This window comes from Corvus hawaiiensis, chromosome 9 (genome assembly GCF_020740725.1).
Source record: "Corvus hawaiiensis isolate bCorHaw1 chromosome 9, bCorHaw1.pri.cur, whole genome shotgun sequence".
Taxonomy (NCBI): Eukaryota; Metazoa; Chordata; class Aves; order Passeriformes; family Corvidae; genus Corvus; species Corvus hawaiiensis.
In genome coordinates this window covers 12612598-12684686 of record NC_063221.1, presented here as the reverse complement: position 1 = coordinate 12684686, position 72089 = coordinate 12612598, and positions in this window count along the sequence as shown.

Here is a 72089-nt window from a genome sequence, read left to right as displayed (position 1 = left end):
TGTGAAAGTTGCAATAGGTGTTCAAATGGCTCCTTCTCCTTTTTTATTTTTCCACATAATACAAATATATCATTTGTATACTTTTATACAAAAGCTTTTTGCCTTGAGTATTATGGAGCACCTGAGTGTAAGAAGTGGAGAGCTTATAAAACTTAGTATATGTTGTACGTCTTATATATTAAATATTACAGGTAGCTAATAATTTATTCTCTTTTTTTTCCCCACAGTTATGAGGCTGGGTATAAAAAGACAGGATTGGATCCATTTTGTCCCCATGGGCAGACTACTCCACTAATTTTTTTTTCTCAGAGATAAACAATCTTATTTTATAGAATCATAAGCCAAGGAAGACATATTTTCACAGAGAGAGACCAGACAATTTAAAATATCAATATTAATGTTGACCTTGATATACATGAAAACTCTGCTATACATTTCATTATATGTTTATTTATATTCATTTATATCTTAGAAAAAAGTCACACAAAGTATTAGTTTCCAAAATTCTTGTTTTCCTCTTTTTTTTTTTTAACTAAACAAAGCATATTCACCCTCTATACAAGCACAGACATACACACTATTATAACCTAGAAATTGCTGTAAAATCATTTAATGAATATGGTGAATTAATGCAGTCCCTTTTCACAAGAACTGCTGAATGAATGAGAACTGTGGTCTCATTGAAAATGTGCCAACAATTCAGCTGTGATTGCTATTGGAGAAATGCATTAGAGTAATATCATTAGTCATAACATATGCTTAGGGCTTTTTTATTTATTTAAACACATTTAATTAAAGGATATTAAAGAAAGGACAGATGAGTAAGGGTCTACTTCCAGGGAAAATAATGAGGAAGGTATTAACATAATTTTGTTTTTATTTCTGCACTTGTATACATCAACTGACATTCCTTTAATAGTTTCATGCTCTCTTTCATGTTTGCTTTGCCATCTTTCATTTGCAAGCCTTTTGGCACCTAAAACACCTCGGGCAATAAACAACTTTCTAACATTTGCCATCGAAAAAACACATTGCATTCAAAGGCTGAAGGACCAGAGGCCAGGAGCACATGAAAGTCACACTTCATTTACCATCCATTACCCCAGCCTAGCCCCTGCCCTCCCTCCCCTCCTCCCTCCCCTCCTCCCTACCTCTGGTAGGCAGAGGTTCCACTGAGTGTTTATGCACCCCTTCAGGGAAGAGCTCTTGGACTCTTTTGCTATATCATTCTGCAAATTGATGTTTGAATCAACTCATTCTTTAAAAATTCATGAATTTAATTAATGTCACATCCTGTTCCCTGTTTCACTGGACTTAGAACATTCACTTGGTGTTACTGGTCACAGCTCTTTCCTGCTGATAGAAGCAATCAAAAACAAACTGGGGGGGGTGTCTTATTTTATTTTTTTCTCTTATTTCACATCAAAGAAATAAGTGAAAAAAATCAAATTTAATATACCACCAGATGTATATTTTAGAATTATTTGTAACTGAATATGGTCTTTCAAGAGAAGGAGCCAATTGGTTGTCTTAAGGCATAATGCAGCTCTCATCATTAAGTATTTTCTACATAAATTTGATCAAGTTCCAGAGAAATGAAATTTCACAAAATTCTCTTTTCTTTTTTTCACTGATTACCCAAATATCTTTCTGAGACATAACTCATCAGGAAATTTAAAAAAAAATCATCTTATTTTCTCCTCTTCTCTTTGATTACCTTTTTTTCTTGTCTTATTCTCATGGGATTTTTACCTTTATTTTAGGAGGTGCCTACCAACCTCTGCACACAGCTGAGCAAGGAGCAAGATGTTATTGGGTGATCCAGAAGTAGAGAGATTCCAGAGCAGTTCTCTTGTCTGGAAACACTTCCACAGCTGCACACCCAAAGATTACGTGCAGCTCATGAGCCGGACAGCTGAGCCTCTCCAGTGCTGATGGGCACGGAGCTGTTGAGCTCCTGTTTCCAGCCTGCAGGGATACAGGAAGGTCATTGGGACTCAGTGGCACAGCATTCACAATTTCTTCATAATAAAGTAAAACATATCTAAAGTCAAATTTTAAAGCAGTCTATGCTGGCAAAAGTAGGGTCAATGTTATCAAAAGAAGTTTTCACTCGACAGTGAAAACTCAATAGAAATATTGTAGGTTAAGGAAGAATGGAAATACAGTCCTTACATAAAACACATGTTATTTAAGTAAATAGAAAATACGAGGCAGGAACCCAATGGGAGATATATTGGAATTTAATAATAGATTACAAAAAAGCTTTAGAATTTCCCAGAAAAGGTTTTAGAGAGAAGATATAAACAAACCTCATCAAATTAATCTCCTCATTGTTCCTAATCTCATGTGCTGCCATAAGATTACCAATGCTTGTTCTCATATCAGATATTAAATTTCACCCCTACACAATGGCTTGTTGGAGAAAGCGGTGGTTTAGTGGAAGACTAAACTAAAACAGAACAAATTAAATGAAATTTTTTGGTACTCTCTAGTTGAGATTTTCTCTCCTAGCCCATTATTAAGTAGCCACAGGAGCGTCTCTGAAGAAGGAATCAATGCACAGGATATCACAGCTGGAAGACATAAGCGACACTAAATAATAATTTATCTTAGGAACGTGAAGGGTAGTTCTACATTTAATGTGGAACACGTCCAGGAAACAGGTGATAGTTTCATACATTTACTGTGAAGGTTTTTGATTACAAACATGATGAAAGATGGGCAGCAGCAGCATCTTTATGGTCTTTGTTGTTCACCTTTCCGTTTATTTGAACAAACAGGGGTAGGGAAGACCAGATCTGAAGTCCCGTGATGATCTGGGAGATTTTACAAATAGCATAAAATGATAAGTGATACACGCTCGCATGCAAAGTGATATTCTCATAGTCCCTGGAAAAGCCTGCTTTAAACGAGGTTTTTAGTTCTCCATTTCTGGAAACTTAATGGTTGTATCACTCTCTCTACTGTAACTACTTCATATCTTCTTTTGTTTTAATTCTACACATTTTTTATGTTTTGAAGGACACAGTATTTCACTCTCCATTTTTGCAGAGCTGCAAAGTACCTGTCTTTGTGCCTGCTGGTCCGGTGGGTTCCGGGAGAATGAATCCCACTGCTCGGCAGCAGAGAGAGGTGCAAACTGTACGGAAGAATGATTACCAGAAACCAAAGGAAAATGTAAAGAACAAAACCAGGTAAGGATAAGGACTGTAGAGTTATATTTTTTAAAATCCATTCAACCATCTGGTTTGGATTAAGCATAAATCTTCAGCCTAATTGGATAGGTTGAAGGCAGCACATTAAATATCTCTGCCATGTGACTGGGCTATTCAGCAGGTCAGAAGAGAAATTCAATGCAACTAAATAAGCAGGTTTCAGATGAAGTCTTGCTCTGTCAGCCAGGAGTCAACAGCAGACACAGTGCTAACAGACAGGCAGGACTGTCTACAACAAAACCCAAGTCTAATACATGCACCATTTGTGCTTGCATTCTGTACTTTGCAGCATTTGGTTCATTGTAACAACTGTTGTTAAATAATATGAAACACCCCATTATACATTTACGAAAGTACTTTGTGGTTTTCAGAGTCACTTAAATACCTTAAATAGGTACTTCTGGAAAGTCTCACTTTTCAAAGATTCTCAGATTAAACATACAAAATTTCAGGTGGTAATATCTAAATAGAATCATTCTGCTCACTTCAGCTCCTTGATTCTTAAATGAATTTCAGTTCAAGAATCCTTAATGTATCATTAAGTCAGATTCCTGTTTACCAACACATCATGTTTTTTACAGATTCCAGGACATGTTGGTTGTTCAATCACCAGCTTTTTACTCTGCTAAAGCTTGTTGAGTTCTACTTTACACTTTTTAAACACGAGCTTCTAGTTTGTAATTTGCAGAGCTTCAGTTTCAAAGACTGTCAATTAACCACAAATCTTTGGAAAGTAAAGACTTGAGAAATCTCCTAGCAGGACCAAAGAGTCCTCAACTTTCTTCCAATGTAATGGTCTGACATTTACCAAAAATAGGAAGCAGTGTATGATTCTCATACTCTATAATGTCCAAAAATTAGAAGATGAAAGTGCATTCAACAATGAACTATTAAGATTGCTTGATCATAAACTGAACAGTGGGGTATCAGCACTGTGAATTTTTTTTTCCCCAGTTACAGACACAAACAATCTGACCCTACATGTAGTATTTCCTTACACCATTTGACTGAAAACATATAACTTCATAAAACAACCTTTTGAAGTATCACAGTATTTGATAAAGGAATTGGATCAGAAATAGAGGAAATTTAGAATTCTCATCATAGGCACTACTAATGATTTGTTCTAATGAAATCCCTTAGGTAAAATGAAAAGAATTAACAACTGCAAAATACTGGGGTACAGACAAACAGAAGAGAAAGCTGGTGAGTCACTTTGAAAATTCCTCCTCAGTCTGCCTGGCCTCAGGGCTATTGCAACCATATGATTGTAGCCACCAAACCTATTGTGCTTCTATTTCAAACCTGAGCCTGAAAGTCCTGGGCAAAGAAAATACTCCTCTGGAGTAATAAATAGTACTTTTATTGTTAGGGGAATTTTTAACTGTCAATGTGAAAATCATTGAGAAATAGAGGAAATTAAGAATGACTATATTTAGGCATTGAATGGAAGATTTTAAAAATAACTGCCTAAGCAGGGTGAAATACCCAGGCACATGTTTCAAGTACATCATGTACAAGAAAGGATCAGAGAATGAGGGAGAAAGAGGGAGGCAAGGATACTTGAAAGCATCTTGCTACAGATCCTGAAATTAACCTGACTTTAAGTTTGTGCCCGAAAGCTATCAACCGAAGAGCAAACAGCAATTCAGCCAACTGGAGTGAAGGGGTTTACTGACTGCCCCTCTCTGTGCTGCAGAAAACGGAGGGGTTTAATCGCAGGAGTACAACAGACAGCTAGATTGAGGTGGTTATCTGAGCTAACAGTGATTAGATGCCTGCAGAAAACCACAGAGACAAGATTAGAGCAGAGATCCTCAGAGGCATTTTCAGTCCACTGACCAGAATAGACATTCACAGACTCCATCACCTACTCTGAAGAGATGGTTGACTATTTTCATTGCTGCACTGCTTTTTCTGAGTGCAGAAGAGTGGACTGGCACAGACTATGGCTCAGCAAAAGCAGCTGGACTTTTGCCCTTTGGTATGGAATTCCTCTCCTCTTTATAACCAACAGGGTGTGATGGCAGCCTTTCCTTAAGCATAACTTTATTAAAATTAATACAGAGGAAAAGAGCATTTCAGAGGAATCAGAAACTGGACAATACCATGAGAAGGAAGTAAGACAAAACTAAAGATCTGTATGGGAAAATAGAGTAAGCCTCCTGAAAAGGAAAGAGCAACATCAAATAGTATTGGTTGAGGGTCTAGCTCTAGTTGTGGAGTTGGTTTTTTTCCTTCTTTCTTGCAAGGAGCTACTAAGAAACAAAATTACTGAGAATATAGTCCAAGGAAAAATTGTATAAGTGTTGTTTCCCTTTTCCCTCAACTCCACACTGATATAGTTTCCAGAGCTGAAAGTGTACCAGCAGCAAAATGATTCTTTAGTGATTTAACTTCAAACAAAAGCTAATATTTTGTCATGAAGTAAATGCTGCCTAGGAGTCAAAAAACTGTAGAATTGGTTGGGTTGAAGTTTGTAGATGCCAGAAAATCCATCTGCAAAGCAATCATTTCATCTGGGAAGCAATAATGTAATTTACTTTTACACCTTGCTATGTCCCAAAGTGTGCTGTAATCACTTAGACAGGAAAGTTGAATGTTGTTATGGACAACTTATTGAAAAGTTCTACTCAATGTGCAACCAAAATTGAAAAAGTAGGGTACCAGGCAAAAAAAAAGAGCATATTTTTCTAGGTTGCAACTAGGTAGCTAAGAACAGTAAGACCCAATGAAGTAGAAAGATATCAACAGTGGATACAAAAACATGGGATTCCTTCTAGCTGATGACATTTAGTCAATCAAATCTATAACTTCAAGGTTTCTTTAGAAGGGCAGGTGGTGTATACTTTCCTTTGCTCTCAGGCTCTTATTTATTTTTGTCAGTCATCAATATCTCAGGTAAGATTTTGATACATCATGCAGCACCACCAGTGAGTCAGTGGCATTTTTCTTACTGCAGTTTAGATGGTAGGAAAATATCTAAGCAGAAATAATTTAATTTGGACTGTGCATCTCAAAGAAGGGACACTACTTGACCAATGACTTAAGAAGAGTGAATTTACAACATAAGTAACTCTCAAGAAACTCTGCAAACATCAATAAAATAGAATGAGCCTCCAAAAGCAAAAAAGAACAAAGAACTCAAACCCCAAAGAACTTCTACAGCACTTGATTCTTGGTTGAGTAAATCCCTGTCTCACCCATGCCAACAACTATTTCAATCTCTTAAAACGCTGCACTTTTGCTGTTGCTACTGCAAACCAAGATATCACTGACACAAATGGATAATAAGGATAAACCATGCACCCTGAGAAGGTTTAAATTTTCCTAAACAGAGATGTTATAATTTGGAAGAGATTTAATAGTTTTACTGTAAGCTCTTGGTTACCTGTAGATTTTTTGTCTTACTCTTCATCCCTTTTTCAGAATTTTTTCTCCCCTATTTTGTTACCTGGTTAGACCCAGACTTACTAACATGGATTCTTCAGCCACATAATTTGTGCTTCAAAATACTAAATAATGTAAATCCAATTATATTTTCTTTCATATTCAGGGTTATTTTAATTTTATGCATATTTACCGTATCCAAATGAACATCTCAGTAGTTAGTATCTGAATCCTGATAATTTAGACCTATGCCTTAGACCAAATTTTGTTCTGCTAAAATCATCCACAAACATACCAGCTAAAAATGATAACAAAAATAAAATTTCTTCTTTTTTGAATCAGTAGGCTAAAATTCTAATTCTCCTATTTGGATTAGAATGGAATTCCTGGGTATGCTACAAGCTTTCTTCACTTTCTTCACCAGCAAGTTAACTGGGCAATGATCCCTGATATCACAAAACCTTTCGAATGGGATTTTTACCCTGAAATACAAGGCACTGGAGCCATTGAAACATAATAAATATGCTCTACAGTGGTTTATATGTACTAAGAAAAGACTAAAAACCCTTCTTCCTGTGACAGTTGTATGATCATTCATTTCATTTGCTTTTATAGAAAATTTGTATAGGAATATCAAATTTGTTTAGCCTTAAAGCAAAAATATTCTGATGTTCCATTCTGTTCTGCTCAGTTGCATTAAAAATTTACATAAAGCAAACAATTTTTTAAAACATCAATGAAAACTTTTCTAGATTAAGAAAATGTATTTTTAATATGTTCTAGTAAAACATTTCTTTGCAAATATATATTTTGGAAGAATAGTAAGTAGGAATGAATTTAGAGTAAGGTCTGCAGCACAGTGCTAGGCCTGGGCTCCTTGAAGCTGAAGTTGTCCTTTAAACATGGTATTCACTGACTACACTTTCCTTTGTACATGTGAAATATCATGAGGGTGGAGTTCCATGTCCCTTCCTAAAACTGACTGAAAGAGCAAATCACATCTCAGTTTTAGTCCAGGGAGTCAAAATAATTCTTATACCATATTTTTGAAGTCATAGCTATGATTTCACAGTATTTCTCAAGTGAAAAGCACTAACAATTAGGCAGCTTCTAATTTATTTCTGACACTTAAAATCTAATGAAGATAATTGGTTTAAATTACAGAATTTACCTGAGGAATCAACACCAATTTAACAGCTGATGGATCAAGTTTATGATATGGAAATTTTTCCACGTAAGAAATTTTCAATTTAAACAATTAGGCATTTAGAAAGTCATTTTAACAGTAAGAAGGAACATGGAGAAGTTCATACTTAATTTCTGAGGTTCAGAGGTCTCTAAAAAAGTCAGAAGTCTAAATTCCTTTACAAATAGTGGTATTTCAGAAGTCCAGATACAGTGAACTGTCTAAAGTTCATGGCAAGTTTACAAGACCTCTACCCTGACTTAAGCATGGTAAGGGCAAAAATTAGACTCCTTTTAAGTCTTTTGCCTCTTTACATCTGTAACCTAGAAATGAGGGTGAGCTAATTTTTCCCTGCTTGTTTATGACTCTGTTAATTGAATTCATACACTAAACTCATACATTAAGTTAAAGCCATCTTGGTGTTTGTTTTCATGTCCAGATCAATATAGGGAATCTTATTTAACTATAACTGAAGTAGTATCCTGCAAAATAATAACATATTTTCCTCTTTCAATCCATCAGTCATGTGCTCATCAAAGCTAGACACTGGGATGCTTAGAGGTCAGGATGTTATTGTTTAGTTGTTAAGTAAAAATTTTAGATTTGTTACAGAAAACATAGATGTTACTCGCTGGATGTCTGCAACATATTACAGTTTTGAAACAACATCCCACCCCACCCCTTAGAAATACACACAAAATTCTTGGGTTTGACCTTTAAGAAAATGCAGATCATGGGTAAAGTCTGAAAATGAAATCACAAGTCAGGCATCTGATTTTAAGTTTTTCAATCGTTCTTGATTCTAAACAATTGTGAGTTTTATATTGCTCTAATTGTTCAATCTAATTTTGCATTGGTGTTGTTATGAGGAAATGTAGGGGAAAGAAACCATAGAGCTCCTGCCACTGAGACCAAAAAAATCCATTCTGACTCAGATCAAGCAAATCACCCTAGGTGTAAACAAATTATAACAAAGTGCAATTGTAGAACAAGAGGACGGGTGGCAGCTCACCTATTCTTATGAACACTTCTGAAGCAAACCAGAAATTGATGTGGCACTGCCATTATGTCAAAGAAGCAAAGAGCAGAGGACAGACTTTTTTCACTTTGTTTTTCCTCTGCAGACCAGCTCATCTCATAAGATTTGTGAAGAAAAGGTGTCTATAGTGGAAAACATAGTCGTGACAAACAATGTTCCTTTTTATTGGTGAAAAATTGGACAAAGAAACCCCAAAAATCTGCTACAACTAAGAAACCCAGGTCCCAGCAGCAAAAATAAGAGATGTTAAATTATTAAGTAAGAAGCAATGATGAGATCACCCACATATGGTATTAAATTCAGAATACCAGTGAGCCATCATGTAAGAATAGCTTTTGATAACTAATAACCCCTATGTGAAAGGCTCCTTATCCAATTTCAGTTCTGTTTTGCCTTCTCTCCTTTCATGCGTCCTTTCCTAGTTTAGAAAGCAACTTTCATAGGCAACAGGAAATTTTCCACTGGGTTTCACATATCTAATGAATGCTGATAAGTTATTTTTCTGCCCTACTGGATACTGGAACCAAGCATCTATCTGAGAGCAAAATAACAGACAGAAGTTCATTATATTCAGAGATTAGCATCGAAATTCATGTCTGCAGTTACAGAGAATTGTGTTGTAATAGTTATTTAAAATTTATATTATATCTGCTGCAGATATACGCTTTTCCTTTGAGAATTTCTAAAAAAGCCAGAAAAGGAAGAAAAAGTTTCCAAAGCCATAGGTCAATAAACCAAACTCTACTGAAGTTAATTCAAAAAATTCACATTGCTTTACTTGAGCAAGGGAATTTTTTTGAGCAATCAGCACAGTAATACCTTCAGTACTCGTGGTGAGGAACAGATAGCCATTAGCCTTCTGCCTTGCATTACCTTTGGCTAAAATCATTTATTTCTCCCTGCTAGCTGCAAACAGATGTGGAAGTGAATTCTGCTGCCTCTAACTGAGCAATCCACTGCTCTGACAGGTGACCTCCTGCAGGCTGTTAGCATCACCAGAAGGGTAATCAAAATCCCCCTATTCAAGATACCACTGCAATGTTTTTACTCAGGTAAAAAATGGCAGCACTATTAAAATCAGTGGAGTTATAATGGTAAGACAAGATAATCTAGTTCAAAAGCCTTACAAGAACTGTTGACAAAAGTCTAGTAAAGCCTGTATTCTTTTCCTCTCAGGAACTCACAGGTCAATGGTTACCACCATAACGTGGAAAGGTTTCATTGACAAAGTATTAGATATCAGCAAGGTCCCATCAATTTCAATATAATATTGATAAAAATATTGATAAAAATATTGATAAAAGTATTGATGGAAAATTATTGATAAAATACCCCAAACACAATTAAAATAATAGTATAAAACTAAGTCATTAAAGTCAGAAACAACACATTCAGGTACTAACATGCAAATTACAGTTCAATCTAAGCATTTGTTTGTGAAAGCTTGTAAAATACCTATTTTTGCTTGATTACTGAGAGATTAAAGCAGAAATGCATCCTCTGGGATTCTGTTCAAGAGGTTTGTATTGAAAATGAGGTAATAGAATCAGTCAGCATATGCATGTGATTTATACTACTAATGTTTTTTAAAAGCATACTCAATATTTGTTTCTCTTCCATATAAAAACTGAAGTGGGGAGAGGGAGGAAGGGGGAGAACTCTCATCATTTGCTTAAATCGTTTTGCAGGCTTTCCTAGGCAAGAGAGGCACTGCTTCAGCCTGAGTTTAACAGGTGCAAATTGGCACCAAGCCATCATGTGCAATATAGTTCTGAGAGGTGATGTGAACCACAGGCCTTGGCCCCACTGCCTTGGGAGAGAAGCTGTTCAAATGTGAAGCCCAGGTAGCAGGGAGGGCACGGACAAACACCCCGCAGCACTTCCAGGGTCAAGGTGCTCAGAGTGCCCTCCCCAGCTGTGTGCTGCCACCCCTGCCCTGAGCCAGCTGTAGGGCCAGGCTGGCACGCTGGCATTTTGATGCACACCTCTTGGTAAAGATCTGTTGTGTGATTTCTTTTTCTCTTTCCCTCAATCTCCCTTTTCTTAGGGCCATTTGGCCGAACCCACAAGCACACTGACGTGTTCTGCCCTGTGCTTCCAGCACTGCCAGCCTCTGGGTGAAGCATGCTTTAGTGCCACATCTCCTTGCAAAACAGCACATGTCAGTACCAGAGCTGAGAGTAGAAACATGTTTCATCTACAAGGAAGCCATGCACAAGGAAAAAAGCTGATGCAAAGGACGTACTGGAAACTGCATGTTGTACAAAACTCTTACATCAATTTGATTTAATTTTAACATCTCTTAGGGGTTTATGCTGTTATCACCACATCCTGACACTTTGACAAGAACAGCCAAACCCCAGAACGACAGGAAAATTCACAGAGCTGCTGCTATTTTCTCTTCTCTGAGGGAGTAGGCTCTTGGTAGCATGTTTTTATTATGGACATAAGATGAGAAGAGAATGTATCCATAACAAGAACCACTTGAGGCACTACAATTTTAAAAAAGAATCATTATGTTACCTACAACAGAAAATGCTGCATTCCTGATGTTTTGGAACAGCATACAAACACAGAGTTGCTGCTTTCAAAAGCTAGATATGAAAGAAGAACTAACCCAAATATATACTGGAGATCAAAAAGAGTGAACAATGCAGGAATACTTAAGTCCACTGTGCCACTTCTTGCTCAAGCCAAATAATAGTTTCACTTTTTTGTGGAAAGATAAACTAGAGGTGGAGGACAGAGGTGTGCCCACGTTACAGCTCTGCAGGAAAAGCTGCATGGTGACATCCTCAAGTGAGAGGAAGACATTATCCTGTCTGAATTCCTTGACCACTGGTGCTCTAAGTGTCTTCTCTATCCATTGCAAGGAATGCCAAGATCAGCATCAAAATTCTTTCCTCAGAAAATAAACCTAATAGCACATCAATGCAGATTTTGTCCCCATCCCAAACAGGGCCACAACCAAAACAACACCTTTTAATAGCATAAGGCCTAGAACTAGTTTTGAGCCCATTTTCAATTTATAGTTATTAACACTGCAAAAATAACCCACAAAGGCAACCTGAAAATAACAACCACTTTCCTGATGTGAATTTCTTCTCAATCTGCCATATCTTTGTCATTCTCCATGAAGAAACTCCATTCCAAATGGGAAGTTTTCAAGTTAGGCAATAAACCTCCAGACTATGGTTAAGAGTTCAGAGCAGAGGTCAGAAGAAAAACACCACTCTGCATCTTCTGTACATTTAAGCGTACTTAATGGTGCAATATTTCCATAGCTCTAGCGTCTGGGAGCTATATATAAAAATCAGCTTTTATTAACTGAATTTCAGCTTTTTTTCTAGTTGTGTAGGAACAGTTTTCGTCCACAAGCACATATTCACTTAACTTATACTATAGCCACAATTCATTTTGAAAAAATCAGACTCACAGGTTGCACATCCATAAATGCCCGTGGCCAGCAGTGTGTTTCTTAAAATTGTTTGGTTACCACTACTCAATGCAGTTCTTCAGACACCTTATATTAGTAGCCTGCACTCTATCATCATACTGTGGTGCTACCAGTTTGTCATTCTTTTCAGTAGAATAATCATAAGCACAGTAGAGAAAAAGAAGCTGAAATCACTGCTAAAAAGGAAAATAAAGCCTATTTATGCTATTATACACTCAAACCTCAGTGTTAACCACACTTCATTGCAACATCAAAATACACAACAAATAGACCATAACTTTATCTTAGACAAAATACTGCACAGCACCATGGAATGGTATGCTCGTTAAGGTGACAGCACACAGTACATTATTTCTAAATATTAAATTACTGTATGATTCATGACCAAATCACTGACAATCAAAATACACAGAAGTTAACTGCTCACATATTGATAATTTTCTCTCTGCTTTGATCCAACACCATCAAAATACTTGTTAACCTTTCCCTGGATTTGTTAGAAATCGGCATCAACTTATCTGTTGTATTTTCTTGGTAAGCCTGAAATTGCTATGCATTATTGCCTTTGTGTCTGTAGAACCAGTGTTGCTGGGAGTCAGCTTCTGTATGTGTGTGTCTGCATATGTGATCTGTATAATTATTCTTCCTAAGTCACTGTTAATTACATCTGTGTTTCTTCATTAAAGAGAATAAACTTATAAAAGGTGATTGAGACCATAAGAAAACGTAGCTCCACAGATAAACAGGCAGATGATGATTACTGATCATAATTAATAAAAACAAAATAAAACAACCTAATTTATTGTTCTAAAGTGGCTCTAAAGAACCTGGAAACTAGAAACTCAAAATATGCCTCAGTTTTAGACTAAGTCTTGTACACGAAAGTTACTGACTAGGAATTGAGCAGAGTCAGTTTTAAAAGTTCAACAGCAGTTTTAAAAATGTGCATTCAGTCTTAATGAGATTAAAACAAATTTAAGATTAATTTGTAGCATCTTCCAGGTTCTTTTCAAAGTGCTAGTCTTGCATTAGCTTAAAACACAATTCCCCTCCTTTTTTTTTTTTGTAAACATAAATATCCATGGATATATGCACATACACATTTGCATTACATGCATTTATATCCAACCATCCAGAGTCAGAAAGGAAGGCTCTGAAGACTGGGCTCTGAAATGTGTTGAGCCCAGTTTACAACCAGAAGAATAATAAAGCAAAGAAAAAAACAGACCAAAGGTCCTTAGAGCTCCATCTTCAGTAGCAGCAAACAGAATCTGCTGAATGGCTCCATTCACTGAGTTGTCTGTACTTTAAACATGTTGCTGTTACCAGTACAGCAACTTCAAACCAATACAAACCAATATACTCAACTTCAGTGGGATGTAATGGACAAATAACAACAAAACAAAAAAATAATTTATATATGCCGGTTCTAATCTCACTTCTAAAAGCACTTCATCCATCCTTAGCAAGATATCTCTCAAATGACAAAAAAAAACACAGCCAAAATATTGCCAGGCACTAACTAGCTATGTCTTTGCACTGTTTGCAAATCTGTAATAGCATTTCTTCCATCTGTTCTGCAGTTTCCTTCTATACATTCCATTTTCAAAATGAAATAAACCACTTACAGATTTGTTCCAAAGACCTATTCCAAAGAGGTCTTCAAGCATATTGACTATTGTGGATAATACTGTAAAATTTTGACAAAAATAATAGTGCATTGTATAGGGGGGAAAAAATTAAGAAGAATTGATAGGGTTTTCAGGGGAAAATTTTAAAGACATTTATATCACTAACATCTCAGCCATTGACTACTTCTTCAACATAATGTACAATCAGCTAACAAAGCTGTTTTGTTTAAAACCCCCATGTAAAAAGCTAGCCAGTTTTCAAAAGCAGAGTTAAGTGGAATTCCACACAATATAATAATTTATGGTAAAATTATCCATAGCATTTGAAATCAGAGGAAAAATTTCCCTGTTACTCTAGGTATGACTCTGCAAAACAGTTTGGAAGTTGATTTTAAAAGGCTCAGATCCCTCTCTGAAGAAGTTCAGAATTATCCATTACTTCATGTAGGTGATGAGTCTTGTCTTGCTCAACACTCCCTAGATAGGAGCAAACATTGAAATAATGGTCACAATTTAAATTATTTTTGTATATAAAGCCTAAAATACATGCTAATGGTTTACATTACATCATGAAAAATGACTATTACAGAACTACAACTCTTTTTCTGATGTAAAAAAGGAAATGAGATAACAACAAAGTTTCTTTAGGAAAAAATATTCCTCAGGAAGAATAACATTTAATGTATTTTTCACTGGGTGACTAGTTTGGGTTTTTTGTTTAATGAGCCAAGCATTCAGAACGGGATCAGATTAGAATTATTTTTATGGTGAGTATTAAACTCTTTTTAATGTCCGTGTATGTGCTTCTCTCTTTGTTTGGAACTCATGTAACGGATCCAAAAATTAGATGATGTTTCTGTTATAATAAGACACTACCTTTGCTATTTTTGTTATTTTTGCTTAAGCATGGCATTTAAGCCCACAGCTACATCTAAAATGCCAGTAACTCTGTTAGGCATTACTACTGTTACTACTAAGCAAGGGCCTAACACTTCAAAGGGCTCAGTAGCTGAGCAAATCCTCCAAACACTGTTAGAATTAAATAACATGGCACTTATGAATATAATATGAATATAGCTCATGTTTCTTTCTTCATTTACAAGATGCAGTGAGTCAGAAAAGTAGCACTTTCTGACAGCCTGCTCTGCAGTGAATAGTGAGCACTGAGTCACCAGCACCACCCCAGCACAGCATCCTTTCTACTTGATATTTGCCATTCTATAATTAGAACAAATGACATTCTTGGGACACACCAAAATGCTTTTAGTTAACTTTCTGCTTAAACCCATTTACAGAGTCTTTACTGTTCCTGCCTCAAAAGATAAGGTACACAATCATGACCTGTCCTATCTCCTCTTTAGAGACAGACCTATTATTATAAAAGTAAATGCCACCCACTTGCTAACGCTGGAGACTAATTAACTCTGCAATTGCTGCTTAGCAAAGAGGGTAAAAATCACACTTGCCTATACCAGCAGCTATCCTAGAAAATCAAGAGGATGAGATAATACTTTATCTTTACCGATCCCCTCCAATTCTTTTTCCTTCTCTCTTTCTTCTTTAATTTTTTTTAATTTTTATTTTTAATTTCAACTTGTTTTGCTCACAACTATGATTTAAATATTACTTTTTGTAAAAGTATCAAAGTTCTCTCTGTTATGGTTCTCTCTGGTTGTGAACCCATTTCCTAGAAAAATGTTTTGAAATCCTTTTTATTTCTTCACCCTCTGATTCATTTAAAAGTTTTCTCTTTTAAAAACAAGTCAGCTTGATTTCAATAGCTATACTGAAAACTGACAGCTATATAGATTCATTAACCACGTGGTACTGAAAGGAAATCTTTAAATCCCAAGTATTTAGGCCAAATTTATTAAAACAAAGGACAGAAGTTTAACTTGCACTTCACCATCTACATATCTGTTTAAACCAAACTTGCTTAATTTGACAAAAAAATTCCAAAAGGATGTCAAATAAATACGCGACTCATCCAAAGAAATAAGACCCAAAAAAGTAATGGCCAAGGCTCACAACATCAACAGACACATACCTGGAGGGGAAAACATTAGTTACACCAGCATCAATAAAAATTTTGCAGTTCAATTAATTTGCATTAGGAATAATAGCATAAACAACCTGCAAAAAGTGTCTGAACTGGTTTAAGTCAGCAATGTGCTTTGGAACTTCCTACTTTACTTATATTACTTTCTGTCTCCAGCAAATAGCGAGCAAATTAGCTTGTCCTGATTCTCAAGAACAACCAGCAGCAGGGAGGGCACGAATACAAATACTTTAGAACTTCAGTTCTACGAACACTTTTAATGAGAACTCTTTCCTTTTTCTATCTTACCATTTTTTTCATGTCTAATACTGAAACCTTTTGAAAAACAGAAATGGGTTTTATGCAGGACAGAGCTGTTCAGAAATGGACTCCAGTCACTGCTGGCTTCAATGATCAAGTGAAACACATCTCTGCTACCAACTGAGCTGGTGGCTGGCTGTGAAGAAATCTTTTTGCTGTTCTAGTGTTCTGTCCCAGATCTATAATACATAAAGAAGCAAGAGAGCTTAAGGTGTATCATATTGCTGGTTTAGTAGGACTTGCATGATAGAGCAGCATGGCTAAAATGACCCTCTGTTGCTACTTTTACAATCTCTTGCTGTAGGGAACAAGAGGAAACAGGGAAAGATGTAGAGGAAAACTGGAGGGGTCCAATAGCTAATATGTGCCACCAGCACCACCCTGGTACAACCATCTTGTCAGACAGTTATAGGAGATACAAAATAGCTTAAAAGAAATGGTGTCCCAACAGATTCCAACAAGAAGCACAATGTGGCTGCAGTGTAGGAAGGGAAATTTTAAGTATGAGGTTCTGCTTAGCTTATCAGACATGGTGGCTGAAGTCATGCAAGAGTCACCCAGACATGTCAAGTTCTCTAGAAGGCCTTGAGAAACAAACAGGAATAACTTAGCAATTGTTGACCTGGTATTTTTCAAAAAAATAAGATATGGCCTGTGAAGGCTTCTTCTTCCTTTGGATCTAGTCCAGTAGTCAGGCAGATGAGTTCAACCTTGCAATAGGGCATAATTGCTAGAGAAAAAGTGCTAAAGATTCCCCTTTGCTGCTGCTACTACCAGTCTGTCACTGCTACACAGCCCTTGGTCTGTCACACATGACCTGGCTCAGGAGTACAAGCTGTCCCTGTCCCGTCCCTGCAAGTTCTGCCCAAAAACCCCAGTGCCTCCTCAGAGTGTCCAGAGAGTCAAAGCTCCCTGCCCAGAAGTCACACTGATTTGCTTTCCACACACTTGATATTAATAATAAGCCACAGCAAAGGAATGAACATCCCACAGTTCTTTAATACAAAAATCAAAGTGGAATCATATATTTATTTCCCGTTGTGGTAACTTTTGTGGCTAACCAATACATTATTTCATATAGATTATGAGCCCAGGTTTGATGTCCTTTCATGGAGTATACAAATCAACACAGACACACACACAAGTGACAGCAGTAACCATAGCAGCAATAAAACTGCATCTGAAACATTAAAGAATTGTTGTTGTATAAGATATTAAAACATAAATGGATCCCTCACTATAGTAGTTAACTGTCATTTTGTTCATCACCTATTGAAAATAATTTTTTCCTGTTCAGAAATATTCCATCATTACAAGATTTTGATTCCAATCATGTAAGAATCTTTGCAAATTACAGAAATTCCTGATTTAGGGAGAGAATTTTATTTTCTTGTACCCTGGAAAATATACTACAAATTTTCTTTACTCTTGAAATCAGTTGTGAATTAGCCCTGCTCAGCTAGTTTTCAGTTACATGAGAAAAAAATGCCTGTTTTCTGGCAGGATAGAATCAAAAAATTACAAGAAACAAAGTGTCTATTTACTTAACAATTACAATAACTAGATTTGTTCTGTCAACTTTGACTTGATCTAAGTGACAGATGCTGTTTCTTTTATACATAATTATGCAAAGAAACATTAAGGATAATAATTAATAAACAGGGACAAATGTTAGTGGTTAACTCATATAACCAGACCCAGTAAGGAAAATTAGTTTATTTAATGTTTCACTGAATCTTGAAAGAAATCAATATCAAATACTTTACTTATGTAAGAGCTCAATGTTGTAGACAACAGGGTTGGCTTGGGCTATAAACAAAATTAATACTTCAATATCTTTGGGTCAGTATTTCATTACATATTTATACAGCACTAAATATAACAAAGACTCCATCTAGATAAGATCTGTGGGTACTACAAAATACATGAATACATGAAAAATAAAAAATTAGAAACAAGCTACTACTATCTAAGTACTTAATTTGTTTACTTAGTATAAACTGTGGTTTCAGATTTTTTTTTCATGGCATATCTTGAACATTTATTAATATAAATCTTATTTATAATTAAGAATCTTACCTTCTCTCAAGTTTTTTCCCCTACAAACTGTGGTCCCATTTTCACTTCATTGAACACATGTAAGTTCTATTAAAACTAATGCGAGTTTAGCCTGTACATGAAGGAAAGGCAAAACCCTTTTATGTTGAACATTTAATTAAAGTTCTTTAAAGAGTTTAATGTATGCTATAATGTACTAATTATTTTCATACCTAACAACTTAAAAACATGGAGGGAAATAACAGAAGTTTTCATTCTGACCACTAAGAGTGTCCATACATGTTCACAAAAAGTCCAGATTCATGTAACCACAAAATCAGGGCACAGAGGGTGATAGAATTAATTTCTTGAGAGCTTTTTGCATTTTATCAGTGCAACACTCACAACAGGTTCTCCAAACCATCAGTTATGCCTTACTTAACTCTAGTAGACAAGCTGTGTTTGGGGCTCTGTGTTTTCAGCCTACGTCAATGACTTACCAAATATATATTTTGTGATGAACACCTTAATTTCTTCCTTGTAGAATGCTGGCAAGTGTCACATATCAGAGTTCTTAGCAACAGTGTGTGCACGCACACCGAGTGTTGTAGCAACCAATGACAAAAATAAAATTATAGTGGAAATAAGTATGTAGGACTGAATGACGCCCAGAGAGTAATTGAGAAGGGACAGCCTGGTGATTCAGTGGGGGCTGAGCTGTGCTTTGTACGTTGTTCTTGTGAGGCAAGAATGGCTCCCATCAATCACTCTGAAATCAGGCTGAGAAACCATTCATCTGACTATATCCTACCCTCTGCTACTGCCTCATCTTGGGGCTGCAAGACAGTTATGAGATGTTTGAGGTTTTCTGAAGTCCCAGATTTTTTCCTTGTTGCTTTCATCCAAGGGACACTGAAGGATCTTTCCACGCACTTACTCAGATGTACATCTGCCGTGTGATCTACACTCAGGTGTCCCCAGAGTCAGAGGAGATGTAGAGTGTGTGTTGGTAGACTGGCTGTGTAGTTCTCTCTGTAGAAGAGAGCCTTGCATAGTCTTTAGCAGTTCATTAAAAATTACAACACATTTCACATAATTCAGAGGCAACCTGGCTATTGTGAGATTTACTGTACAAAACTCTCCAGCCAGACAGTTTTTAGCCTAGGAACTGAGACAAAGCTGACTTGCTAACAAAAGATTTGATACATGCACCCAGTGCCAGTGAGGCATTTTGAAAACTGCGGGGTGTGGGAGGAAATGCAAAGTGAGGATTAACTCAATCTGCTGACATGCAACATCATCATGCAGACATGCTAAAGCCTCTCAGTGGATGAAACCGATTCATTCTGCATAACTCCTAGAAGACTTTAAGGAGTGGCTGATGGAGGCCTGAGAGGGGGGAAGAAAAGATGGCCATGTCCTAACAGCATCAAAGAATAATGGGATCTGCAGAAAACAACACAAGAATTAGGACTGCTCTACGGCTATGCATCATATCTGATCAAATGCCATTTAGCTGTAGATTTACTGATTGTTGTAGGTATCAATATATCAGATTTTGAAGCTATGAATTATAAAATCACACAGTAGTTGACTCTATTTTCACTTGGAAATGCCATGAAAAGCTGTGATAACCATTTACTCTCGCCTTGGGGGCTCCCTTGCTCCCCTCCCTTACAAAGCAAAGGGTAAGCAGTCAAAAGGATCTCAGTCAACAGGCTCAGCACATGAACAGCCCACAGCACTATCTAATCAAATATTTGAGCATCATGTTCTTAAAATTTGCTTAGACGGTGAAGGACATTTGATATGTTTGTTAAATTGTTTGTATCTACTGCTAGCAATTTTTAGCTGTGGATTTACTCTAGAAACTTGACACCAAAAGTGAAGTCACAGGAAATTTGGATGTTGATATTGGCAATAACAGTACTCGCTCTAAAGTGGGAGTAATAAGGATTATATATATCATTGTCATTTGACCAAGTGTTGTTCACCTGAATTCCCACGTGTCTGTTCCCATGGGAAGCCTTTTTGCGTCCCTTGTATTACAACACCTGTTCCCAAGTTGAGTCTCCAATTATTTATTTTCAGCCCTTTTTGAATCAGTAGCTAATCTAAAAGCAAATATGTCCTTTGATTTTGTATCTGTGTGAGAGCTGGGAAGCTAAATGTTGACCAAATTTATAACTGCCAAAACTAATAACATTTTAAAACACTGACATTAGGGAAAGGGATAGGAAACCATTAGGACATATCCCTTAACCACACTGCAAAGGACAGAGGAGAAAGACAAATTGTTTGAATTGGAGAAAACAGGTCCAAACTCATCTCCTCACAGTGTACTGGCCCCATCTCTTCATGCAGGAAGGGTACATAAAAGGGATACATGAAGATTACAGAATCTGGGATAAAAGAATTTGCTAAAAAGATGATCAAGCTTATCAGAATTCCTAATGTATCTTTTCACATCAAAACCCTTAATGATACATATACAATTATTCCCATAACTACTGCATTCACAAACCCATTTGCAAAACAAGGCCTTATTCTCTACAAATTAAATGCAGTCCAACGTTATTTTTTGATAAAATCTCCAGGCAGTCTGAAGTGTGCTACACAGGCTACCCAGCCTTCACCATCTGACATAATCTCAAACTCTCTATAGCACTACAGCCATCTCATTTTCTGGAAGACAAGGGGAAAGCAAAACTCTCCTCTTTCACCACCATGCATACCATTTCCTCTAACAAGGACAGTGTCTCCTTTTGAAGTTTGATTTACAGGTGCTGCAGAGCCATTGTGCTGACTGCATGTCAGTCTCCAAGGAAACTGGTAGCATATATATTCTAGAAGCATCCCTAGAAGAAAAGAAGTGTTATCAAAAGTATTCTCAGCATAACCTCTGCTATGAGTAGGAGCAGAGTTCAAGGTCTTCTCTTGAATGGTTGAAGGATGCTGTGTTCAAATAAAAGGCTCCTAAGGAAATAATAGCAGGTCAAGCTGTGGATCTGGCAGTTGTATAGTCTCCATTTCTGAAAGAGTTGGAAATTGAAAACTAATGTATTTAAAGTTTTGGAAAATCTTGATATTTGTTATAATTCAGCCAATTTTAGGTTGGCATCTCCTCTTCCCGCTTATGTGTTAGCACTTTGTATAATACACTGTCTTTTTGCTGCTATTACACTTCTCAGCCCAATCCATACCTGCTTGCCCATCTGTATTTAAAAGTTGATGCTCAACTTCTGTCTAGATTTTTGTATCACTTTAGAAACTGAAGCACAAGGTATTGCTTCTCAGCCATCTCTGCAGCCCTGTCTGCTCCCAGGAGCCAAACAGACAGGTGCCCTAAAGCTAGGACAGACAGACAGTGTAGCAGCAAGACTCTATTTTTGGAAAAGGCATCACATCAAAGTGTGCATTTCCATGATCATTAAAAAGTGTCCGTGGCACTTTTAGAGTATGTGCAGTAGAAGCAATGTCATACTTGAATTTTAAATGAGGAAATAAATTCCCCTCTAAGTTCCCATCTGAATAAGGTATGCTTACTTTTTTTTTGTCTTGAACAAGTAAGGATTATTTTATCTTTGTGAGCGTTTTAGCCAAGAAGAGATGAACTAATCCAAATCTAAAGTTACTAAAGCACTTTGGGAACACATGAAATTATTGGTATTACATAGTATGAGATTTTAATTACTGTTGCTGTTGTACTGACTGTTAGAAACAAAGCTGCTCAACACTCAAACCCATTTTCTCTCTGAGTGGCACAGTTCAGTATAACCAAACAAAAGACTACAGCAAACAAAGCAAGTAAAAAGAGAAAAGAATGCCACGAATTAGATCAGAGAGTTTTGTTCCCGGGTTGGATCCATGTGGTCCATGCTAATTCCAAGCATTTCCACAAAATAATTTAATTTCATTTTATGAAGAAGTTGCAGTTTCATAACCCTCTCTGCCCAAGTGTGTATCAGAACAGACACATATTTGCAAGAAAACATCTGAAGACTGAAGAAGGAAGATTTAGGCATTAGCAAAATTCAAATATGATAGTGAATTAATGGCACTGGCTGTGAGATGAAAAGAGTTAAAGAATTTTTGCAGAGAAAAAACAGTTAATCAAATAAATATTGCTGGCAATTCTTTTAGTATTTTTGTACTACTAAACCAGAAAAAAAAAAAGCATGTAATAGACTTAAGGTCTCATTTGCCCCTGTTGTGCTGCTTATCTTCACCTTTCACATCTATGAATCCTTAGGATATATATAAGCAACAACTTCAGTCACTCTAATCAACAGAGCAAATGAAGCTGCTGCAATATAACAACATGGCCAATCTGTAATTTTCTACAGCAATTCTATCAGACCCAGAAATGAAACAACTGTAAGCTTGGTACCATGGAACAAGAGCTATAATTTTCTGTATACAGATCCTTTACCAAATAACAATCATGCATACATCTTAACTTGGCTTATATTTTCTTCTCAGAATTGGCAGTAGGACAAAATAGTATTGACAAGACAGTCCTGCCAATACTTGTTCCCAAATCACCTACCTTGTGGGACATCATCTGCAGTATCATTGCATTATTCTCCCATTATGAAATATGATTTAACACGACACTGTGCAACATGAGAATGTTTTCAAATCCCTATGCTACTTTTTTATATTTCTTATTGAATTTGTCCTGCGTTTGCCATATCAATAGACCTTTGTTATTTGATGGTAAAACATTTTAGGTAAACACAGATATATTTTTCCATTGATTTCCACATCCCACGTGAAAACCAGATTAAATTTACAAGATTATACCAAATGTTAACACTTCATGTGATATTTTATGCTCAAAAACATGCATCCAAAGTAGACAGCAAAGACACACTGTCAGAAATAAAATAGCAGAAAAAAAAAATTCAAAAGCCTTTTCATCACGATTTGCATCAGTTTTTCTCTTTTCCTTGGAAAACCTTTTGCAAGCAAAGAGACAGGTGATGAGAGTTTGATATTCATATACATAACAGCATCAATGCATAGCATTTTACTTGATAGAAAACACAAGTCTATCTCAGCACCAGAAAAAACAGACAGGGAATCTGACATGCTTGTTTAGAATCATGCCCAAGTGGGGAAAGCATAGAAGATCAGATATTCACAGGGCCTAATCTAGTAGAACAGCAAATACATTCAGAGAAATTGCCTATTCCTCCTCTATCTGAAAGGTGATCAAGTCTTCAAATATCAGAGGAATAAAAGAGCAATGTGCAAATTTACCAAACTCAAATTCTAAGATCTCTAGTGAGGGAGACAAACAGGGAGCAGAAAGTAATTTTCACCACCTGGCAAGGATGCAGATTTATGTCAATATCTGAAAACTGACTCGTAACAGCATGAAGAAATAAAGGAGTATTAGTAGTAGCTTGCTCATTATAAGTTGCTCACCAAAGTGAACGATCCAAGTCATCTAAAGAACACAGCAACAGTTAATTTTCAAAGAAGCCACAAAAAGGTTATATGAAATTATCCTCATTAAGAACCATTAACATTTGAAAACTCTTGATGGCTTTATGCAGAGAAGCACGAGAGATATGCTTTTCAACCTGTGATGATGAAAACATAATGAGAGTGGATTTTGTCTCCTGCTATCATGTGTAATACAATATTGGAGGGATAATGAGTGTTCCTTCAGGTATCTGACCACGTGTAATAGAAAATCCTTTTCTATTCAAGTCCAAAAGATCTGAGAAAAACCCAAGTCATTCCCTAGATGAGTTAACTTCTACTTAAGATATTTAGTTAATAATTCCAGTTCTTCTCCATGCACTTGCCAATTAAAGGAGAATAAATTTCTGCTGCAGTTCTGTTCTTAGTTTAAACAACAAATTCTTGACCATGTATTGACATAGCACTGATGCTGAAACCCTAAGCGCAACACAGCTCTCATTGGATAACTTAATCAAATGCTTAGGATGCTTTTAAAGCTGTAGAGATTGACAAGTGTACCTTGATTAATCATAAAATTTTATTTTTTTTATTTTAGAATTCAAATGAAAGAACTATCCTCACAGTTACAACAGTAATTGTGCACAGCAGTCATAAAGTCAGGAGGATAAGGTTATGGATAATTTGAGAATAACGTGAAATTACTCCAGGAGCTATGCTAGGCTTGTTTTCTCTGTTAGAGACTAGGCTATTTAGAGAACTGATCCAAATAATGGAAACATGCATGTTACTAAAATAAATTAATTAGTTCTTTCTCTAGTTACTGTAATAGAAGGCAATGCACTTTTTATCTTAATTGGACAATATATCAAACAATACGTCTAGCACTTAAACAAAAGAGAAATAAAAAGATAAATCCCAGAAAAACTGGTGTGGTTGGTATGAACATCTGCTGACATCTATACAGGTGCTTAGTTTTACTGACACTTCCCACTAAAGTTCCTAAAAAACCGACACACTAATTATTCAAGCTGAGACTATCACAGTTTTGAATATATTTATTTCCCTTTATTTACACAGATTACACATCCTGACCAAAACAATATCCTAAGTGATAAAACTGGCTTCCAGAAAATAGATGTTAAGGTACTGAATGTCTTTCATTTAGTACCAAGATTTTCAAAGGTTAAAAAAATGGTCATAGTATCTAATAATTTTGAAATCAGCTGTTAATGCTCAAAGTATCGCTATTAAAATCCTACCATTGCCTGCTACAAGTATTAATAGTAAATGAAGTACCTCCTCTCCAACTTTGTGAAAGGCAGCCAGTGCAACTGGAGAACATGACTTCTGCCCCACCAAGTCAAGTGTGACATTCATTAAAGTAGGATCAGATGCACTCTCCCATTGGGAGACACATTTTCAGAAAACGGGACTCTCTTCTCCACCTTTTGGATCCATCAAGCCTATGTATCAATACATTTGTCTATTTCAGGATAAAATCATTCAATCTGAAGAGAACAACTTCTAAAAACCAAATAAATGTAACTGTCATGGTTTAGCATAGTTTGGGTTTTTAGTTCAAGAGGGCTCCATCAGCCACGGAAGTGATTCTTTGCAAAGAGGTGCTTACAGCTTCCTCTAGACCCAATAGAACCAATCAATTGGCTAGTTTGAATATTGGCAACTTTTTAAAGCCACTTAAGAAGCTTGAGACGCCTCTGTGATCCACATTTAAGAACGAACAAACCCCGGGAAAATTCTCTTGTCTCCAGCTTTTGGAAAGGTAAGTCCCCTTTTGGGGGGAGGCCCGCGGTGCAGCCCAGTGGGGCCGGGCCCTGCTCGGTGCGGCCTGGCCGGGTCAGCCACGGTGTGGCTTGGCTGAGATCTCAGCTGCTTCTGCTTGCTGGACAGCCGGCACAGCCCCCTCAGTGCAGGCTGGACCAGCCGGGAGACAGCCACCCAGGAGCCACACGGCCCTGTTCCATCCATGGCCCTGTTCCATCCATGGCCCTGCTCCGTGCAGGCGGCCCCGCGGCTCGGCCACCCCCTCCCAGTGCAGCCGCTGAAATAAAATGCGACACCGAAACGAGCTCCGGCCGCCACTCGGCAGAAATTACCTGACCAACAGCAAAAGGCGAATTCCAGCTGCAAGGCCCAGGTGAGATTAACTCCCTTAGTGCTGTAAGATTCTCCAGAACAGATGAAGCCTGCAGACAGCAATCCTCTCCCAAGTCAAAGGAAGAGGAAAGGTGAAGGCATGTGAAGAAAACACCATAGAGACACCAAAGTCAGTGAAGAAGGAAGAGCTGAAACCCTGAGAGATGAGAAAGAGGAGATGCTTCAAACCTAGAAGCTGAAATTCTGTTGTAAAGCTGTGGTGATGGACTATGATACATCAGAGTACCCACTGTAACTTCATGGAAGCATGGGGGGTAGAGCATTCAAACTGCAATTGTGAGCAAAAGTACCTGTGCTGAAATAAGCAAATGTTGAAGTAGCTGTGATTTGATTAGAAGCTTGAATAGAGAGAGATGAAAAAGTGATGAAGACCCTTTGCTCCCAGAAAAGAAGACCACCTCTGTTCCTAGAGATGAAGATGCCCCCAGAGATAGGTGAAGAGAACCTTTGCTTCTGAACAGTTCATCCTTAAAATGGTACCCCAGTAGTTCAAGACTGAACCCTCGAAAGCAGCTGTGGGGAAAGCTGTAAGTCGAAGGAAGTGACTCACATGCGAGCAGAGAACCAACCCGGGCGGCTGTCTCGTGGTGACATTGAAGCCATGAGAGAACTGTTTCTCGGGGAGATGTCTCCATAGCATGAGCAAGAGAGACTCCTCTCCCTAAGTGAGCCGAAAAAGAGATTATTATAGAGGTGGTAAACTGACTGAAAAAATCTCAAGGGTTGTCTTTTTACGTTGTCAGAGGCAGAAGAGAGAAAGGTGAGGAGAAGTGTTCTGAAGGTTTATCTGAGTTTTTCCTTTTCTTTTAGGTCTGTTAATAAACTCCTTTATATTAAGTTTTGTGCCTGCTTTGCTTTCTCCTAATTCTTATCTCACAGAAGGAAAATAAGTAAGTAACAGATATTTTGAACCAAACCACTACAGTAACACAAATAAAGATCAAACCAAATTTGCTGCTCTATTTCCTTTTGTTTCCAACCATTAACCTTCCCCCTTTCCAGTTTGGCCTAAAGCATCATCCTCATCCCCATTTCCTGAGAGGAAAATGGAGAGCCAGCTTCACTATTTCAATTCAGTTGAAGAAATCTGGCTTTCCATTTTTTGCCCCATGAACAAATGTACCAGTCAGTGGTCAGCTAGGTTAGCAGACACCAGACTGTAAGCAGAGGCACAATCCTCCATAGGGCTCAGAAAATACACTTGTATTGTAATCTCTTGCCCATGCCAGCAGGTACAGCAAATTTGATTTCCATAGATAAGCAAAGAAAAGAAAGACTGGTACCATCATCATATAATGTCAACAGAACACCCTTGTCAACAGAACCAGGACTGTAATTCCCATGTTTGCAATGGAAACCAATGTACTAATTGTTTAAGAAGCTGAGCTCATGAGTATGTGAAAAGAGATTTCCCATTTTTTTCCGTCTTTACCCTCCCACTGTCTAAATTTCTTGAAATGGAATTTTACATATGTATATATTTTTACATCTGTTGGGATTTTTTAAGTGAACATTTGAAAATGTTTCATTCATTGGTTGAAATCTATTACTGCGTGACAGAAAACATCATATGAGAAAAGCCAACTTCTATTTGAAAAAACGCAGGAGTTAAATTTACCGTTTTACTATGTCTGTGATGTAACATTAAAGCACAATGTTCAGACCTTTCAGATTAACTGAGATGAAGCTTTAGATCTCCCCACAAACTTTTAAAGAAATTTAAAAAGGATAAACCTAAGCATATGTAATGCTTTAGTCTTCAGAGTCGTTTCTTCTAAGTCACCACTTATAAGTGATCTAAGGTAGACAATGCCCTGACTCTTAACTGTATTTCTATTTCAGTATTTTTAATGAAGTTACTTACTGTATACTTATCTTCATTCATAATGCTGAAATGCATTTTACTGCTCCCCTGTTACCTACAAGGAAAAAACAGAAAAATAAAAACTGACACTGTAAAACTTCAGCAATCTCTCAGTTTACAAACATTCACATCTTCAATTTTACACTTCATTAATGTTCCAGGTAGTGTTAATAGGCCCTTCTGATGTGTGCACGGATCTTGCGTGATTGGCTCTATTCCCTGACCTACACATTTGCAACTGTGGCCCAAGAAACATCTAACACGGATGAAGTACAACAAAGCTTTTGTTCCCAGATCACAAGCACCAGTCATGAAAAAAAGGAGCCAGCTCTAATCCTATTCAAGGAATTAGAGCTTTATAATAATTTTTTTTTGTAAAGGTCTGCAGCATCTTCCCCACTTGTTCAGGGAAGGGAGACTTTTACTGGAATGAAATAAAATGAGGTACTGGTGGAGACAGCTGTGTGACGCCTGAGAGATTGGGGTTACCCTGGGAAGCTGAATAGCTCCAGTAGCTGATGGGCAGGGTACTCTGGGAATTCAAGGGAGGACAAAAGTTACAGAGCACAGGTCTCCCACATGCAAGGTAAGTGCCTCAACTACTCTCGCAGGGCTGGCTATGGTTCAGTCCTCTCTGCAGGTTTTATTACATTGCTGGATGTTTAAGAGTTAAACAATGAAATAAATCTTTATGTCAGTGGTGCACTTCATTGGTTACAAAAAGATTCAAGTATCTACGCAGAAATCAAATAGATATAGCTAGGAATATACTAAACGGTTGATGGCATGATTTTATCCTTTTTATCAGTATCAAAACCCAAATACTGTAGTTTGTTTAATTGCAAGGTATTTGAATATAATTTGAATTTTCTCTCTGTTATTAAGCCTAACCAGATAATTAAATATAATTTTTTTGCAAATAAAGAAACTGAGGCAAAAGGTTTACATATCCAGGATAAAAAAATAAGATCTATGAAAGAGTTATTAACACAATGTACCAACATGGCAATCCTACAGATTTTCATCTCACAAAGAATATTTCTGTATGAGAAATGTATTTGAGATACCATAGACTATTTCCTTTCTACCAACAAACATCACATACTCCTTTTGCATCAGGCATGAAATACACCTGCCTTTTTATTCAGATTAGCACATCATCATCCAAATTGTGTCGATCCATCTGTCACTAAAATTTAGGGCTATGTTATCAACATCATGTATAAGAAGTTATGCACACAAATTCCTGCAATTCAAAATGATTCAGTACCCATAAGAATATTAAAATATTAAGAGTTTTTGTCAATGTGGAAATCTTATGTGTCCAATGTTCCACAGACCTCTCAGACTTTTTTCTTCAAAGCTTGAGAAATAGAAACTAAGATACATTTCACAGAGTAGCTGAACAAATGAAAAAATTAACTTTTTTTTTTTTAACATGAAAATGTAACTGCCATTCCTGCATCCAAGAGTTGCTAGGTCAGGTAATTAATAGAAAGAGTAATAATGTCTGTAATACCTGGAACAAAACCACCTGTCTTAAGAGTACAAGTTCTTGCTGTAGACTAGTCTCATAGAATACTTAAAACTTATATTTGGGAACCACGGAAGCAAAATAAAAACACCCCAAAATTTTACATATGAAGGAAGTATGTATTAATTAGGTTTTTTACACCCATACTCAGTGGAAAGGCTGACATTTCTTCCACTCTGCTGCTCCATGAATTGTTTTGTAATTTTTTAAGAATTAATTATTATTAATTTGTAATAAATAATTTGTTTAATGTTTTGTATTTTAAAAAAAGACTAAATAACTCTTCTTAATTTAAAATTACTGAAAATAACAGCCTAGGAAATTTGCTTCAACTGAATAACCAAAGATGTCTGACATAGTGTCCAAGAAGTAACTTTCTGCAGTCTATAATCCTCATTTGGATTAAAGTCGGCCTAAACCTCTCTCCATTTCATATGTTTATTTGGTGTTTTGAAATTGGGATGTTATAAATTTTAGTAAAATATGAGTTGGTGAATAAACACATGGCTACTTTTTCCTTCCTCAGTATGTCTAGTCACCAGCTGCTGAGGTTTTGAGTTTTAAACGTTAGCATATAAAGCATCAGTATGACATGGCTTCTGGTTCCCTGCTGAAGTGTTCTCCCTGCTTCCCAGAAAATCATTAGATGCCATTGTAGCTCACTCTATTATTGTAGGATTTTGCTGTCAACTGGATAGGAAAAAGAAAACTAAAAAGCTGAGCCACCTATTGTTTCTCTAATTTTCTTCAGTTGATCCCTGGTACCAAATACTTCTGACTGAATGAATCTGAGATCTGCAGAGCCAGTACATTTTCCAAATTTAGGCCCAGGTTTTAATAGTTTAATGAAATGCATAACTTCTGCTCTGTTGCAATAAACACTTAATGCACAGCTACGTGCTAAGGCTCCTGTTGTTAGGGATGATTACAACAGAAGGATTAAAGGAGACAACATTTTAAAATCCTCTAATAGTCCCTCAACTTGTCCACATCTTACAATAAAGGACAGATGAAAACTAGGTGTAAGAGTCATAGCGTTGCAGTTTTTTATATATACAGTGGCTATCTGCTGTGCTGGCCTTTATGCCACACACTCCAAAATCAAATCAAGGCACTGCTTTGAGCACAAGCCCCAGCAGGTTTGTGGTACATTATTTGAGTCCCCTAATGCTGATTCATGGTGAACGTGCTTCATTCGCTGCCTGGATGTATCCTCAGACAGAGAGTGAGGAAGGAGTGAGATCTACCTTACGTTAGGCTGCATTTGGCTGTAAGAGTAATCCCAGTGAAAGGGGAACAAGATGAGATTATGAATGCCAGGCATGATGGATGGACACTTTACAAGGAGAAGAGAAGGCATCACCACCAGCACCATGGAAGAGATATCCATAGCACTCTAATCCAAATGGCAGAATTTAGTCCACATACAGGTCCTTTATAAAGTTTTGGAGGAGTTAGTATTTAACTAACAAATGGTTAAAAGGTTTTGCTAGCTCTTTTAGAGGTGTAATGAACAGATGAAACAAAATTATCCAAAAAGCAATAAACACAAACCTTAGGCACACAGAGAGAAATATTTAAAGACAAAGGTTAAAAGCAACAGTTCAGACAGTTCTTATACTAAGACTAAAATTGAAATGAAGTTAAAATTGTAAAACTATTTCTGAGTACACAGAAAATGTCTGATGCGTGGATTTAGCAGCACTGAGAATTATGGTTTGGGCATGTCAGGAAGGTAGAGAAGAGAATTTTGGAAAAGGGATGAAAGGTAGCCATGAACATCAAAGACTATGACCCGTGATTAAAAGAAGCTTTAAAGCTAGCAGACAAATGACTTGTTAGAGTAATAACAGATCAATCAAAAGATGACAGCAATGTCATCTTAAAACCTCATGTTTCGTGTCCCAAGCAATCTGTTTTAAAGCCCTAAGAAGAGCTTTAATGATGAGCAGTCTTTCAAAAGAAAGAATAAAATACATATTTTACAGTCTCCATAAAGTCATTGTGCTATAGTTTTTCTTGATGCAAATTGGAAAGTTTAGGTATGAAATGAAATGCACCAAAAATCAGATTAAAGCTGCCTGTTCAGACAGAAAGCCAAAGAGGACATCAGTATTAGACAGTCTTAAAAAAAATAAATTGTATTTATCTTAAATTATAAATGCCCCATATTGTAGTAAATATAATCACTTTCCTGTTTCTTTATCATCTCCTCTCTCCTGCTGCACTGTTTTTCCAGACTATTCAGTTTCATGAAGCAGGGAATCATCTGCATTATACATATGCATACAACGACTTCCTTCTGTTTTTCAATAACACTCCTTTCAGTGGAGCCTTGAGTGTGCTGGTTTGGCTGCAACAGAGTCAGTTTTCCTCACAGTAGTGGGTATGGGACTACTTTAGATTTGTGCTGAACACAGTGTTGATGATCTAGAGATGGTTTTGTTATTGCTGAGCAGAGCTCGTGAGGAGCTTTTCTGCTCCTTGTAACACCCCACCAGCGAGGAGGCTGGGGGAGTGCAAGGAGCTGGGAGGGGACACAGCCAAGACAGCTGACCCCAACTGGCCCAAGGGATGTCCCAGACCATACGGAGCCATGCTCAGCACAGAAAGGTGTTTGCCTTTGCAGGTAACCATTACGTGTGATGGAGCCCTGCGTTCCTGGGGATGGCTGAACACCTGCCTGCCCAGGGGAAGCAGTGAATTAGTTCCTTGTTTTGCTTTACCTGTTAAACTGTCTTTATCTCAACCCACGAGTTTTCTCACTTTTACTATATCTATAACAAAAGACTACAATGACTCCTTCTCATGATGAGAAGTTACTCTGTTATTTTGTTTTTAACAGAGATCTTTAAATATTTATTCAAACTGGCTTTAAAAAGCCAGCAACGTGTTTTTATTCAAACGCTGTGAGCTAACATTGTTTTCCATACTACACATTTCTGATTGTGCAATTTTTGAACGCACAGCTGATCATCTGGATCTTATAACTCATTTTGTAGCATCAGTGGGAGACAGAGGCAATGCCAGTGATGTAATTAGTGAATTGGATCTCTCTGGAGAAAACGGTCACTGCATTATGCAAAGCACAAAACCTAAGGTCTTAAGCAGATAATTGAAGGGTCTTTTTATTCTTCTCTGTACATGAAATTTACCTGATTCTAAATACAGACTCTAAGTCTGGATGAAACTGAGTGCATGCCTAAGGAATCAGCAGAGCCCGGTACCACCAGATGTGCTGCTTGTATGGACCAACAGAGCCCCCTGGAAGCCCACAGAATTCATTCCTCACATGACCTGTTTCCCATATTTAGCCACATTATTCTCCCAGCACACCACAGAACTGAGCACAAGACTATTGCCTCTGCTGTGCCTATGGCTTGGTTCTCTTTCAACTCATCAGTCTGCCGGAATTCCAGAGCTTCATTTAAGAGATTTTGAAGGCCTCCCCTCCTTTATACAACAGCAGACGCCTGCAGAATTCCTTCACTTCCATTTCATGCTACACCAAATCGGTTACCACAAGCAGCATATAGTATGGTGTCTTTCAATCTTATGGTGACAGTGACTTGTAGGAAAAAATATATATAGGACAGCTTTGCTTATGGTTCTCATGGTACTTCAGGACAAAAAAATTAAAAATAAAGTTCTAAAGATCAAAAAGGAAAAAAGATGAAGAAGTTGCTTTACCAAGAGAGGTGAAAGTTACAAAGTTTGTCTTCTTTCGTTGTGTATAGTCAGTACATGGAAATTCCATATCTGTAGATTAATTTTTTAATAATTTCCTTTTAATCTGATAGCATTATCTTTAACAAGCAGTCCTACTAGAGTTTCGCTGCTTTTTCCTTCTGCTTATAGCATTAATTTTTTTTCCAGAAGTCATTTTTAGCTTTCCTTCAGACAATATTTTCTCTCTGTCAATTGCATTTTCAAACAATGAAAATGTTAAAAATTAAGTTTAGATTTGAGGCTGCTGACAACAGGAAAAAAAAATTCCATTACAGTACACCTGCCAATGATAATAAAGATGATAATAAAACTTGATTCATCCATTCTTATTCTCTCCAAATTCTATAAGTTAGGCTGAGGCATGAAATGAATTAAAATAGAACAATTAAGTCCTTCTATTTAAGTCCCCAAAGAACAGACACTAGACCTATTGCCATAACATCTGCAGAATAATAGTACAATAATGTTGCAGTGGGGATACTGCAACACGCATATATCAAACCAGGAGTCCCGTGGAAAGGAAATATATATGGACAGACAGATTCTTGATAGCTGTTTCAGAGATGTTTATTTCTCCAGCCGCATGGCCGGAGCTCTGCCCAGGAACTGTTCCAGTCACAGGACCAAGGGTCCTTCTGCCCGCGCAGGGAACACAAACCAACCAATGGGAACGAGGCTGAGCAGGGGCAGGGAAGCCCCGTGTCTGTGCCCTCAGGGCCCCTCTCCCAGGGCTCCATGGCAGGGGAGGGACCCCAACATCTCACCCGTTTTATTTTAATAAAAGGAGAATGAAAACAACTGGATAAACATAACAAGAACCGTTTCAAAACAAAACAAGCCACCCTCCTGAGTCTTTAAATGTCCAAACAGGTTCTCTGGAACATCTTAGGGCTGACAGAAGGGAGACAGAACTCTCTGAGCATGCTTTGTGGGGAAACTGAGGCAGGAGAGGGTTTAACTTCTTCCCTCCCCCTTTTCATCCCCCACTCGGCATTGGAAAGGGATTTTTGGGGAAACAATTGGCAAAAGCATGGTTTTGTGAGGGAAACCATGGATGAAAAAACGGATTGGGAATACACTGGGGGTAATAGGATATAGGGTAAAAGGGAAAGGTGGGATTAGGAAAGGGAGACTGTAGGGAGGGCTTACAATGGAGATATTGCCTAACATGACTACGATTTTTTGCATATATACTGCCTTTTACAGGAACACCATCAGGCCCAGTGACCTGCGATGCTTGTAACCCTTTTCTCCCTAGTACAATATTAAATTCCACCACTTCTCCATCTCCCAAGCTTGGGATCCATTTTTCAGGGTTATTCTTTTTAATAGCAGTTCTATGCACGAATATGTCTTGCTGGTTGTCACACCTTGTTATAAAACCATAATTTTGCTTAACATTATACCATTTTACTATCCCTAAGGTCTTAGTTACTATGATCTTTTCCTTTTTCCGAGTGGCTGCTGTTTTCTGTCTCGCTGCGTCTTTGCTCTCTCCTTCGGTCGCTCCCGTGTTGGAATTGTTGGGGCTGCTGGTGCCTGCGCGGTCTTCCCGGGGTCGCGTTCGGGGCTGCGCGGGCCGGGCCGGGCCGCTCAGTTCTCCGTGCGTCGCCTCCTCTGGTCGCAGCTTCGCTGCCGCTGCCGGGCGCTGCACCCACGTCTCGGCCGGGCCCCCGAGCGATGACTCCCCCGCGCCCTGCTCCAGCGCGCGTCTCGGCTGGGCGCGGCTCCGTTCCACCGCCATCGCCGCCAGCCGCCCGCGTGCCGCCCCTCTCGGCCGGGCGTTCACAGGGCTCGCTCCACCACGCACTGCACAGGACCGGGCGGGCACCGCCGGGTCCCGCCGCTCCCGCCGCGCCTCGCTCCGCCACCGACACTGCGGCTCGCGTGGCTCCGCCCGCGCGCGGGAACTGCCTCGCTGCTGCTCGCAGAGCGCTCGGTGCACGTGGCCTGGGCCGCACGGTCCCTGCGCCAGGCTTCCCTTCACCAGGACACAGCTGACATTGCTCAACAGTCTCGGTAACTAAATAATATTCACGAAAATATTCTTCCATCGGCATATATTTTGACTCCAGTATTAACTGTGTCCAAACGGTTTTCCAAAAGCCCTTGGTAATAATTAAATCCCAAGAAACATAGAAAAAGTTCTTAAACAACCATGCCAGGAAGTGTTTCAGTTCTTTCTGAGCTTGAATCAAGCTAAAATTTACAAATCGTTGTTCAAGAATCATTTTAAGTTTAAGATAAATGTCCATATGCGGCTCTGAGAGCCAAGAGTCTTCCCACGGTTCCTCCATAGTTTAGATATGGAATAGCAAAGCAAAACCAAGAAGAGGAATCCCAAGTGTCCAGGGTTTACTCACACAAATCAGTCGCTTAGGGATCGGGGATCATTCTGCTCTCAATTCTCCACCATTTGTTGCAGTGGGGATACTGCAACACGCATATATCAAACCAGGAGTCCCGTGGAAAGGAAATATATACGGACAGACAGATTCTTGATAGCTGTTTCAGAGATGTTTATTTCTCCAGCCGCATGGCCGGGGCTCTGCCGAGGAACTGTTCCAGTCACGGGACCAAGGGTCCTTCTGCCCGCGCAGGGAACACAAACCAACCAATGGGAACGAGGCTGAGCAGGGGCAGGGAAGCCCCGTGCCTGTGCCCTCAGGGCCCCTCTCCCAGGGCTACACGGCAGGGGAGGGACCCCAACACAATAATTCCTACCAAACGCCTCCCATCTCTTAGTATCTCAGGGAATATCTCTTTGCCAGCTCACTAGACCTAGACCTTTAATGCCATTTCACTCTGGCTGATGTTCAGTCATTTAGCATAAGAAGATGAACAAACCTATTGCAAACCTGCCACATGTGCTGTGTCTCTTCAGCTGTACAGTTTCATCCATCAGCTCAAATTTAAAATCGCAGACTGCTTTCAGTAGAATAATCAACAAACTGAAGACAAAATATAAAAAGCATCATCTAATGCCACTACTATTTTACAATATCCAGTAGGGCTAAAACTCTACTTAAAAGAGATCTGTCAATTTTCAAAATACATTGTTTAGAGATGGTGGTGGAACAGCAGCAGAACTGGCAGCAGCACCACACAGCAGAACTGTCACTCCTGCTTAGCTGCACTTCAAAGCATCCTCAGGAACCAAGACAAAGAGCTCTCCAGCTGATCTCAGGATCCCCTCTCCACCTACCAAATTAAAAAACACATTAAGTTTTCTATATCACTAAATCTTAGAATTTTACCGAGTTGGATAAACATTGTGCAAACACCTTAGACTTACAGCATATGCTCATAGAAGGTTAAGTGCTATTGAGAAGTACATATTTAGCTGTGTATACACATACAAAATTACAGAATAGGTAATCTAAGCACTAAATTATGTTGCATACTAAGTAGGGAGACGAGCTCTTCCTGTACAGTAAACAGTTTTCATTCTGTGTAAGAGAAAAACATAAAAGGAAAATAAATGTTTAACAGGCAGCTCTGCTGAAATCATTCAGTGACAAAAAAAACAAAATAAAAAAAAAGAAGATGGCAATGCTTCAGGTGTACTGAAATTAGTTCTAACAGGAGGCAATTCTCAAAAAAAAACCCTCAGGATATTTTTGGCATCTTTGTTACTCTGTAACAAATAAATAAATATTTTAGAAAAGGTAAAAAACTGTAGAAATTGTGTGTCTTGGCTATGCATATCCTGTCAGCCTTTCGAGCGTAGCCCTTTCCTCATAGACACACTTCCTAAAGCTCAGGCTGCCCTCTTGCTTTCCCCTGCTTTATCAGAAGGAAGAGGGGGCAGAGGCATCATTTGAAAGACTCCCTGGGGGTCTTGAGCACAAGGATGTGCCCCTGCCCACCCTCTTGCAGGTTCACGACTGAAGGTTTGAATTTCTGCTCACTTTTGTTCACTGTAGGAGAGGGGGCATATCTTATTCACCATTAGAATCTTCATCCATCCCCTCCTGCAAATGAAAGTGGGTGTTGTTATGGAAGCCCCCCACCACCACACGAGTAAAGAAAGCAGGTGTGAGACAGCAAGCAGGACACAGGAAGATGAAAATCTGGTGCTAGGAACCACAGCAAGATTTATTACTAATTGGCAACTTCTCTCTTCCAGCTAGTGTTTCTTTTTAGTATGTATAGAGTTGAAAAAAAAAAGCAATTTTGATATCTTCGACAGAAAATATAATCTACTGAAAGGGCTGAAATACTCTTTTTGGCTATAAATTATTCACCAGGCTACTTAACTGATAGGTAGTGATTGCCCCCAGCCTGTGTACCTATGGAAAGATATGCAGGCAGGTACTATAACTCCCCCTTCTCCTCCACCCTCTTTATTTTTTCATATTTTTCACAGGTTTCTCCTTTTCTCTCATGTTTCTTTCACAGCCCTTTCTAAGTGGAAGGTAAACCAAATAATGTCTGAGTTAGAGGTTTGTACCCACTTTGTTAAACTTAATTGGAAATCAGGCAAAACAAGTATGACCCCCTTCAGTTACTGCTGTTGAACTATGATTTCACAGTGTACAAGCATAAGAGCAAAGAATATTTACTTAAAATGAAGTAATCTCTATACAGTTTTGTCCTTCTGGCTAGGGAGGGTGTATACCTGGGTAGGACAATGACCACTTAATGGAAAAATAAACACAAAAATGACTGTTCTAAGAAAGAATATTTAGCAGGCTTCCACTGAGAATGCTTGCCCACCAAGAAACGTCCACATCCTTTCTGATGCAAGGATCACATTCCTTTTGCTTTCATTCCAGCCACAAGTCACACATCCAGCTCCAGTTTAGCTCTCCCTGAGGAAAATGCTCATAACAATTGATGTGCCTTTCCCCTCGTTGCCACTTCTCAGGTGCCCTGCCCCTTTGCCAGTCTGGGAAAGTCAGCAGGGTAAAATCACTCAGGTGAGAATATTAGCATTAGAGGTCATGGCATATGGCATTTGTGGGAAGAATTCAGTTACTAACACTTTGTAGGATGCCCAAAATATTAACAGTAAGTAAGCATGACAAGCATGACAGTGAGCAGACAGGGGAAGCCAAGTGTGCAGCCTTGACTGAAAACTCACACAGTGGCAGGGAGGGGATTTAGGGCTGCTCCTAAAGTTAACTGGGTGATACTGATGCCAAATTCAGATCCCTGTGTGGGCACTGTGTATAGCCCCTGTGTCAGGTGGTTGTTCTCTGTCAGAGAAAAGATAATGAAACCACAGGCTAATAACTTGGGGTTCATTTAATGTTTCTGTAGTAGCTGGAATATATCAGGAAAACCTGAAGCAGCACCCTCCCTACTCTGTCTGCTCCCAGGGTGACAGCCCAGGAGTACACTCAATTACTTCAGGTCTTTGTCATACAGCAAATGGAAAGGATGGAACCTAAAGCTGCACTCCAATTAGATATAAAAGTAATTCCAATTTATTAAATTATTGCAGACCACACAGTTCTTGTGAAGCTACTTCAGAAGAGCATGTCTTACTAAATCTCTTAAAATATATTGACTTTGCCAGCTTTAGCCTACATGGCAGCTCTTCCATTCAGTAACCAAACTGTTTCATGTAGAGATTAACCCAGTGATCCCACACTTGAAAGGGATTGCTGCAGGACTTCATTCATATTCTAACACCACCATTCTGTTGGGAAAGGCTAATTAATCCACAGTAATAGCATGGTGATGAAACCCGAAACCCGAAGGAACTGCTGAAAGACGGCTCTGCTAAGGTGCTTCAGTCAAAACAGCAAATTTTATATATGTGCTAGAAATAAGTATTACGTTATCCTATAGGATCAAAAAAATTATGGGAAATAGACAACTAAATCATTAGCTGGATATTATATTCATAATTGTGCCAAATATGCCACTTCTGGCATGGTGTTTTTGTTATAACACTGATGTCTGTGTAAGAGGCAACAGCTAAGTCTGCAACAGCTAAGTAGGATTTTTTTATGGTAAAATAAATTGATCAAGAAATTTTTTCTCTTTACCTTATCCTTAGAATTCAAAAGATTCTTTAAAAAAATTTCCAAATTTCAAGAGCTGTTTCAAGAGAATGCAGTCCTCATCCAAGATTTTCGATTCACAACTTTACAAAGTATGCAAGTTCTGAGTGAGCCTTATTGTAAATTTGCTCTTCGAACTCATGCAGCAGTGAATAATTGTTGGAACTATTTGTTATACAACTTCTTGTGAAATACAGTTTAAAATACATGCACATATGCCTAAAATTCCTAGTATCATATATTTGGACCACAAACTTGGAGAAAATTACTAAGGTACCTAATTTTGTACAAATGAGTAATCTCAGCAACTACAAATTTCCACCTGAAAAGATAATTATTCTTAATTTGGGGCCCTAATGCAACACAAAACATTTACCTTATTAATCTTAATACTTAAAAAAAATCAATTCTGACTGCTTTTATTTACCATTTTTTGTCCTTGATAGTGACCAGAATAGATTTCAGTTCATATTTTCCCTATACCGTCCCATTTTTAGCATAACACAGAGAATTAGACCCAAAAGTTCTATTTAGACCATCTCCTTTAAACAACCAGTTTCTGTACAGTCCAGAGCATTGCCAGGAAGCCTAATGTCTCAAAGTATTACTGGAAAGAGAGATTTTGTCAGGATACAGTTTAGAATGCCCCAGGTGAGACAGTAAGAGTACTCCCAGGTGGTGAACACCCAAGCACCTTGGGCATTCACTAGTACAGGTCTTAATAAACTGCATGTCTCACAGTCAGACTCCTAACTTCCCTTAGAAGTTAGACATTTTAGGGGGCTTAAACTACACGCTCAGGCACTTTAAGGGCATCTGAACAGTCTCCTTTCTGGGCTTGTGAACAGGTAGGAGAAGAACTTCAAATGTTTTCCTGTATTTAAAAAGACCATCTACAATTGTATCCTGCAGTGACTAATCAAATATTTGCATATAGTTCATTAGAATTAAGCAATACTGTGTTTCTCTAAAATTGTCCACAGGAGAACCAGGACAAACATCTTTACACCCCAACTTCTTGACAAGAGCTGCTGCAAACAACTGCGTCAGAACTTGCGCCACAGCTTTCCAACGAGTGAGAAATATTTGTCAGAGAAGTAGGCTACCTAAAGGTCACTTCACCTCTCTTCACCTCTCTCACATTTGCATTCCTGTCCAGGAGAGTTTAAGATCTTCAAGTTCAGTCTGCAAATGAAATTCTGCGTAAAAGTCAGAAGACGAGAAGGAATGTGAGTGACACCGCAGAGCCTGTTTGCCAAACCAGTGATTTTCACAGAGCCCTGAGCAAGCACATGCAGCTTGTGCAGTGGCACCACACTGCTGTCTTTACCTGAGCAGAAATCATTTGGCTGTCTGAAATAACAGCACAAACCAGAAGAAACAGCTTTCTGTGAATAATTTGAATTTAGACATTCTTCCTTTCACCAGATCAGACTCGGAGATGATACTAACTCATTCTTGCATGTGAAAAGCCAGTATGGACAATCAGATGCAGCTGTTACTCACCTGAAGAACAGTGTGGGGCCCAAAAATACAAAGGGACTGTGAGGTGAGGAGTAGCGATGGGAAACAGGAAGTAGCAATCCAAGAACCAAAGAAAACACCACCTGGGAATGACACTGTGCACTTGCTATAAGCCTGACAAGATTTGACTTTGCACTGGAAAATAATTAGGATTATTGCATTTTTATAGGTGAATAAAGTGAGATCAGGAAGTGGAAGCTGCTGATAAAGTTGTAGGAAAAAATCTCACCAAAATCTTGTCCTCTGTAGAATGGCCCAAATTCATAAAATTAGGGAATAATAAATAAATGCCTCAATAAACAGATAATTGCCTTGTTCCTGTTCAGAGACAGTGCACTCAGCCACACTGTCTTTAAAACAACATTTAAATAATCCTTCTAGAAACCCTGAATATAAACAAATACTATTTATCTCTTCTCCAAAGCAGGAAATTGAAGTAATGAGATTAAAATATTTTTCCAAAGCTACAATTCAAGCCATTTGCAAACAGGATTAGATCTCAAGATCCTAGACCAGCCTTCTGCACACTAGAATATATGACCTCTTTATTAAGCTTTGCGGAATACTTTCTTAAAATAAGAATTAAAAAATAAAATCACTTTGTCTAAATCTGTGTGTTACACTGTAAATATAGTAGTAAGAACAATCAATACACCTTACTGATTAAGAAAGGATTATTTGTTGATAAAAAAAATCTGATCAGATGGCTGCACACACTGTGGACCAAAGAAACACTTCACGCAAATGAGAGTTCAGGGGCAGGGGCACAGATTATTCTGCAGAGCATCAGATGTAACACTTGGTTTCACCTGTGCTGGCTTTAATTCTGTGGGTAACCTTAAAACAGTACGAGGTGGGATTTTTTTACCTTCCAGTCTTTCTTGATTTGTAGTTCTGATTCACTGTAATCCAGAAATTAATATTAGTTACAGGGAGAAAATGAGAAGAGAGAGATGCTTATCAGGGTGTTCTGAGGCTTAATTAATATTTGCAAAGCTCTTTGAGCTTCTTTGATGAAAGAAACCAGAGGGCAAAGTGCTATTATTATTTTTATTGTTATTAATTAGTTTTCTATTGAATTCATTGTGTCAATATAGGAATTGTTGAACCCACTTGCTTCGCCAATTGTTGTACTGTGCTCTTTACAAGTGCTCTTTAGAAGCTTCATTGTGGTGATTGAGAATATTGAGGAGAAAATAAAACAGAGGATAAATAAAGTCTACTTACAACTTACAGACACAAGTTTGGAACAAGCATTTTATCCACTGATCTGGAAGATACTGTTGCCATAGCAATGATTACACCCAATTACACTGACTATTTCCTTAGATACTGATGTGACTGTCCCTTCAAACACTGAGCTTCTGGATGTTTGCAAAGAGTCTGCCAAAAAAAAAAAGAAAACCCAAACATTTCTTTTGGAAGTTTACTTATGTGTTACAGTTATTACTCCCTATCCTCCCCAAGAAACACTCCCGTGGGAGCATGGTTAGGGTGCTGCACATGGAAACTGGCTGTCATCTTCCATAACGGGCAGATGTATACAAGCAATACAAATTTTTACCACTAATCACCATCTAAACCTCCAAACATCAGATGAATCATTGAAAAGAAAATCCATATCTAGAATTCATTTGCAAATCAGTCAACTTTGACTTCATATTTAAAAGTTAGGGTGACTTGTTTGGGTGTCCACATACTTAATTTTTAACACTTCTTTACACCTTTCCTCTTTGCTGTAAAGACAGGAGTGTTAATTAAAAATATTAATTTAAAATTTCTCCCTCATTATTTCTCTTTTCCATTAAAAATAGTAACCAATCTCATCACAACTAAGCTCATTTTGGAGTCTCTGGGAAATAAATATTTTTGGCTCACTGTTATTTTATGTACTCTCATTAACTTCAGATAGGAAATATGAAATTACTATGATTCTTTATAATTGTATTTTTTTTTAAATATCAATTACTGTTTTCTGTTCTTGCTGAAGTTAAAGTACTGGTTTGTCAGCTTATGTAAATCTACCTTGTTCCAGTGGAAGTTCATCTTCCAGCACTCGAGAATCAGGTTTCTGCATACCAAATTCCAAATATTTTAGCTGCATATGATTTACTGTGTTATTCAAAGGCTGCATTTCCATTTAGAAAAACCATGGTTATACACTTTAGGAAGTGTCCATTGATTTATTTCCTCAGCCAAGGATACTGAGGAGCACTGACTCTATGGAAGAAAACTGCTTTTTCAAGGGTCACCACAGCAGCCTCTCTTGTGCCAATCACTCACTGCTATCAGTCACTATTCCCACAGTCATTACTGTACACAAGACACTTTTCCTGTTAGACACCAAGTTTGCCTCCATTGCACAGATTTGTTTATAGCTTACGCTTCTCCCCTTTCCCCTCCCCCTATTTATGCCAGGAACAAGCTGCATTATTTCTCTCTTTGTAAGGACATCATTCAGTTTTCGCTCAGCCTTTAATAAGGTTATACTCCCATTAAGAATTAAGTATGTTTTGCCACCAACAGATTTGACCGCTTGAACATACTCATTTTTTAATTTAATGCTGTTTCAAAAAAGGAGGGCAAAGCTAAAATCATTATTATGAAAATTAGACTAGCATTTGGAAAGAAAAGACAAGCGCTTTCACAGCAAACAAAGAGATCTGTAATAACACATCTCTATAGTCAGCCAAGTGCTTTGATTATTTTTTTTTAGCAGTCATTTTCTTTTATTTATAAATTTGGGATTATAATGAAAGTTGGCAATTGAGTAGGTTACAATTTTAAAAAGAGCTGCCAATAGGAATGGCAGTGAGAGTACTGAAATGCAAAATGAATAAACACTGTGGAGAATATATAGACTTTTACTCTTTGGAAGTTTGCATAAAGCTTGGAAACCAAAGTAATACCTGTTGTTGCAGGCTGGAGAGCTGTGGGGCGATGTCCAAGCTGCTGTGCCCACAGAGCTCAAGTACAGAATCCTCTACAGACCCCTGTCCTGCAGTGCCCTGCTTTCTTTAGCAGAACACAGCACTGGACCTGACAGCACGTCGCTCCATGGGCTGCTCCACTCAGACACAGGGATGTGCTCACACACAGCTCACACTTTGCAGTTTTACCTCAGAAATGCTTGCAAGCATCTGCTTTGCATTATAGACACACTGGGGGGGGTTTAAGTGTTGTGTGCCTTGTTCACACTGATTTCAAAACTCACTCTGACTTCCTTGATTTCCAAGGAAAATTCATTAGGACCAATCTCATTTGTTTCTTCCCATTGACTACCAAAGGTGCTAAATCATTCTATAAAATGTTTCTCAGTTTTATTACCTAGAATATTTTATGGCTGCAATAATTGCAAGATTTAGCTCTTTAATCTTCAACCCATCATCTCAATGAATTCACTTTATTAGATACATTGAGGGCTAAACTGCTTTTGTATTGAAAAACCCTGAAAAGTATCTGAATAGACTTGAAATATCAAATCTTATGACATAATTTCAGATAACATAATAATAGCTACGCCAGCCAAGAATACATCCCACCAGAATGTTTTCATTCTCTAAATGAAGGATGAGAGCAAACATATGTCTAAATTAACCATTTGATCATTTCTTTATAGGTCTCATTGCTTCAAAGGTAACACCAGCCTTTCTAACAATTGAAAATGTGGACAAACAAGATTCTTGAGGCTGCTGTTGCTTTTAATACCTGAAAGCTGGATGGTGCAATCCTCAAAGATCCTTACTAAATGGAAATATCGTATGTAGAACTTGAAAAATTTTTCACCACAGTGCAGATTTCTGGCTCCTGTCCAAGAAATGTTCCTTTCTCCTCAGCCTACTTCTCAAACCCTGTAGCTGTTCTTAGCAACTGATGATATCATCTGACCTTTCCCTCTATTCTTACTCTTTAAGAGTATGTTCAAATTTGCAATTGAATATACTATTGAACTGGATCTGATATTTAATTATTAAATATTAATCTTAAAAGAAGAGAATGTGCACTGACTGGCCCAAAATGGATGCCATATGTCACTAGGATAGCTTATACATAGAAAGCATCAAAATAAACACACAGCCAGGAGGCAAATTACCCTCTTTCAAATAATATAATCCTGTACTTCACCTACTTGGGTTTTTTTCAAAGATATTAAGCGTTATGTACAGGAATAATATTTAATATAATGGAATTTCCTAGTACTTAACTGCTTTGCTGAAATTCTTGTAAACTTAGAGCTTGGTGTCCCCCACATAGCAGCAAGCTGACACAGGAGTGACCCCTCAGGACAAAGCCAGCTGCCTGCATAGTCTGCCCTGTCTTGGAAGGTGTACAATGAATGTTGTCAGAGGAAAATTTTAAAACCAGAGCATAACTACAGCTTACTTTTCTAGAGTGCCTCCCCAGTTTCAAACTTTGCTTTTCAGAGACTAGCTCAGGCAGAAGTGATACGTGTACATTTAAGAGTTAGCTGATTTGCTGTATACATTATAGCATGTATACCTGAGTCTTGTTGCTTTTTGCTACATTACTATTCAAAGTACTGCAAGGTTTCTTTCACACTGATGTCTTAGATACTGCCACTTTTGCAATTACTAACAAAATACTTGGATGGCATAAGCATAAACATATCACTTTCCCCTCCAATTCCTGCATTTTTAAATGCTTTGAAACAAATTTGACCTTAGCAATAAAAGCTAGCACAAAAGAAAATGAAATAACTTAATTGTGGAAACTTACTTGGAATTTTTTTTCACTTTTGAAGAAACATTTATACTTCTTCCATATTTAGACACTCAGAAATCTAAAATTATTTTCATTGCTGTGAGAATTTTGTTAGTAATTTCGATTATACCAAATACTGACTGCCTTGGCCAAATGGAATTTTTTTCATTGCCTTTGTTTAATTCAAGTGATTGAAATGCATACACACACCCTTGTCTCTCTAATCTCTTTTTGTCTAAGTGAATCAGCTTTCCTAATATTCTGTAGAAAAAAATAACTTCACAGAAATCTCATTCTCTAAAGTAGTTTTATGTTGACAGATTTATTTCATTGGGTCTCTAAACACATTATTCCTTTACAGATGCTAAGTATATCATTTCATAGGCCATTTACCTTTATAGTTATGGACATTTTAGGACTATTGAAGTATTAAAATACTAGATCTTAAGCTTTATGCACTTTAGGTTTAAAGATAAATAAATAAGCTGAATAAGTGTATACACATCTACCTCTCTGCACACTATACAACAAAGGCACATACCAGCATAAGGTGGTATGAAGATTTTCTCAGCACAAATTTAGAATAACCTCATTAATTCTGAGTGGTGCAGCCCCAAAATGAATTATGTCTGTCACACTATGAAGACCTATACAATTCCAGTAGAGGGTATTATTGAAAGTTTTGCAGAAATGCATAAACTTGATTAATACTGTCTTCTTGGTAACCCTTTGCACTTGAGGTTGGCACTTTCAAATCAGAAATTAATAAATTTCACACATCCAGTCGAGATGGCCAGATATCTGTCTACCTCACAAAGTCTGACTTCTCTGCTTTTTTATAACAATTTTATGCATGAGTGAAATGCAAGTTTTCCAATGGCATCTTAATAACAAAACCAGGTAAGTATGTTTTATCTCTAGCAAAATTTCTCAGGACTACTGTGAAGTAAATGTGTCTCACATAATTCTGCCTACATGTTGTGCTCTGAGGAAAACCCAAAAGATGTGAAAACTGCAGAGATTTCTGTCTCCAGAACAGACTTAGCACAGCAGATTTGTCAGAGCTGCTCGTTGAGATGGCACTGGCAACACAGCCACAGCAGCACACGGAGGGGGCTCAGCAGAGGCTGACTTTCATTGAATGGTCTTGTGACAGCACAACTTGGCCTAGATAAGCAAGTTTAAAGCCAGCTTTACGTACAAAAGTGCAGGGGATCACTTCACACCTGTCACTCTTGGTTGTTCAGATGGTAACAGGGGAACTTTATGACCATCCAAAACTAGAACCAATTCTCTACCTCATGATCTCTTGCGTGGCAACAACTCCATGACAGTGATCTACATTTCTGTCTTCACCAAGACACTTTATACAAGAAACTCTACTTAAACAGAATCCCCAGGGCATCCTGCTGCAAGCCTTTCTGGTAGAAATCACAGAACACCTGTATTCCATTTTCTACATAGGGGAGTAAAAATAAAAAATCAACTGTAAGTTTAGAGTAAGGTCAGTAATTTTAAAGCCTTCAAACTGGCATGGGTCAAACTATCTTGTGGTTTCTTCTGTCATCCATTACACTTTCTGGAAGTGGTTATCGTCTAAAGTACTACGGGGAACATTCCCCAGAGAGACATTCTACCTAGCAGAGGGCAGGCTGCTCTCCATCAAAGCCCACAGCTGTGAAATATACTATACTATTGCAGAGCACAATGAGCCAGAGTCTTCACTGACATCCCAGGGTAAAATTAATCTTTTTAAACAGACATTTATCCATTAAATCACTAGTCTGATAGCCCAGTTTTCTTATAGAAACAACTTAAAATTAATCCCATTTGAAGGAGCATTTAAATAGTATCAGAAAAGAAAAAAGAGAATGGCATTTACTTTTTTATTTATGTCATTTTCAGTATAAATAGCGCTCACAGAAATACCCATAGTTAATATAAGAAAGCACTTCTCAATGTAATCTTGCAGTTGCTCTCATTACACTACACTTTAAATATTTGAGATTAAATTCTCCCTCCGAATGTCATTTCAAAAATAGTTTTAGGAAAGTAATTCATCCATTTTTGAGACAGGGGCATTTTTCAAATGTGAAAAATAAATTGGTTATGAGAAAGCTTAACGGCTTCATGATTTGCAATGGGATTCTTCAAAGTTTGGCAGCAACTTGATTTTTAGGGTACTGCATTGAAGGTAGAATATCCTTTCTACCAATCAGTCCTAACTGAACTGCAAGGTTCAGAATTATTATCTGTGCATGCTCTTAAAAGGAGACATCAAAATCCCCTAAAAATTTAATCTGCACTGAGCAACCTCTTCCCTTTAATAAACATGCCTAACTTTAATTTCTCCATTTTTTTTCTTTAGCATTAGAAAAAATTATGATGCTGGTAAGCAGCCACTACATAATAATACAGGAGAAATATGGCCTTTAAATTTCTTACAGAGAGAGAACCTTACGCAAATAAGAAATGTAGCTTATTTAGATTATATCTGTAGTCTATCTTGTTAAAACAGATCAGAGTTTTTCCCTGATTCAGAGCAAGTCAGGTCATAAAAATAGAAACCATCACTTTTCACTTACCTAGCAATACAATTTACCTCTCCAAACCCTCTTCAAGCAACTTTCATTATTAACAAACTAGCTCAATGTTACTGCAGATCTCCAGGTGCTGTAGGAGGATTTTTTTGGGGTTTTTTTTTTTTTATGTTGGACTTCAGATACAGAACTGATATTAAAATATTGCTTATTTAAAAGACAGGACCAAAATAGAAGAGAAATTGAAGATGAATCTGAATTTCTTTCTATTGCCAGGTTTTATCACTACTGGCTTGATTTAAGACAGCTACCAGTTTGCTCTTAAAAAAAAAATCCCACTGTAGCCATAATATTAAATATTTATTAATGATGTAATCTTTCCTGTTTATATTGTAACTGACAAAAAACTTCACCCAGTGGCACAAAATACAGCTGTACTGTCCATGGCAGGATGGATTGTAAGGGCACTTCTGAGAGTTATAAATATTTGTGTGCACTCTAAGTCTGGGTCATCTAGCCCAGAGAAGGATTTGTGCAGTGGACAAGGCCACCATCAAGTATATCCCCAGTCATCCTTTCCCTCAAAGGTGAAGAGAGGGAGTCCTGATCTATTGGAATTCTTGGATTGCTCAGGCACGGTGGGGCAGGAGAGGAGTTTTCTCTCCATTAACATTTTATTTACTGCCCTGGGAAAAAATGTTTCCCCGTTAGAAATTGATTTAAAAGTGTATCAAGAGATTTTAAAGAGAAAGAGCTGCAAAGAACTCACCACTGTTACAAGCTTTATTATGAGCTATATTGTAGTGCTACAATTCAATAATAGTTGGAGCTACTATGCTGGTTTGAGGCATAAATTTCCTGTAGTGGTCTCCTGTTCAGCGCTTAGGTCAGGATCATGAAGTCAGACATTCTATAAACAGTTATTATAAAAGTATTAGCCTTCCTGAGTCTCAAAAAGAAGAGAAAAACAAGTCTAAACTATAAGTTATTTTCCTGGCTTAGTAAATCACAGACAGGGTTTTGGTTTTAGTGAGTTGTAGCTCAGCAAGGTATTCCACATTTAATCTACTCCAGTCTTGTCATTACTTGTCCTTATGTCACTTTTTCTAAAGCTGCAGCAGACACATTTGCTAGCACAGGTGTATGCAAAGCTCTGCCATTTATCTTTAAACACAATAGCACTGATTTGGCCCGTCAAGAGCAGGCAGGATAGACGATGACAGAGAGAATTAAAGTCTCACTCTGGGGAAAGTTTGATGAGGTTTTTCCCATTGCCACCTTCAAAATACCACCAAAGTGAAAGAAATTCCTGTACAAGCTATATCTATATTGGAGGCCCTCCTTTGGGGTGCAGGGGTGACCTGCTGGGTTGGGGTACCTGGTGTCCCAGCTCCTGGCAGATGGTCACGTTCCCCTCTGCTCTGTGGGGCACGGTGAGTCCAAGCCAGCTGCTGCTGATGTGCTCACAGTTCAGGCTGCAGCCGCTGGGCTGGTGCAGAGACTTCTCCTAACACCTTTTCATAAAGGACAGACACATGGACATGATGAAAGGCACGGACCTTTCTGCACCATTTGGGAAGCCAGAAGTAGAATCAGATAAATCTAGGAGCCATGTAACCCTGTCATTGTGATTCTGCTCCCAAGCAATTTCCCATGGTGTAAACTGAAAGCGCTGAGCAGTCACTCAGGCAAAGCATGAGCTGTCTGGGGCTGTGTATTAGGATGGGGACCAAGGAAGAGTAAGCACACTTCTAGTTCACCTAAGCAGCTCTACGACCTTTGCCAGAAACTTTACTTCATTTAAATCCATTTGATAGCCTACACTTTTGTCCATTTGGGCTCATTAGACTATTAACTCTTTAAGCAGGGGCTGTTCCAGGAAGCTGAATGGTTTTTAACGTGTGGTACTATGTGCAAAGGGCTTCCTAGAGGTTTGCTAAACTAGTAAATAGCCAAGCAATTAACAGCATTATATCATGGTCACTAAAACATTTCAAGACACACAATATTTACATTTTAGAACCCACTCTTATATTTCATATTAGTTTCAAAATCTCCCACCCAATAATAAGAAAATGTCCATAGTCCTTGAATGGCACCTTTTACTGTTTATGAGCATTGAGAATGGTTGTTCTGTCCTTGAATACACTTAAAATCTACACAACAGGGTAAATATTTAGTCCAGTACACAGGGATTTAGCTGTGTGATTCCTATTTGCAATAATAAATCCAAATATTTACAGTATATTTCTCCCAGAATGTTTATGCTCAGATTTGGTGGAATAAGAGAATCATGGGGAATAAAGTACCAAAAAAGTATTCTTCCATCAAGAATATTTTCCAATATCTAATTCCAATAAATATCCCACAGGAAAGACCTTAGCCTAAGAGTGCCCTAGGGTGCTTTTCAAAAAAAGTGTTTCTCCATATTAAACCAGCAATATCAGAGGTAACACGAGGAGAAAAGCAGAACTTTTGCTGCTTTGGAACCAGCACTTCTGTACCATACGAGATCCTTTTCCTATTCACTTTCAGGCTAGACCAAAACTTTGCAGAAACTGCAATACAACTGGCACACCTGAGCCATTTTTAAAGCAGCTAACTCAGGTACCAATAGCAATGTATCCATGACTGTTGGGGTCCCTCCCCTGCCGTGTAGCCCTGGGAGAGGGGCCCTGAGGGCACAGACACGGGGCTTCCCTGTCCCTGCTCAGCCTCGTTCCCATTGGTTGGTTTGTGTTCCCTGCGCGGGCAGAAGGACCCTTGGTCCCGTGACTGGAACAGTTCCTCAGCAGAGCCCTGGCCATGCGGCTGGAGAAATAAACATCTCTGAAACAGCTATCAAGAATCTGTCTGTCCATATATATTTCCTTTCCACGGGACTCCTGGTTTGATATATGCGTGTTGCAGGATCCCCACTGCAACACATGACAATGCAGAATTCAGTAAAGATAGATTTGTCCTGTGCCACCCCATCTCATACTGGTAGTATCCAGCTTCCTTAGCAGTTTCTATAGTCACGTACATGACCGCACTGCAGCACAACTTAAACCTCCTTTGCAGGAAATCTTCCTAGCTCACTCTAGGTGTCTGAGTTTCAAGAGTTGCCTTTTCATTGGGAGAGACAAAAAACAGCATCAATAAAAAAAAATATGTATTGCTCAACTAACTAACTTAACTAACTGTGAGCTGAAAAAGCTCAAACACGTCAAAGATCAGCTCAATGTTTTAACACAGCCAACAGTGACAATGCTATCTGAATTCTGTATGCTGTGTGGTGGCTCTGGCTCTTCTTCACGTGTTCACAGGTCTCAACAGCAGCAACACTTCCTGCCCCACTGAGCTGTGGTGTTGGGTTTGGCGCCAGCACATTTATGTTTAGCACTGAGCCAAACAGGACTCAAATTTATGCAGAGTTACAAAGTTCTGGTGAGGATGGACCCTCTGTATCTGAGATGAGAACTGCTCCTGGCTGTCCTAGTCAGGTGACCTTGGTTAATCAGCACCACAGTGTGAAGACTAACACCACAAGAAGCTCGATTTTGCTGCTTCGCATGCTTTGAAAAGATTCCCACCTAAGTCTCCCATCAGCACTTGGCAAAGCCACCTCCAAAGTCACTCGGATCTACTTTGTTCTTACATGCATTTTTGTTTTAAAGGCTTCCCATGACAAAACCCCGAAGGAATAATTTTTCCTTTTTCCCAGTAGAATTCATCTATTCAGTGTGCCACTATAATTTCTAAGAGTTGGTTCCTTTCTCCTTAAATTAAAAGGCAGTGGGATGGTTTTCACTCGCAATCTGAACTAAAATGCAAACTGAATTAAGAATGCTTATGGCAGAATCACAATTCAGTGACAGAAAAATGAACAGTGAGTTAAGAAATTCCCCAGATGACTGCATCCCATCCACCAGACGGTGATACACAGTGCCTGCTCTATGCTGCCATTCCTGTGTGTTGTCCTGACATCAGATGCACCAGCTGCCATCAAAACTGCATTTAAAATAAAATGCTCACTTTGCAAGCTGTGAACAACACTTGCGTGTCCAGCTCTCCTAATCCACCTTTCTCAACTCTCAATTCTCCAGGATCAAGGATCATATAAAGCCAGCTGTACAGATAACACAGTTGGAGCCAACAGGCATTCCCACAAGTCTTAAAGCTAAATTTCCTTTTAACAGTTTAACAGCAAAAATCTAGGATTACAAGGATATAGCTAATAAGCAGCTCCAAAGCATTGTCTGAAAAAGAACCAATAAAAGATTAAAAATGAACCCAGTGATTAAATAAAAATATATGTAATAAAACAAACACAGTCAAGCTATTGACCCCACAGCATAGGCAAAGCAGCTCTTCTCTGCAACGAAGAACGGACCTTTTTCATTGGTCACTTATGTTCTTTTTCCCCTAAGGAGAAAACTAAAACCAAAAGCTGCAATCTTAAGCCAACAGATAATTCCCATCTAAATGGTGTTTTAAAATCAAACCCCTCAGGTGTCTGTTCTCTTGGGAAATGACACACGTGAGCACAGACTGCAAATGGCCTAACAGTTCCTGTTTGCACCAGTGTAAGAATAAAAACAGCTAAAGTACTGCTATGGATTTTATTTTATTCCTTTGTCACCAAGATATACTTTAGAGGAGCTGAATTATTTCAACTTTTTCCCAAATTTATATGAGAAAAAATGGTTTTCATACATACCAAGAGGGACTTTGATACTATACAAATTTATCACCGGTTTTTTTCTAAAAATCAGGCATCCTCCAGGTCATTCTGTGCCCTCACACTTCAGAGGATGTTTGAAATGTTAAGTTGGTATTTTTTTGTCAATCCTCAGTCTGGGATGTAAAACTGCAGTTACTCTAACATTTCTGCAGCTTTTGTACAGATAGAACTTTTATTCAAAAACTCAGTAATAATGTTTTCAGAGTTCATTAGTTAATCTACACAGCCTGCTGTACAAAACAGATGTTATGATGCCCATTTCACAGATTGGAAATCCAGTTTCAGAGAATTATTTCTTGCATAGTACCAAACTGAAGCAAAAGTTATGTCAGTATTTCCAGGCTCATTCCTTTAAACTATATTGTAAAAAAAAAAAAAAAAACAAAACAAAAAAAAAAAAAAAAAAAACCAACAAATGAAAAAACAGAGAGACAGACCGAGTCCAATCCAGTTTGAAATTTTGGGTGTTTTTCAAATAAGAATGGATCACAGAGCCACACATAGAGAGACCACCTAAAAATTAGTTAAGGAAGGAACTGGAATAAAAATATAAATACAGATTTTTGATTGTGTTCCCCTACTGTTCTCTGCCAGTATCACCCAGAATTCTCAGTGGAAAATAAAGGGCACTTCAGCACACATAACTTAGAGGACAGTTATGTCTCAAATTTTAAAAGCTGACCATTAGTAATATGAAATTCTCAAGATGGAGTTGATAAACAGAACAATTAATGTATGATTAAGTTAAGTATTTGGATGTTTTTGTCTTTCAGCTTTGAAGCTAAACAGCTCGTGGAGTACACTCTGTCTTCTCTGTGGTCCCTGAAGTATCAAATAAAATGCTTCACCAAGAAATTGTTGTACATACATGGGGCTCAAGTTGGGGAAGAAATATAAGGAAATGTGAAAACATGGGATTTAAAGCATCTAAATGAAACCTTATCCATTTTTTCCAAGACATTAATTTGCTTACTTCCCTCTTTGCTGCAGCACACCCTCCAACAGAGGGTACAATCCCTTTTTTCTGCAATAATAATAACAAAGACCTTTTTCAACAGACAAACTTTGCAATATTAGAGATAGAAAACTTAGTATTTTCCTACTAGTCAAGTAAAACAGCCACAGGGAGCATCAGTAATTTGTTCACAGTCACCAGGAAATTCTAAAATTATTTATGTCTTTTCAAGGTCTCACTTTCTACCCCAAGAGCAAAAGATTACCCTTCTCATTTTACATAAAGGTTAGTTTCAAAGGAGAATCTAATGTCTCTGTCTTCAGAAGAATCATAATTTCATTCAAGAAAAGAGAAATTCCTTCAAAAATAATGCAGTTATCTTATTGGTACCATTTTTCTTCAATTAGAGCACAAAATGCACAATAATTCTCACATTTGTTCAACATCTCCAATTTTTTCTGTGTACCCAATTAAATGTTTCTGCAATAAACATAAATAGACCTTCCACAATACTGTAACCTTCTAGGCAACAATCTCACAGTACATCAGGTTTCCTATCACCACAAAACACCTAGGAAAGTGTGATGTTTACAGCTGCTTCTGTATTTCAAACCTTGACTTTTTGCACCTCCCACACATTACACACTTTTTGAGATTTTTCACAAGGTGATGATCACTGATTGTTTAACACTTGGTGTACAGCACTGGACATAACCCCTTAAGAGATCATGGGACTGACACAGGGATTAATTAACCTAAAATGACAGTAACCAAGCCAATGAGACAGGGGAGTTTTGTTTTCTGATCGAATTCTTCAAGAGAATGATTTTTTTTTTCCAGTTTGTCAAGGAGTCTTGGTCTCTGTTCTAAAACTTGCAAACTGCCTATCTTGAGCTTTAACACCAAAAATATTTGCCAGCTGGACTGATTATTCTCTTCAATAGGGTTTACTGAGCCAAAAATCCAAGTCTTAGGATCCAACTTCTTGTTGATCTATACATTGTTAGAAATTAAAACTTCCTGTATTGGCATGGATTGCCTACCCAAAATGTTCAATATTTTAAACAGAGAAGAAGAGAAAATACAAGTGTCATGCAATGTACGGGGATGGATAAAATCTTCAACTGCAACAGACCATCCCATGGCTGATAGTGAAACTAACAGTGCCACATAGTGATTCTCTCGGAACATTTTGGGTCATTTCTAATGATGGATGCAAGTCCAAATTCTGTATATAGACCTAGGGCATGCCCATTGATTGCAGAGGCAGGCATCTGAATTGTATTTCAGGTACAAATACCCAGAATTCAGCTCTAAATGTTTGTAATTATTTTTTGTATGTGTTTTGCTGATAGCCCATTACTCTAACCAAAAGCAGATGGCTACGAGGTGACATCCCTGAAAATCAGCAAGCATTTTGTATTTGGCAGTTAAGGCCAGGGAGTCAGACTGATGAATAGTGCAGAATACTGTAATAAAAATGCTTGATTCATATCAGAAGAGTGCATTTGATGGGAAGTGTTGTGTTTATGTCACACTAACAAGTATGCAGATTGAGTAGACAGTGTTAGCATTTTCATCAATCAATCTTAGCCACTCCAATAAATAATGCTGGTTTGTGGTTGACAGGACTCTTTTACTGCAGTATCTCGGATGAGTATATAAACATTTATTCTTATAGCCACACTGCTTTCCTTTGTAAAGGAAATTAGGTTCAATCCCATTATTTATTTGCCATGAACTTGCCGAAGGTCACGAAAACGGCCTTTGGGAGATCCTGGAAAAGAGCCCAGGTTTATTGCACGTAAATCACCAAAACATTTAGCCCTCAAAATCCGCTGAGTAGAGAAATATAAAATATAAATAACTTGAAATGGTTTTCCCCATACAAAGGTCTAAGCGACAGAATGGCTTTGGCTTAGATTGGATCTTTTTCCATTTTATCATTTAAATAGTTAAACATTTCTTTCTAATAAATAATAAATGAATTGAGCATTTCCTCCCATATTTGGACAGTATATATTACCTCTGACTGGATAAAAGATACACCAGAAATAGATTAGAATATGAAAGAAGACTAAAGGATATAGAAACTTGATTTCTTTGAAAATACAGCAGTAGTCCAGTGCCTGACTGCATTAGGTTCTAAAAAAAAAGTCTCAGATAAATACCAAAATCACTTTCCTCTTCAAGTATGTGTTTACCTGAAACCAAATGTAGTGGCTCTGTTGTTCTTCTCTGGAATTCCAACCAGGTTATATTTGCCAAATCTGAAGTACCCCTCAATTTGCATAATTTTCAGAATCTCTTTTCTCCCTAACCCTAGTGCAAATAAAATTATTGATGTCTATAAATACTGGAAATTAATGCAAAAAGCAATTTGCATAAAAAGAGATTAAGTACTGTTAAGGTACTTACATATAATTTTATAAAGTCTGGGGACCTTTTTTCTTGTCTGTCATTTGAAGAGTCATGTCTGGAAGCTGATGATCCAAAGCATGACTAAACTCAAAAAAAATCCATTAAAATAGGGTAAACATGCAATAGTTAAAATGTCCTTTTTATTAATTAGGAATAATTTTTAAAAATCAAAATATAAGCTGGAGAGAGAAATGATATAGAAGAGAGTCTGGGAACCAGAAGAGATGTTGATAATGAAAGGGTTTGATTTGTTGAAAAGGTGACACATCAGAAATTTGTCTGGCCGAAGCCTGGATTTCAGCCTCCCCTTCCACATTCAGAGAAGACAGTTCGATGTGGTGCCATGGTTTAGGAATGGTATTCTCCAATTTAGCACTCTCACTAAAACCAGGCACCACTTTCCATCCTTTCCCGCTCCAGAGGGAGGCATAAAAGGCGAAGATCATGGGTCAAGATAAGAATGAACTCCCGGAAAGAGCAATGAGATAAGACAATGAACAGTAACAGCAACAATATTAATAACAAAAGGTGTAAGAAAGGAAAATGATGTACACATAAAGCCCCTGACAATAAACAAACACCAGACTGCTCCATCTGCCACCTTTCCTTGCCTGGCATGAACACCTTTTCCCTGGAAGTGAATTCCTTTCCCTCTGCCCCCAATTCCACGAGGTGGTGTAGAATAATCTCTGTGTCCCAGCCGTGCCCCCTCCTGGATACTGAAAAAGACTAACCCTGTCCTGGCCAGAACCAGGACATCTGGACAGACTTCTGAGTCATACCCTTACAGCAAATGAATATTTTATTGTTAATTTTGGATGAACAAGGAAACCATGTACTAAGTTTTGCATGCAAAAAAGTTCTTATCTTATTGTACAAAGTTCCTTTTTGCACTCTCGGGTTTTAGCTGCTGTCTAGAGTATGAGGTGTAAGAATTTGTAAGCTGTAAGGGCTGTATTTAAATCTCATCTCTGTCAATCACAGGACTGCATTTGGCCACCAGGCTGGGGGCTTTGCTAATGGTTTATCTGCTCCAGAGCCTATGTGTTGGCAGACCTAAATGCAGCATATTCCACAGCTCATGCTTGATACTGTCCTATAAAATAAAACTATGGACGTTCATAGCTTCAAGCAAACTGATATGTGGGCACTCAGAATAGAAAGAAAACATCAACTGCTTCAAAAAAGCTGAAATCTATCTAATGGCTTTTGCAGAAGAGAAAATAAATAGATATACAAGCCCTACAGAGCAAGTTTCTAGTCCATGCTGAAAAAAGACATATAAAATATATATAAATTATCAAATTATCCACAAGAGCAATAATTTCAAAACCAAATCAATTATATGTTTACTCTTCCATATTGCAATTAGTGATGGAAAATCATCATTAAAAAAATTATTTTAAGCATACCTCCTCTAAAGGCACACTGGACAACAACCCTGTGGCACCCAGAACAAACTATTCCAGAGTGTTAACAGATAGTGTCTTAGAAAATGTACTAAAAGCAAGACATAATGTAGTAATTCTCCATTTTCACCCCTGTTTACTGTTTAACTACAGAGAGTCTTTTCCTCTACTATATTTTCATGTTGCTGAAATAGAGAAAGAATTTCTTTTCATTGATGTAAGCACATTTGCTTTCTTAAACGAAAGGTTTCTTTAACATAAATGATAAAAAAAAAAAAAATGAGAGTAGCAGTCTGAAAGAAAAATGAACAGTTCAATGCAGAAAATGACAGCAATATATAGAAACCCTGGGCCAATGTTTTTTCACATATAAGATTACAGAGAACAAATAATTCTCCTAAATGCATAAAGGGTTAAACTTACCCTGTCTTAGGCAGTTTGTAGGAGTCTCAGAAATCAGGAGATAAAACCTCAGAAGATGTACAAGTAATTGTAAAAGAGTAACACATATCAAACCCAACACCACCACTGTAAAATGTTTCATTATAGGAAAAGGTAATATGATATTAACAGCTGCATGATACTGTAACTGTGTATGCAGCCACCTAACAGACTAACAGAATATTGCCCATTTAGAAATGTCCTAGAGGACAGACTGAGAGAATGAATGCTCTGTTAATAATGAGAGATTCCAAAGATGATTCCTGGCAAAAACAAATTTAACATGGCCCAGAGCAGCAGAACTAACAAGAGGAATGGAAACAGCAGAGAAAAAAATACCAAATCTGCTCATAGAATGCAAATAGTGAAACTAAAACAAAATGAGAATCTAGGTGCTAGGGGTCCAAACAGTCCATTTTATTTAACTTTATACATTCAAAATGATCCCATGTTTTAAATAGATGATTAGCAAAACAAACAAAATCAAGCAAACAATTAAAAAAAAAAAACCAAACAGCAAAACCCCAAAGAAGAAAAGCTGTCACTAGCCTTGAATAAGCAGAGTCTCCAAAAGAATAAAGGAGAGCCACTACCTTGTGGTTAGAGAATAACTACATTGCTCCAGAAAAGGAAGAAAATGGGACTTTCCCACAGCAAACAAGAAGTAATTCAGCAACCAATTAAAAATATTGTCTATGAGCACAAGTCATCAGCTGAATTAAGCTGTAGCTAGTATGTATTAGTTATGACCTTCACTGTGGTTCTTAGGTGAGATCTAGCAATTGACAATCCCAGTGGAGCACCCATCACTTTGCAGTCACCCTTATTCACAGAAAACTTGGAGGCCTGAGAGAACTAAACAACCAATATTTATAATTGAAATCAGAAGCAGATGTCAAATGATGTCCCTGAGTTCTTATGCCCCAGGAGATAAGGCACAGGAAATGGGGTCAGGTAAGCATGGTTTCCCTCCAGTCACTGATTTAGGAACATCCCATACTAATGCTAAGAAAGTCTGCAGGAGTTGGAAGCCACAGTGAAGCAGATCGCCAAGTTAGAAATTAACACGTCCCATCAATAGACAACATTAAGTAAACCTTAACATGATAGTAAGCCAGACATCTTATAATGCCAGAAAAAGGAGAAAAATAAATAAAAAATTCCACAAAACTATAAAAAATGTGCTGCTACAAATAGTCACAAGGGGTCTGTATCAGTACAATAGGCTGCCATATAGAATATTGTCTGGAGTTTGTCACTTACACCGAAAATTTGTTAAAAGTTACCCTGCATCTTGGAGTCAGAATTGGCAACTGCTTTGCCATTTTGACCTGTGATATTAAATATCTGTCAATGCAAAGAACACATTTCAAGCACTGCAGGTAGTAGGAGGTTTTAAAGACAAAATACATATTTCTTATTGCTACTGGAAAAAAAACCAGAACTGAGCTAAATGACAGCAAAGGAGGAGACTGTAAGAGAAGTAATTGCCTCAACACTGTCAAGGGCCACAGAAGGAACAGAAGTGCACGTCACTGGGATGAACAACAACAGACATCAGCCACAACACAGAAAATCTTGGTTTATAAGAAAACATTTTCACAACGACGATGGTCACATTCTGGGAACACATTTCTTAGAAAGGCAGTGCAGCTGCCATCCAGCAGGTACCAAAAGCCTGGCTGAACACAGCTTGGACCTGCTTTGTGCAGGATGATGGACTAGAGATGGATGAAGGTGCTTTGCAGCCTGCATGGTTTGGTGGTAAGGGACACAGCTTTACAGGAGTGTGAAAAGCCACCTCAGTTTTCAACATCTCTTTCCTCATTTTAAGATTTTCCCAGGTATTTCCTGGCCCTATTTAAAGGGAAAGAAGGCGTTCCCCAGCACTAGGTGGGACAAGATGAGATGAAAGTGTAGTAACCAAAACCAATTCAGTTTATTCTAGGGTCTCTGTTACCACAGACTGCAGAAAGTGAGGGACTGATCGTTCATCTGTACACAACAGTACTTTGTGAACTACTCCTACTAGAAAGCCCAGGTTACAAAGTGGTAACAGGTACTTTTTTAAATTATATTTGTATGACTCCAGTTTTATGAACGAATGAAGGCTTACTACAGTCCAACCACATTCAAGCACATATCAGGCAGCTATCCAGCAGTACAGTTGGAGTTTGGTTCTGAAACAAAAATGCTACATTCTTATATGTATATGATTTTTTTAAAATTAGTTTTTTATGACTTACTGATTTTTAAACTATACCATTTTTAGATAACGTATTTTCATTAATTTAAAGAGTCGTTTTGTACCTGCTCTCCAACACTGTCTCAATAAAACAACCAAAATGAAAAGCAAGAATTTACTTGATAAATATGATGACCTTGCTCCAAGCACTCAGAAGTGTACATTGCTCCCCATGCAGCAGCCAGCAGTTGTCTTAAGTCCCCACTATTGATTTTAAATCTGTGGAAAGTAAGCTCTTTATCAATTCTATCCCACAGCTCCTAATGCATTCCTGAAGAGATTGATGTTTTCTGAGTGTTCAGGTCTGGACATATTGAAAAAAAAAAATCAACATTTCAGAAGCTAAGATTGTATGGCTTGAATATTTCTCATTTATTCTTTTATTGTTTCTATCTATCATGCACAGCCACATGTGATAAGCAATTACAAAAGATCCTTGATGAAATTGCATTGTATTGTGTTATGCTTTGTGCTACATATGTGACACAAGATATTTATCTCCAAAAAGTCAAATCAATTAAAACAAGAGATGCTTGGAGGATAATAAGGCCTAGTCATACAATTATTTGACTTGTAAACTATTAGACCTGATTTTCAAGGTAATATGAATTGTAATAATATGTTTCTTTTATTTTTATTTTTTAGTTCAAAACCTTAAAAAATCAATCACAAAAAATATGCAGTGATGTTAATTACATTCACCTAAAGCTAGTTTAGTATTGGCTAACTCACACACCAGTTATACAGTAATTTGCTGTGGTTTCCTTGAAGTGGCCTCCAATTAAATATATTCAATAGGTTTCTTCTTTATTACATTAACCATTGCTGCTAGTATGATGTACCATGCTGAATTTCGTAACTTGACAGTGTGAAGTCAAAGCAGGGAGACAAGAGGTCAAAAAGAATTCACTTAAGAAAATAACTCCATTCCTGGGATTAAAATGCCACCAAAAATGCCAGCATTTTGCTTGAAAATGTGTATAACTTTCCACATTATCCCACTCATTTGAAAACTACAAATTCTTCATAGAGTCTACAGTTCTAGAATTCAAGTAAGATAAACAGCAAATGACTCCAAGGAATATTTGACTATTTTGGAGATATTGTCACAAGTCTGCTGGGACTGATGCATTTCTATGATATCTTCCTGCCTTGGCAAGACAGAAATTAGACACTGGCCCATTTGATCATATTTTTTGTAGATGACAAAACGGCTGTTTTCCAGAAATATCGTAGGCTTTTATACAACAAAATACATAAAATGCTTTTGCAATGGGCAGGAAACCCTTGAGAATATTTATTCAAAAGTATTTAGCGTCCTGTTCACTTATTCCCATAAGGCTGTCAAATATTACTCATAGCATTCTCCCTAAGCAAACCTTTTCCTCACTGATATTCTGTTGAGAGCCCTATCCTGTGAATTATGTCTCAAAAGTCTCAGCAGTCCTCTGCTTTCCGATATTTTTTTGCGTAATTCTCTTTTTCATTCTTAAAATTGCAAGATATTCCTTCATCATCGTCCCGCACAGGCAGAGTAACTTCAGAATTCATCAATATCTATACTGAACTGCCATTGTTTCAGAGGACTGGGAGGCAATGAATACTGTGTTCTAGTTGTTAAAAACTGTGCAAATAATCTATAGAATTATGGAATTAAACGTGGCATATAACACACGTCAATATGACATATGAGAGAGAGTTTTGCAGGTGAGCCTAAGCAACATTCATAAGGCGGATTAAGCATACCATGATCAAGACATAACCTGTAAAATAGTTTCTGTAAATTTGTATTTCTCAGGGCATGAAACACAACATGAAAAAGAACCATGTGATCTTCCAGACTGAAGCTACCAAGAAACCTGTGAAAGGATCATTGTTTTCATGAGAAAGCGTTTTCATTAACCAAGAAAAAAGAAATCTCTTTACAAAACTACCAGAGCACCACAAGCAGTGATTTAAACTTCCTGAAAATAGTTTTCTACCCTGGACCCCAATCAGACAATGAAAACACCTCCACATGGCACATCCTCGCACCAACTGAAGATGTGCACAGCAGGGATGCTGAAGACCTGTTTTCTCAAAGGGCCAGTTTAGCACTTTCAAGTGGCTAATTTTTTTACTTCAAAGTGTATTTTAGAAACCTGTCAGCAATTTACTGTGGAGACGGCAGAGAAAGGACGAATGAGTTTCTGGTGTTGGAGTATTGCTTGCTGGACACTCTGTAAGGTGCAGTGTCGGTGGGCACAGTGTCAGCCACTCTCCTGTATGGCAAGATAAGGTGCAGGTCCATGAGGGAGCTGTCTGTCTGCAGCTGGGACAGACAAACTGGACAGCCTGGGGATGTAGAACCTGCAACATCTGCTCTCACAAAGGAAAGGTTCATAGAAGCAAAACAGCCTGAAAAGTCTGGGAAGAGCTGCATGGCAGTGACACAGGCTGGCTGGAAAGGGTCGAGCTCTGGCGTGCCCTCGGTCAGAGGGAACGCAGCGTCACTTCCACGATGTCCTCAGGGAACGCCTTCGGTGGCAAAGCGGGGCGCAAGCTGGACGCGCGTGCTGCTTCCTCCTCAGAGGAGGCACGACAGGCAGCCGGTGTCAGGGCCTGCGTCAGCCCGGGGGTAAAGGAACAGAGAGGGGCCTCTGGTGCAGGTTCCAACACAGGTATATTACCAGAGGGTCCAGCGACCAGAAAGGCCCCGAGGGAAGCCGTGCATGGCTTTTTAAAGGGGGGGGTGGAACAAGGCAGGGAAAAGGAAGCAACCAATGGAGCACAACCAAGGGGGAGGATACCATTAAACTTGAACCAATGGGAAAAACAGGGAGGCAGGAGTCACAACAGGGAACCAATGAACAACTGAGAAACAGAGAACTTTCTAGAACAGGGGGAGGTAACTTGGATCTGAGAACCACCCGGGGGGGGTGTGGCTTAGACCTCCCAGCCATCCCATGATCCACTCTCCAACCCACTGTCATGGGCGGGGAAATCCACCCAATGGATGGCCCTGACTTGAGTGGCATGTAATGATCTTGGCTCCTGAGTGAGCTGAGCCACCCCGACACGGCAGCTCCCTGGCCTGGCACTGTTGCTGCTGAAAAGGCTGGCTAGAAACCCTGCAATCTGGCCAGCTCTCCTACCAGACCTGGTTTCTACGAAATGCTTTGATGTAATCTCTGTAATCTTGAGGAATGTTTTGATATCATAGAACCTTCATTTACCAGGAAAAGACCACACAATGGAAATGGTAGTGAAAGCTGCAAGTCCAGGAATGCAAACTAAGAGAGAAAAATTTAAAACTATGTTACTCCAATTAGAATTCTCTAATCATAAAAATCACCACAAAAAAGGGATGGAAGTATCACTGTGGACAGCTCAGTAAGAGTTTCTCTCAACAGTTAAAAAAAATCATAGATGAAATGTTAGGTTGTCCCAAGAGTAGGACAGAATGTAATATCAAAACAAGTATACCTTTTCATACTTCACTGAGTTTGTTTCTTCAGAAGCCATTCCGGTCATTTTACCTAAGAAAGGTTATTAAAAGACTGAAGGAGCTCAGAAAATAATCAAAGGTTTGAAAAGACATTCATACAGCAAGACATTGAGTGTTTGAAACTCTTTCCTATAACAGGCAAAGGAAGCAGAGAGAGCAATAGTGCACGAGTTTCTTAAAAATACTTAGATAACTTCTGTCTTCCAGGCCTCACTCAAACCACCCATTAAATGAGATTAAACAGTGTAAATCTTGGTAAAAGCTGGTAAGTGGCAGATGAGAGAAAAGCAGCCTAAGCAAATACCACTAGAAGTTTGTTCTTATATACTTCACCCTTTTCAGCCTGAACATTTTGGGGCTGCTATGGGAGGAATCATTTGGATCTGGGCCTCAAATCTAAAATTAAATCTAATCTTAAATAAACAACTGAATCAGCAAGAAAAAGTCACCACCAACAACCATGAGATTTGGGAGTTAAAAATGTTTTTCAAAATCTCTTGTGCTGCTTCTTATTTGAATTATGCCATCCTTTTGTCATTACATGAGCTGTAATTTCCTAAAGTCTAATTCAATGAAAAATCCCTAAAAACTGGACAAGTAACAAAAATTGCATGGCTTCTTGAATGCAAGGTAAAATGGAAAAATTCACATGTAATCTTAAATATACATCCAAATGCAGTAAGTTATAAAAATAGAAAAGCCGATAAGAAACTGAAGTATTATTGGCCATCTAGAGGAAGTCAAAATTGAATACTGACAGTCACTACTGCTGAAAATGATAGTAAAACCAGTCTTTTCAAACTTTCAGCCTAGAAGTTTCCTATTTCACAGTCTATAGATTATGGAGGATGCTCCAAAGACCATTTAAGCTGTATTTTCAGAAGAACTTAGCATGTATGAAAGCAGTGAAATAAGTAGTAAAATAAGTAAAATGCCTCTGTAGCAGGAGATGAAGCATGTCTTGAAATCTGACCTTCCATTTATTTACTGGAATTATGGGTCATCGCATCTGAAAATTTCTTACAGTTTAAAACTTTCAACCTGAGACAGCTTGTCCTTTCTCAGTTTTTTACTTACATTAGCATCAGTGCCAAATCTTCCAACATGACTGTGGTCTGTACATCCAATGTTCTCTTTCATTAAAAATGTTAAAATATACTATGAACTCTCTCTCTTTTATTGTGCTTGCACACAATAAAAGCTGACAGTAATTCAAAGAGGCACAGAGACAGAACTGTGATCCCTGACAGGCTGAGTAGAGGTAGTCTGCACCTGGCTGGCATTCAGGGGGTTTGTGGTTCCCTATATCCCAGCCTCTTGCTGTGACCTTACTTCACAGCCAAACCTGCTTCCATGACCAAGAGGATCAGGAAGGGAGGCATTTTTCCTTTGTGGGTATGGGTACATCTGAGATGGAGAGGCTGGGCACCCAGGTATCAAGTGTGGCACTACACACTCCAGACCTGACAGGATCGTCTTCACCTTCCTGGGTACTTCCCAGCATGTACAGCTGACTGAAATTTCCTGTAGAGGACCAATTATTTTTACGAAAGTGATGAAACACCTGTAAAGTGAGAAATATTGAGTTATATCTAAAATGCACTAATTTGGAGGTGTGTGAGGGGGTGGAATTTACTTTTGAGCCTTGTAGTCTTGTGTGATTCTTACTTTTGTTAGACAACAATTCTCTCCTGAGAAGTACTAACTATGGAAAATACTCCTCAGATAGTGTACTCAATCTACAACTGAAAACAGAGACACAAACCCCAAACTGTCCTATAGAATAAAGCAGTGACACTTCTCAACATTTTTTCTTTCTTTTTACTACTGGATGATGTGGGGGACAGGGTGGGAAAGAGTAGGAAAAAAACCCACAGCCAACACTGGAAATAAATCCCATTTGTAAGATGACCACTGAAGAAGGCAGAATTTTCAAGTAATAAAGCAGCTGCCATTTCTATTTGTTACCTCCTTATGCTCACATGCAGATCCTGGCAAAGGAGTTGAGCAAATGGGACATTGAATAGCAGTACTGGTATTACCCGAGGCAGCTACAACTTATAGTATGGTCTACTGACCTTCTCTGACTGCCACAAGACCACCCAGTCTCTCTATCACTCCCCCTTCTCAGTAGGACAGGGAGAAAATGAGATGAGAATCTTGTGGGTCAAGATAAAGACAGGGAAATCTCTTGCCAATTATTGTCATGGGCAAAAGAGACTTACTTGAGGAAAAATAATTTAATTAAACAATTGAAATAGATTTGTCTGGTGAGAATCAAAGACCAGAGTTAAAACAGTAGGACTGGCCTGTCTGCTCTGATGCCACCGATAGACCAAGAGTGGAACGCCGCCACAGAGTTAAGTGAAGCTCTTTACACATAAAAGCTCCTTACCTCATCCACCCCCACACGTTAAACTGTTTGCTCTTGAACTGCTTGGCAACTCCTGCCTTTAAAATGAAGAATTTCTGATTTTGTTTCTAAGTAATGAAGTAGTGACTGCTGCCATCATCCTGTCAGTTTCTTTCCAGGGCCAGGACTGCCCTTGCTGACACCATTCAATTAACCCATCATCAGAGGGTGCCATCAGAGACGCCACGCAGCCACACACTTTATAAATGGTTCTCATGGATGCTCACTGCACTGCTGCAGAAGTAATAGGCAGCCCTCACGTACTGAGGGTTCAAAGAAGGACTTTAAGTTTTGTTCTTTTCTCTGTGCTTATAACAGTCCCTATAATAGCATTCATTTTGTCCTCTCAGCTCTGGCAATTCCTCTTCAATCAAAACAAGTGACCATAAGAAAGCATATTAGAGCTTTACACAACAGGCAGCAGGCACATTTTTTTGCTAATGCTTTGAGGAAAACCCTGAAAATGGTCCTGATAACATGAATACAAATAGCCTGCATCCCTCTCTTACCATACAAAGAATGATTGCTAACCACTTTCTTTATATAAGACCATACAGTTGACACATAGATTTCTGAATAGTAATGAAATTTGATTTACCCCACTGTGAGGGTACAATTTAAGGTAATAAAACATTTGAATTTACTAATGCATAGTGTATTTTTCTTACTTGTAACTGTGGAAAGAAAAAACTCTGTTCAGATTAGATTTTAGGACTATCAACCCTACCAAAGTTATTATTAGCAGCAGCTCTCAAAATTGTCTACCAGTTAAAGATGGTTCAAAAACCATGGGGTCACAGTCATGGCTGGCTCCAGTGGTGTTTGTAGGTCTAATCTTCCTTGCTCCACAAAAGTGATAGGAGAGATGATACCACTCAGGCACAATGCCCTGTGGGCATTTGTAGCCAACAAAATAATTCACTGAGAGAGCATTATAAATCTAATTGCAGAAAACATTTACATCCTGAATTTGGGTAAACATGAACCTGCTCATCCTGTTGAAAAGAGCTTTTCTTTCTCCCAAACACAATACTCAGTCCTGTGTGACAGGAAATATGCTAATATCTAGAAAGCTCTAGCAATATCTAAGCACCATATAAAACAAAGAATTATATTACTGAGATTTCTTGAACATATTATAAATATTTTCTCACATAATTGGCTAAGAAACCATCCCTGCCATGGGCCTCCCCATGTTTTTATGGTACATACTCAAAAATAATAAAGTTCATCATCCCTTCCCTTTAGAAATATTTAGGCAGAACAATAGAGAGGACCACAAAAATTGATCATGAATTCCAAGTGCACTAATCCCAAACGCCATCAGTTTCATATTTTGATGGTGCTGATCTTTGTCTCTGCAGTATTGTATTCACTGCTTTCCTCTAAATGATATTCTTTGCATTTAATTTCCTTAATTATCAGGACGTAACAACTGCTTGTCCTTTATTAGAGCACGACACAATTTAAAGAGTGAGAGTTAGCTTTCCTTACTGATCTTATATGGAACAACCAGCTGTTCCTGCTTGGATTTTACAGGAAGGGAAGCAAGGCAGAGGGGAAGGGAAAGGAGGCTCATGCAGTAGGATTGCACAGTTCATGGGAACCAGACCTAGCAACTAGTATCTCAGATGATAAAGCAGATTTGCACAATTTCCCTTGAAGCTGATACTCTCTGATTGGGGTCCAAATCTTCCTAAAATGTTCACAGAAAGTCTAATGGTTACAAAAGGTTTAATGGTCACAGAAGAAAGTTCTGAAGTCACTGCCTCCCCTTACGCTTGTCCTCTTTATTTCTCAAGGCAAGATACAAACAATGCTGAAAACTACATTCCCAAAGGGCATCATAAGTTTTGTAAAAGCCCGTAGCCTGCTGAAATGATTTGGCCAGAAAACTCCCACAAGAATATTCCCTAAAAGTCTTTTCCCAAAGGAATTATGCTCAAAAAGAAACTTAAAATGTACAGTTTCCTATGCACTCAACTGAGACTCACTAACTAGTGCCAGTCTTCTGGAGGCCTGCAGGAGCCGTGGCAAACAGGCAGGAATGTGGAGCAGGGTTTCAGCAACGTACCCCAGCAATGTCTTAACGTGTATCCCATGTTCAGACTGCAGTACAAAGTTATCAGAGACAGACATTAGAAAGTTACATCAGAACCCAGCCCCCCACACCTTTGAGTAGCTTGGGAAATTAATTGTTATAGTGAAACAATAAATCAAGATCCCTCCCCCCCACCTTATTTTCGTGGCTGTTACACCACTTAATCAGGTTAATTTCTGATACAATCACTTTCCATACACATATGGCCCGAAAAATTGGTACAATACTGGTATATCTTTTATACCTACCTATTATGTTAAAAAAAAAGGTTGAATTATTAAAACAGTACATCATGGCATTTAACTTAAAAAGCCAGACTTTTAAAAATGTTAAAAATCCATGATTCTAAAAATGTTATAATTTCTAGTTCTTCATATTTTATTGCTACATGGAACCCACTGTCATTTCAACCCATAGCATCTATAGACTACAGATGGTGACGCACTCCTGTTTCTTCTCTGTGAGAGTCAACAGATAACATAATTGTTTCTTGCTTCTAAAGGTAGACCTAACTGTAAGAAATACTCCATTGTAGTACTTAATTTTCAGTTCTGAGTTTGGGCAAGGTGGATTCTCTCTGTTAGACACGAACACAAAATGTTCAGAGAGCGGAAAGAATATAATATGTTAATTCTCAAGGATTTTCTGGGATATAAGGCACCTAAATTGGGCAAGAGAGTTCATTCATTAGTGAATGGGAAAAAAACTCCACCCCTTGGATTTGGGGTTTTTTTTCCTCCATTCATCATATGAAAAGAATCACCAGCAAGAAAAGCAAAGATACTCAAGGGCAAAGAGAATTTTTGGACTAAAGAGCCTCATAGCTCTATACCTATAAAGATGTCTGTAGTTACCAAGAAAGAGCTGTGAGCTTTACCTCTGTCTGGGGCTACCAAGAGAAATAGTTTTAGTATTAATAATCACATGCAACGATCAGAACTAATTTGACGCTCTGATTTTTTTTTTTAAATTTAAACTGGTGAAATTCTATCTAACCTGTAGTACACATTACAAAGTTATCATTTTCCTTGAAATATTTCAATTCTGTCTAAACAACACTTTCTAGCAGAGAACATTTCCATCTAAACACAGTAATTATTCACATAGGAATTAGATTATGTTATTCTTTTCTGTTATTTTACAGGAGAAAGAAAAAAACCAACCAACTATGGCAAGACAACAGGCTTGTATGCCATGAAACAAAACCAGCAAGAACCCCCAAACTAATTCCAGACATTTAATCTACTGCTTGAGGATGACTAAAAACAGTAAGTCTTAGGTGACAGATTTCAGGTGAAACAAACTTTGCATTTGATCCACAACTTTTCCGAATGGAATTCATACCAGAAAAAAAACTTTATGAAATGCATAACAGCAATATAAAATTACACTTCTGATGCAGAACAATGCAAATGTGTCATTTTTACTCTGAAATCCATGAAAACTACTTTTTCCTTGCAGGAAGGGACTAACATGAAGAAACAAGGCAGAGAAATTTATGCCAGTTAAATCTGTCTAAAGTGCAGAAGGATTATTAATCTCAGATGACACCAGGAGAAATTCAAATGTTCAGTGGAAGGGGTACAAGTCTCCAGGCACAGTAGGGAACCTACAGGAATTCCTAAGTTTTTAACATCAAGCATTTTAATTAGAAAGTGGTGTCTTTACCATAAATATATCTAAGGATTGTACCAGAAACAATTTCCTCCTTAAAAATAAGCACATTTTAGTTATTAACACTCATCCTTTAAACTTAACTGCCTTAATTTGAATTTCATTTCTATAATCCAAGCATTTTTTGTTTTTCATCCAAATTACCAACTATATAGAAGAAAGCTAAAGTTAATTACAGAAGAATTTATAATTTTAAATCCAATTCCATGTTGTTCCTTGTAACAGTCTTCCAATGTCTTGCATTTGAGCTGCATTTGGCTCTTCGGCTTCATATACTAAAACACATTAAGAGCAGCACAGAATTTGTTTCTTTGTCTTTTCTATAGCCTAAATGGATGTAGATGTATTTAAATACTACCAAATCATTATAAGAAGAGATCAATTTCTTTTTTACAGCTTCAGTGTACAAATGCACTGATAGCCCATTACAGCACAAAAGATTAAAAAAAAAAAAAAAATCTATATATACATAACAACCAATATCACAAGTTCAAATTCAATCCATGAATCACATTTTCATCTTTGCATGGTAGTTTATTTTCTATTCTTTAAGTATTCTCTCAGTGACTGCAGATCATTGGAAAAAATGAACATCAATTCATGGCCTCCAGGCTCCAAATGAAAGAAGGTCTCCTGCTATTTCCCGAGATGGTTAATAAATTGTTCTATAGGTCTGCCATAGTGTAGGAAGATACATTAAAATGTGTATTGTTACAAGTTCATAGATGCGTAAAACTTGCCCAACACAACTGAGACGTGGGATTGGCCTGCTCTGAAATTTAGAATGGATATTCTTCCTCTATGAAAATTACTGAAGGATCATGGTTGTCATAAAGTTTTAATCCACTAAACCTGAGTCATTGGAAAAGATTTAAGATAAGACCTTAGTACTGCAAACAGCAGCTTGTAAAAAGACTGAGCTGATAGGCACTGCTAAACACTCTTTGAAGGATCAGCAGCAACAGTTTGGCCAGAAGAGCACTTCTGGAAATATCTGGAAATATCTTGGATCTCCTCAGTCCTGCACTTCTAATGCCCAGCATCAACTGGGATTGTGACCCACTTAAGGCATAATCCTCTTGCTCATATACACTCACTAGAATACTTGGCAAGTATATCTAATCCTCCAATGAATAAAAATAAAAGCCTCTGAGATCACAATTGATTTTATATTAGACCAAAAACTTGATGAAAATATGGATGCATGTCATTCTCTGAAATCTGTTCTAAGGTAACAACCCTGTAAATGGAATACTGCAATACTGTAGGTGATGTGAAAGTGAGCAGACATGAATATGCCATTCCTTTGGTTTTTCTAGGCTCCAAAATTTTAGGTGTACAGAGGCAGGATTGTCCTATCTTAACTTTTGTGTGGTACAATTTCTCCTTACAGGATTTCATCTGCCCCGGAAAGATTTTATTGAAGCATGTTGTCTAATGCCATCTTCAGATTAATTCTAAAATTTTAAGATTTGAGTTACCATCATAACTGTCCTTTGAAATGGGTTTGCTGCTATGGCAGATTTTATTTCAAAACCACAAGTTCTAAAAATGACTAAAAATATTTAACAAGATGCTGTTTAAGACTGAGTTAAAACTGAATCCATATGGAAACTGCCAAGTTCTAATGATTGAAATATGCCTGTACATTAAACAGCTTGCAGGACAAATGTACTATATTTTCATTAAAGATATACTTTTATTAAATATATACTTCAATTTTGTTAGAAAAACAGCCTAATAAAAAAATTCAAAAGTTTTTCTAAAGGAAGTATTCTATAAAGTATTTAAGAAATACAGAATTTGTAATAGGGCAGAGACTGTAATATATATGTAAATAACCAACCCAGTGCAGTCATCATTTGAAATAAAGAAAAGGAAAAAGATATGGCAGTGCATGGCATTATTCCCTCTACTAACAGCACTTAGATCCCAAGAAGTTTTTTCTCCTGCTTGCAGCTGGGAAACCAAGCATGCCTGAGGCAGCAGGCCTTGATCTCTCCTTTCTATGCACCGTGACCCCAGTGCCTGTGCACACATCCCATAAACTCCAGAAATGTGCTCCATCTCGATATGACTCATGGCAGTACCACCTTCTGCTCCGCATCATCACAGGGACTGGGAGCACTCGTGTAGGGATCTCCTTGTCTTGAGGAGAGCAGAGAGGATCATCCCTGCCACATCAAGGCACATTATAAAAGGGGACACTGAGAGAGGCTGTGAGTACAGCCCTGGCTGCTTTCAGGACCCCAGGGAGTGTTTTGACAGCAGCACTGGGCTGAGGCTCTGGGCACTTTGGTGCAGTGGTACAACAGACGCTGCAGCAGCAGCCTGGGAACTGCAACAGGCAATTTCCTGT